At 40.6% G+C, this 71,888-nt stretch overlaps 4 protein-coding genes across 12 annotated transcripts; 3 read left to right on the plus strand and 1 right to left on the minus strand.

Moving 5' to 3' along the window:
- The first annotated feature begins 8,826 nt into the window (after window positions 1-8,826).
- On the plus strand, window positions 8,827-12,837 carry ncoa7a (nuclear receptor coactivator 7a). Of its 5 annotated transcripts, none has more exons than XM_086217377.1 (7): window positions 8,827-9,001; window positions 9,788-9,986; window positions 10,708-10,851; window positions 10,935-11,087; window positions 11,176-11,271; window positions 11,435-11,560; window positions 11,763-12,837. In XM_086217377.1, exons 1-7 carry the CDS (start codon window positions 8,874-8,876, stop codon window positions 11,913-11,915), a joined length of 999 nt encoding a protein of 332 aa, XP_086073503.1. In that variant the 5' UTR covers window positions 8,827-8,873; the 3' UTR covers window positions 11,916-12,837. The 5 variants fall into 5 exon arrangements, with proteins under 5 accessions (XP_086073503.1, XP_086073504.1, XP_086073505.1 ...); XM_086217378.1 differs by having other exon boundaries at window positions 8,835-9,001; window positions 11,487-11,560; window positions 11,763-12,831; XM_086217379.1 differs by having other exon boundaries at window positions 8,908-9,001; window positions 9,819-9,986.
- A 2,810-nt stretch (window positions 12,838-15,647) lies between these two features.
- hint3 (histidine triad nucleotide binding protein 3) lies at window positions 15,648-19,559 on the plus strand. Its single transcript, XM_086219023.1, has 5 exons — window positions 15,648-15,835; window positions 16,830-16,947; window positions 17,150-17,219; window positions 17,676-17,802; window positions 18,598-19,559. Exons 1-5 carry the CDS (start codon window positions 15,686-15,688, stop codon window positions 18,643-18,645), a joined length of 513 nt encoding a protein of 170 aa, XP_086075149.1. The 5' UTR covers window positions 15,648-15,685; the 3' UTR covers window positions 18,646-19,559.
- LOC147253741 (actin-binding Rho-activating protein) lies at window positions 19,476-22,786 on the minus strand. 5 transcript variants are annotated; one of them, XM_086219022.1, is made up of 3 exons: window positions 22,698-22,776; window positions 21,265-21,545; window positions 19,476-20,992 (listed from the first exon to the last, which is right to left on the minus strand). In XM_086219022.1, exon 3 carries the CDS (start codon window positions 20,982-20,984, stop codon window positions 20,469-20,471), a length of 516 nt encoding a protein of 171 aa, XP_086075148.1. In that variant the 5' UTR covers window positions 20,985-20,992; window positions 21,265-21,545; window positions 22,698-22,776; the 3' UTR covers window positions 19,476-20,468. The 5 variants fall into 5 exon arrangements, with proteins under 5 accessions (XP_086075148.1, XP_086075147.1, XP_086075146.1 ...); XM_086219020.1 differs by having other exon boundaries at window positions 19,477-20,995; window positions 21,307-21,472; window positions 22,698-22,786; XM_086219018.1 differs by having other exon boundaries at window positions 19,477-20,995; window positions 21,307-21,545; window positions 22,698-22,769.
- Window positions 22,029-36,038, plus strand: trmt11 (tRNA methyltransferase 11). The gene is made up of 13 exons (XM_086219017.1): window positions 22,029-22,232; window positions 22,875-22,940; window positions 23,664-23,737; window positions 23,860-23,941; window positions 24,034-24,126; window positions 24,215-24,349; window positions 25,579-25,735; window positions 25,943-26,023; window positions 26,337-26,501; window positions 26,739-26,808; window positions 26,954-27,088; window positions 29,933-30,053; window positions 33,948-36,038. The coding sequence occupies exons 1-13, from the start codon at window positions 22,155-22,157 to the stop codon at window positions 34,083-34,085; spliced, it is 1,395 nt and encodes a 464-aa protein (XP_086075143.1). The 5' UTR covers window positions 22,029-22,154; the 3' UTR covers window positions 34,086-36,038.
- The last annotated feature ends 35,850 nt before the right edge of the window (window positions 36,039-71,888 follow it).

Consider the following 71,888-nt stretch of genomic DNA (forward strand, 5'->3'; position numbering starts at 1 on the left):
GTCTGCAGCCTCCTCCAGCAGCACCCAAGATCTGGGATGAGGGGAGCCCAAAGGCTCCAGAGAAGATGAGTTAGTAATATGTATGAGTATGATTTATGTATGACACATATAGGAGGACAGAGAGGAGGAGAGAGAAGCCATGGGAGATCCCCCAGCAGCCTAAGCCTATAGCAGCATATCTAAGGGCCAGCCTAAGCAGCCCAACTATAAGCCTGATCAAAAAGGAAGGTCTTAAGTCTGCTCTTAAAGGTCGAGAGGGTGCCTGCATCCTGGACCGAAACTGGGAGACGGTTCCACAGGAGCGGAGCCTGATAGCTGAAGGCTCTGGCTCCCATTCTACTTTTAGAAACTCTAGGAACCACCAGTAACCTCGCGAATAAGCAGGTAACTTCAATGAAAATTAATAAAAGTGATTAAATGCATATGCAAAAAGTGGTAAAATTAATTTAAAAAAATTAAGAAATGGCTGTGAAATTTAAATTTTATCAAATGGAGTTGTCATGCCCTAATTCTAAAGGATGCATTATTATGAACATGAATATGAGTACTGTAGTCATCATGTTGTTTCACCACAAGATACTGACGTCAACATTGTGGTGGCGGTGACAGGAAAAAACCCTACATCAGTTGGTTTCAGATAACCTGATTAAATGTCATGGAAATCCATCTGAGAGTTTTTGACATTTGGCCACAGCCATCCATCAAACACGGGACAAAAAATAACACTTAAGGAAGTAGTTGCTGTCAATTTAGTCCACTAAAAACAACAGATATAAATCATCGTCATGACTGATATATGGAATTACATACATAAGTTTCATTTTATGTTCTGGCCATTTCAATGTAAAAAGTGTGAGACAGTGTTTTTTTGTCTGCGGTTATTTTTCCTTTGTGACACCGGATGTACCAAGAGCTGATGCGCATTTCCCATCCTTTTATCTGTTCCCCTCATACCCTTCCTCCGAAGTGACACTCCCACCACTTCCTAGAGAGAGTTTTTTTTCTTGTTTTATCAAAGCAGTGCTGATCTCTTAAGCTTTGTCTTAACCTCAGTAACCCATGAAGCAGATGATTTTGTGGGTCATAGCTAATACTGTCACACAAACATCACTTATTAACCCTGACTGACACAGCACAGTCCAAGTTATGACACCATCATCAAGGCCAAAACTGTGCTTTACTACAGATTTACTTTACTGCTACACGCGTTGCATCAGAGTGTCACTAAATGTCACTTCAAGTTATATATCTTTATGAGCGATTTGCTATACGTATGCAGTTTACTCGCAGCGATGTGATGGGAGGGGTTGGTGGAAAGCTTTAGAGTATGAGACAATGTCAGATGTATAGACTCTGAGTTCATGTGAACATTAGCGTATGCACTTTTTACTGTTACCCTTTTTTCTTTCCAAGCACAGCAAATGACCCACCCACCTACACGCACAGAGTATGAAAGGAATGCCAGTCCAAACCTGTGGAGATTTTGCCTCTCAGCATTAAAAATAAATAAATTCACTTGCGTTAACCTGGCTTTGTCCCCTAATACGTCCAAATATTCAGCCACGGGGACAAAAAAAAAAAAAAAATCAAACGATGACTGTGCACAACCAACAGCAGTGGTCCAGGGCCAGACTTGTGCGTGGACGTAACTGGCCACTATGAGGAGGAGGGGGAGAAAGAAGGAGCAAGAGGTGGAGGACCAATGAGAAATAAAAGAACAGCGGATCCGTCCGGGATCATTAAAACCTTAATCAGGCCGCTCAGCGCCTGAGTAGGAATGAGCATATTTAGCCACAACGTTATCAGAGATCTGAGTCTTGAATTAAAGTGAACACGATGATTTATTTAAAAAAAAGAAACTGAAAAAACTACATATACAACAAGAGTGAAAAAAAAATAACCTGATATAATTTATGACCCATGCATTCTCAGAAGAAAGGAGTGATGAATGAAAGAATAAGGATATATATTGATCCCCGTGGAGGAAGTCCTTCCCCGTCAGTAGTTGCTGAGACTTCAAGTGGTGAGCTTCTGATTACCAGACAGCTAATTTACTTTTTGGCATTAATGTGAACGTGAGTGATTGAGTAAGCTTGCGAATGCTTATTGGAACCAGAAATGGGGGGAATGCTGAGGGATTGTGGGTATTGAAGTTGGGAAATGATACGTTGCATATCCAGCAGAAGAGTCAGAAATGTGTATATTATCATATATAGTTTGAGTACTGGACTGACATCTCAAAGTGAAATACTCTAATTCTGTTTTTTTCACCTTTTTCTGTGCAAAGCCACCAATTTGATGGCTAAAGAGGGTGAAAACTCTCTTTGCTTCCCTCAATTTCAAAACACACTAAAAAAAAAAATCGAAGTAAAGTGAGTAATTATAAACATATACCTGGAATACCCTGGAATATAACAACAATCTGTGAGGAGCAAACCAATGTCAGCAAATATGTTTTTTTTTTCTTTGTTGTTGTGCTTGTAATCTTTGTTAAGGACACGAGGTTATATGATAGAAATTCACTCTTTCCACCTGCGCTGATACACTGTCACCCGTAACCTTTGGATGAACTCATGACTGGAAATTGATTGTAAAATGTTCAGTCCTGTTTAATTATCATTTTGCATGTAGCCATGCATACACTTAGTGAGTTTTAGCAACCGGCCCTGCTGGACTTTTGGATAGTTGAAAATCGATATCCTGCATGGATCGGGTGGATGGACTTTACATGACCTCTGCGCTGCTTCATTTCAACTTCACAGTGGAGAGCAATACTTGTGTCATTATTTATGCTGAAAAGACAAGCTCAATAGCTTGACCTTTACACTTGTTCAATGGGCTGAAAAATGCGCACCAAGAAACGGAAGGTGAATGATTTGTATTTGAATTTGATTTGGGCCGCTTGAATCATTGCATTGCATTGCATTGCATTGTAGTAGCATATTTTGAAAATGAATTTATTATTTGCATTAAATACTGCCTGAACATTCAATTCTCTGTAAACGTACACATTCTGTTCTCACAGTTCAATTTCAGTTCACTGCGAAAGACATCTAATCACAGAAATAGCTGAAATAAAATGGCTGTCCCTAACTTTCGATTGCAATACATTAGCTAGCCCAGCAAAATGACGATATACACAGAATTTCTCCTGTATGTGTAAATGTAATTATATATTTATTATAAACCTTACAGTCCAGTCCCTGGTCTTCCAACATCCTGAAAAAATGTGTTGTGGCCCAAGCTCATCTCAGAAGAACATCTATACACCCCACAGACCATAAAGGAATTGTCAAAGATGTGAACAGGAGATCTGTTAATCTGTGCTCAATTACTCATCCTTACAGACTGGAAGTGTGTCTCATTAAACTGAAATTGAAATGTGAGAACAGAATCTGAGAGTATACACAGAACTGCAAGATCAGGTAGGATAAAATGAAATTTCAAATCATATTAATTCCAGTTTCACAGCATTGAATTCAGTTTCCAGTTCAGTTTAGTTGCGTTCATTTACTTCAGGATCCCATTGGCTGCCTCAGTGTTAACAGTGAATCTTCCATGCACATGATTCTGTTGTGTCAAATATTACACTACATTATGCTAGACTACATACATATCATATCCATGCCTAGCGTGGTGGTCTTTGTTTTACTTGTGTCTATGTTGTCCCATGGCTTCCTTTTTTTAATTTTGAAATTTAACTCCCCTCGTTTCTGTTAAGTTCCCCTGGTGTGTTTCCCATCCATCCATCCATCTATTTTCTTCCACTTATCTGGATTAAAGGTTGCAGGGGGGCTGGAGCCTATCCCAGCAGCCTTCAGGTGACAGGCGGGGTTCACCCTGGACAGGTCACCAGTTCGTCACAGGGCCAACACATAGAGACAGACAACCATTCACACTCACACCTAAAGTCAATTTAGAGTATCAATCAGCCTCGTCCCCTCTGGATGTCTTTGGACTGTGGGAGGAAGCTGGAGTACCAGAGAGAACCCACAAAGGAACAGGGAGAACATGGAGACTCACACAGAAAGATCCCGTGCTCGAGCCGGAGCCCGGAACCTTCTTGATGTGAGGTGACAGTGCTGACCACTGCACCACCGTGCTGCCCCTGTTTGATTATAAAACTGTTAAATCCAGTGGGTGATGCTATTGGGGCTGTTTCTATAATTATATGTACAGTCAAAGTTGAGTTTACTTCAAGGGATGGGGTACATTTGCATATTTAGATTTAACATTTAGAACTTATATTAATATTTCATATTAGATTTGACTTTTAACTTTAAGATTTAGATTTAAAATTAAAAATTTACTTTCTTTCATAAATGAAAAATAAATTCTAACAAGTTCCCTCTTAATATGTGGAAATTGGACTTAATATTTGAAATGAATCAGTTTGAAAACTGTTGGCATGTTTTTCAATTTAGCACCCCACGCCACTTTGCATGACTGATTTGCATTCGAGCAAATTGCCAAGAATGTGGGCTGAAAAGCTCACAGTGATAATATCTTAACACTGACCTTGTAAAAACCAATAAAAAGTTTAAAAGCAATAGAGAGGATCATATGTTAAGGAATATGATCTTGCAGAAGCATAAAGAGCCACATGAGGTTTTAATCACAGCTGATCTTGATATGCTATCAAACTAAACAATGGTATCAGTCTTTGGATTTATCTTTCACTGATATTCACCCTGTTTATAGATTTTTGAATGCTTATTCACAACTCTTCACATCTACAAGGCAACAGCATTTTTCTTACAGAGTCCAAAGACTAAACCGTAGGTAAATAAAACCTAAAATGGTTGGATTAAGTTTGTGTGTGTGTGTGTGTGTGTGTGTGTGTGTGTGTGTGTGTGTGTGTGCGCGTGCACAACATGCCTGATCCTGTGAATAAGTGTACTGAAGCAGTACCAGTAGGTTTTTCCCATGTCTGGTTTTGTCCATGCAAGGCACAGGAATTTGAAGACAGTTGGAGAAACAACAGCCCTCAAGTAAAGTTCTCCCAAACTACTGCCAAGAACTGCAGTATTTGTATGAGGCTGTGTATTTCCCAATAATGAACAGCCTCTAAAACAAGCTAGATCTGATGGGTTGTACGCAGCGATGGGAAGCAACCAAGGACAAATCTTTTGGTACAGTACTTATATTTATATATTCAGGTATCTTTTTACCTTTACACCTTTTAACACAATAGCTGTTCTTACCAACACTTGATGTAATTATAGATACACTTGATACTTTAGGTTTGATGCATGTTGGACAAAAATTATGCAATAAGAGGAACAGATGAAAGTTTTGTTTCAGGGGCAGATCTTTTTTTTCTTTTTTTAAACTGCAACATAGGTGGAGGCATTGCATGTAAATGTTGGTTGTCACTTTCCCAAAGGAATGAATGAAGAAGGAGAACATGTCCACCAAATGTTAGGAAGCTGGAAGACAACACCCACTATGTTGTTGTTTTTTTTTTTTAAAGAAGAACAGTGACGAGTTAGGAGCACTTGACAGGAGAAATGTTGTCTTCTGTTGTGAAGGATATGATGTTGGTGCTGCGTTGGGAGGAGTGAACAGAAAAAACTCCCCGTACATTTTACTTAAGTAAATTGTAGGAATCAGTGGTTCCCTTTTACACATTCTTTTTTTTTTTGGTCATATTTTGCCACATCTGTGCACATTCAACTTCAGATTGCTTTGCTGCCGTTTGCCTACATTTTGTTCAAATTATTTTTTTCTAAGTCTTTTTATGTTTTAGAAAAAGAAATGTGCTGGGAGCCCTTTTAAATGTGACGTGCTTCATTTGTCACGACGGCTCATTTTTATGCTCACTTTTGGTAGTCTCAGATTAAGAGGGAATTATACATCAAGAATTTTTACACGAGTCTGTTATTGTATAAAATCCATTCAAGAGTAACAATCGCATCAATCAGTTTCTGCATAGATATTTACATATACGTCATCCATACTTATACATATACACTTAAAGTTTATTTAGCTAAAATATGTCCTTGATATTTTTGGATTCAGTTGAAGTTACTATGATCGCCATCATGTGTCCATTCTTGTGTTATCACAGGAACGGCAAGGAATTGCTTCATTTTTATCACAACTCTCCCTTAGGTTCAATTATAGAATATTATATATTGGTGATCAGAGGTCAAAGGTAAGGCTCCGTGTGCTGGTCATAACACACACACTAATAATGACAACCTTTCACTCACATAAAAGTATCAAATGATGGTTGTGATGACATTGTATCCCAAAGGTCAAAGGTCAACTGTCATGTGACACGATCATCACTGTTCTGGCCTTTATTCAATGCCATCTCAAGAACTAATGAGTTGAGTTTTACCACACACAAAAAAAAACCCCTTTGGTACAAGTAAGTAATTACAAGTAAGTTTTAATCTTTTAGTTCAGTTGAACTCATCTGCACTCAGATAGCGTGGTCTTTGTCAACACCTTTAATGAAAGCATATACTAGTGGAACAGAGGATGCAGCAACATTCCCAGGGCCAAATGAAACGTCTGCTATCATAAAATGCTGGTGGTTGCACATTTTTTCTTCATTTCAAACAAATTCTGAATTATATAAAAACAGTGGTGGGGACAGTTTTGTTTGCACGCGTATTGTACTGACAAGTCTGCATGCATCGGGGATATATGTGCTTGTGCGTGTCTGGCGGTGCGTGCACACATACATGTGCGCATCTGTGGAAGTATGTGTATCTGTGTGTTTATTTATTGATCATGTCTGTAAATCAAATTGATTTCCTCCATCCTTTTCTCTTGTGTAAGAACGCCATGGCTGACTGTTGACCCCAGATTGTTTGTATGATAATCTCCTCCACTGATATCTGGACATGAACAAGCCTGTGTCAAAGCGCTGGAATCCTAAGCCATTTGTAGCGGTGACATCTTATTTGTTGCTGTCAAGCTGGTGTACTCATTCATATATCAAAAGGGAATCCAAGTTTCTGCACTCGTAAATAAAAAGCCTAAATAGTGTACAAATTATTCAGTGTCGAAAAGATCTAGACAATATAGAAATAAAGCTTTATGAAAATAGCAATGAGCAGCTTTTGTTATTTGTATTTATTCAGGAATCCTAACGTCCACAGACAGAAGAAATGGAAAACTCTGCAGTGATGTTTGAGCACTAGTGTGGCGGTAATTGATGAATGGTCAACATTGACATCGAAGTCTGTTGATTTGATTGAATCTTGACATATAAGGCTGAAGCCTGAGGCTAATCCTGATAGAGCACACTGTTAAGATAAAGGAAACAGATTACATCTGAGCTGATGTAACTGTCTGTGCTACCTTGTGTACTCACACAGTCTGAAAAAAAAAAAAAAACTAAAAAAGCCCCAAGACAGACGGATCCCAAAAGAGTAAATATATAAATACACCCCCCCCACACACACACACACACAGCATTAATAGTAGTTCTCCATCACCGAATAAACCGTTTATCCTTCAAATTCCTGGATGTACTCATATAATTTTGGATTGTTAACTGATTATTGGTTCACCACAGCGTCGCATCCTCCACATTTTTTCCCTCGTAGCATCTGATGAGCTGCTAGTTTAGAGCAGCCAAAAAAACCATGACTCACTTCCTCTTGCTGAGGGGAACAGGTTTAAACGGCCTTAAACAATGAGACAAAGTCGATTATGTTACTTGTATTCAGGTTCAACAAAATTTAAATGAACAACTGCACAATGTTAAACTGATGAATAGAGATTTAATGTTGTGCAGTTGTAATGTAACATTTCAGAACATTTACTGAGTCATTTGCAAAGCAGTTGGATGACTTCAGCGGGGTTAAAAAGAGTGTTTAAAACGTACCTTCTTGCACCTCACATTTGCCCAGGCACCTCATGAAGCAGGAGTGAATGAGATTGTTTTTTTTTATTTTTTATTTTTTTGCTTGTTTAAACTGGACTAAACAGAGCTAGGGTAATGCTGCCCTGATGTGGGATTTTAGAAAGCATACTGGTGTCCAAGAATCAGAGGAGTGACGTGTTGCTGCTGCTCGAGCATAAACAGATTAGGCTGGACTGGCAGGGCTTCCTAAAACTGTTGCAAATTACTGCTGGAAAATGTTTTTAAGGATGTGCCAACTCTATGACTAAGACCTGGTTGGGTTTAGGGGAAGATCTGGGTTTGGGTTCAAATGAGCACCACGTTACACCCCAGTCGCACTGTGCTATGTGGTCTGTGTAACTACCTCCTCTGCTGCTTCACAGCGGATCAATAATGTCCATAAATTCCATGTTTAAAATAGAACTGAGGCAGCGTAATGCTGTAACATACCTGCCTTGACCACTACTTGAAAATGGGTCAGGGAATCTGGAAAACAATTCAGTTGAAGTATGGTGGCAGATTCAAGGGGCAGTAGACATTAGTTCCATGACAACAACCCGGTGGAAAAGCAAAAAGCACAGTTTCTGAAGAATTTGTTTTTTAATCTCTGCTTTGAGTCGGTCAACTTGTTGGAGAATGTGAAAGACAAACTCAGAAGTGTTATCCAACTGATAGACAGACCAGACGTCGGAGGAGTGTCAAAGACAGAAAGATGGACACGAATGTAAATCATAATGACAGAGAGGCCATTAACTTTCTATAAAGCCACCTCATTCAGTTGCAGAGCCAACACCTTGACACAGTAACTGGCTGAACTGCAGCCAAACCTAAGGACAGGGGACCCAAATCAGGTCAAGTTAATCACCAACTTTGGTCCTTTCAGGTTCCATTGTGAAATTCTTGTGTGAACGTGCAGGCGAGCCATGTAGCGCTGAGAGGGGAGAAAGGGAGGGTTTATGGACAAAGGGGCTTATCTCAGCAATTGATCCGGCGGTATAAAGTGCCAGCGATGGAAGACACTCATGAGTGGACAAGCTGCTTCAGCACTGAGCCTCCAAATCAAGTCTCTCCTTCATCCAGTTTACCTTCTACATTTTGTCTTCAGATCACCATGGGAGTAGCCTACAGTGTTGGAGAGTAAGTGAAGAGAATCACTGAAATTAACTACTGTTTCCTGCATGGGAGCTTGTTTGATTTACCTGTCGCAACTCATTTCATTAATTTAATTTACTTGAATTCCAATCAGATGCAAATGAAGATAAAAATAAGTGTTCAGATCAATTGTCTGGGAGATTGAGGTATTTCTTAGCGTGTATATGCAGAGGAAGCAATGCAAATAATTGGAAAGGTTACAACAGCGCAGAGTGTTTTCTGTAGGCTGACGATACATGTGTGAAAGGAAGAGCGGGGGCAGGGAAGGAGGCTGGATTGAGGTTATAAAACATCAAATCAAAAGAAGATTTGAAGAAATGACTTTACTGCTGCTTAACTGATAGATGGACTTCTAAGAGATCAAAAATTTGGAGGATGTCGTAACATCCCACATAAATACCTTGGTAATTGAATCACCAAATTTTCTTTTGTGTAGCAGTGATTAATGGCTAAATCATTCATGCCCCCATATCCTATGGGATGTGTCCACACACACCTTACAAATATTACACTATGTGATCTGTGTTTTGCTTAAAAATATTTTTTGCTTGTTTGTCAGGTATACGGATTGGTCCAACTGCATTAGCGCATTCAATTGAACTGACAATCCAGAGTATTTTTACTGCAAATGTATTGTAATTACTTTATGACAAAATTGTGTATTTGTGGAAGCCCTACATTCCCTCAGTTATATTAAAACAGCTATTAAGGAATGTGTGTATCTATGATTTTTTAAAAAAAATCACCTTTTCTGTTCTTTTGTTCTCTCAGGGTTGACCACCTCTACACCTTCTTTGTGCAGTGGTCACCGAATATGTACAGTAAAGCTAACAAGAAGCACCGCCAACCTCGCTACCTCATCAGGGAGAAACATCAGAACCGATTTCTGGTAGTGAAGAAGAGCAAGGTGGCTGTCATCAGTAAACTCCTTCTCAGCAAACCTGGCAACCCTTCAGCTAAGAATTGGGAGGTAAGAACCGCAAAACACAGAAAACAAAAGCTTGTTAGAGGTCTTCAGCTGCAGGGGTAGCATTAGGTGAATGCAGTAACCACTCCAGCCCCTCTAACTTACAGGAACTGAGGCACCAAAGGGCTGGGCACCTATCCAAGCCATGATGGGAATTTCCCATTTCTTTATATGGGCTTCCTTTTCCTGCCTCGCCGCATATCAGAATGGAGCAATGCATTCCTGTTCCTGTTACTTAGAAAAGAAACCGTTTACTACAGCTGAGCCAGCCAATAAGAAGCCCCTCCATCCCTGTCTCCAACCAATGACATTTTAACCATAAGTGAAAGTTACCTAGAGGGTACAAAAGCAGTGGATGGAGGCTGGTTGCACTTCCCTGATATTGTGGGTTTGTGAAATGCAGATAATAAAAGTGAAATCAGGAACTATGAGGATGTTACCGGAAAATATGAAGGTGCTCTTTTTTGCCACTGATGGTGTGGAACCATATGTTGAGGTAGGATGATCATGCTGCGCGTACTCATGTTTAAGAGGTGAACTGCATCTATTGGTTAAATGAAAGCCGCCTGTTTTGTCAGCATCAGTCTCTTCTGTCTTCAGTTTGTTACCATTTATTGGTGCTGTGTTTGCTTGTTACTGCATTTTACCGGTTCAATTAAGTGTTGATTCTTTAGATTTGGTGGGTTTGCTGTTTATGTGATATAGGCTCCGTTCTCTATTTCAGATTATTAAAGTAAAGGACTCCCATCGTCGTGCGAGTCTCTGTAGCTCAGTTGAGTCAGAGGACCCTGAGTACCAGGAGGAACATGAAGATATCCCTGTCCTGAGTGAATTCAGTGAGCTGCTGGAGGACCACCACCTGGAGAATGTAAGTTTTGTACATGGATTGTAATAATTAGTGGTAGATCAATCAGCATGGACTCTTTAGATTAACAACTCTTTTCTCCATAGCTCGCCTCTCACATGCCAGCAAGGACGCAAGGCTATCCATGGCAACTGGTCTACAGTATTGCCATCCATGGGAGCAGCCTGAAGACGCTGTACAGAAATATGGCTGGTCTGGACAGTCCTGTGCTGCTGGTTATCAGAGACATGCATAAAAAGGTTTGCTTGCACACAAGTCAAGACACGCAAATACCGAAAAACTGTCTATTCTTCTTCATCTCATGCACTTGTGTTTTCTTCTTTTCAGGTGTTTGGAGCTTTTTCATCCGAACCATTCAGAATTAGTAAACACTGCTACGGCACAGGAGAAACCTTCCTTTTCAGTTTCAACCCAGACTTCCAGGTGTGTGCAATCAATGGGTTTTAATTATTTTCCAATGTAGTTTTGGATCACCACCGAGAAACAGAAAAATGACAGATTTAGAAGTTGGATTCAAGTAATAACTTTTCAGAAACACATTTATCTGACCACATTATGCATCATGAACATGGGTTCACATTTATAGAGGCTGGGACGAGAGCACGTGTCTTATGTCTCGCATTGTGGCATTCATCCAGGCATACAGGTGGAGTGGAGAAAACTCCTACTTTGTGAGCGGCAGCCTGGACTCTCTGCACATTGGAGGTGGAGGGTAAGTTATTATCTCTTATGAGTTCTACTATGAAATATATGACAATCATTGATGAAATCTTGGAAACTAATAATACAATAAAATGTAAGACCATAAAAATAATTCCTTTGACTTGTGAGACATGTTATACATGTCAGAATAACATGACAGCACATATAGGTTAAGTCTTTGATAACAGAACCGCTGTGTTCTTGATTTGTAGGGGAGAATTTGGCCTGTGGCTGGATGCAGATCTCTACCACGGTTCCAGCCTATCCTGCCCCACCTTCCACAATGCACCTCTTTCCACCCACACGGACTTTGTTGTAAAAGACCTCGAGGTCTGGACAGTGCAGAAATGATTGAGAAGATTTAAAATGAAGAGTAAATTCATAGAACCCAGACTGGAGTTAGAAGACTTCAAGGGGTGTCAGTGGTCTCACCACCACTGCAATACGTAACCAGTCAGAGCAGCGGCTGTCATCAGTGTAGATTTTAGCCCACTCATGAAACCTGCTCTGCTGGTTTCAGGCAGGTCTTTCCATGCTGGTTTGATCTGTGCCTGTTACTACTTGAAGATGAGTGGTTAGAATAAATGGTATGAGACAGGGTCTTGCTGCTTTAACTACAAGCTATATTTATCAGCAGCCCAGTGTAAGCCCAGTGCCCACTGCTAAGCTTTAAGCCCTCCATTGTTGAGAGCATTATGATACAAAGGTCACTCGAAACCTGTCGGGTAATTTTGTGAAAACTGTCAGCATTTTGAGGATGAAAAGAAAATGTTTCATCTTCAACAACAAATTGTGTGTTGTTTTTTTTTTTTTAAATATATGCACATAAAAACACAGATGTGTTTTAGGGCCCTCAAAGGCTTTTATTGTTATTTTGAATCTCTTATAAAAGATTTCAATTTTAAAAAACTACTGTTTGTGAAGACCTACAAACGTAGGTTCATGTCTGATCAAAGAATAACTTCACTGCACTTCTGAAGTTGAAAACATTTATGCCACATTTCAAACCATTGTCCTCTGTTCACGTTGCATACAGTATATTTATGTGTTATTTTTAGACAATTTCAACAAGAAAGCAAACATTCATTCATATGTTGCCGTTTGTTTTACATTTCTTTATGTTGTACGAGTCAACCGGGTGGTGCTGGCACTGTCAATGTGTTTGTGTGAAATTACATTAAAGCTTTGCATTCCCACGTCCTGTTCAATTATAAATGAATCATTCATACAACCTTTGGAATAAAATATTCCGATGAGAATGCTGTCACACCGCTACAGCTGGCTGTGAGAGGGGTTTTCAGGCAGCGGTTGCCAAGGCTCCGATCAGCAGTTGTAATAAAAAGATATATCATAATAGACAACTTGACTTGCCGCATTGTGGCTTCTCTCTCCCTATTTTTAGTCTGCGCACACTCATGGCTGTCCCACAAAGGCTAATAATGATCAACATAATGCCCCCTAAAAAAAAAAAAAGATTTCAAAGCATTACAAATTCAAAGACCTTTACAGGCAGATAACCCAAAAGGGATCAAGACATGGGTCAGAAATGCAGGTTTTGATGCAAAGTTTTACAAGAGCATGTACCCATCGATAAGACCCATAAGGTTGTTTTTTTTTTTTTTTGCAAACGTTCATCAAAAACATTGTGTTGCAACTACGCCATTGAGAATCTTAGTTGAGCATGGATGTACAGTAAGTAGATTCACACTGACGGATCAGTCAGGTTTAGATTTCAGTGTCATTTTCCAGCTTTTTGTTGTTGTAGAGTAGCAAGCACAGTAATAGGCGCTCAGTGTCATGCCGGAGTTAAGCTTAGTGATCGGACCTGGTAATAACTCAGTGTCATAAAAGCTACAATCATCCCATAATAAGCTGGCTTCATACTAGAAAATAATTGCACCATTTTTGTTCCAATTTGCACCTCCCCACAATTGGAAGCAGCCATGACTGTCCACAGACCAGATGGTGACAACAATCCTCAGTGTCATTTTTCTGAAATCATGATTGAGATCCTTTGTGCTAGGAATCAGGGACATTTAAACTAAATGTAATCTTGCCATCAAGTGACTCGCATTATCAGCAAGTGAAAGTGTATTTGTTGGCTAAGATTTCTGCATAATGAAGGCTATTTACTACATGATGGTATGATGTCATAGTGAAAAAACACTGCATGGCTATCTTCCATCTGCTAATACAGGACCTGTCGGTACACGGGTGATCATAAGGGATAAGACGCTCAAAACCTGATATGCCTAAATACAATTGTACATGTCCAGATATGCGTGCAGACTCTCTGGCGTCACCGAGAGGACAGGTTCTGTTTGTGCAACTCGTGAGGCATCATGGCACCAGCAGCCCAGCAGAGTACCTCATGGCCAGCCTGGACCTTCACTATGGCCTCTTGTGTGAGGAAATTAATTTCTCTCTAAAAGTTAATGATCCCCCCCCCCCCCCCCCCCCCACGGAGTCTTAATCCTACAAGCTAGCTGTGCTCGTGGCAAATATTTCTGCGCTTACTCCGCAGGAGGCTCCACAGACAAGTCAGTTGACAATTTTACGGCTATGTCCATGAGGTTTTCGCAGGGAATCATTTCTTTTATCACCTGCACAAACATACATGCAACAGGAACTAGAATACTCTACAAAGGAAACCCCCTTTTGAGTATTGACATCAAGGTCAAGACGAACTAGCACCAACAGGCAACACAGACTACATATACACATGAGGTGATGGGAAACACGTGGACACAATCAGATTGGTGGGAAACACACCAAGGTGCAGTGGTGCAGTGGTCAGCACTGTTGCCTCACAGTAAGAAGGTTCCAGGTTTGAGTCCCGGCTTGGGCACAGGATCTTTCTGTGTGGAGTCTGCATGTTCTCCCTGTTCCTGCGTGGGTTCTCTCTGGTACTCCAGCTTCCTCCCACAGTCCAAAGACATCAAGAGGGGACGAGGCTGATTGATACTCTAAATTGACCGTAGGCGTGACTGTGAGTGTGAATGGTTGTCTGTCTTTATGTGTTGGGCCTGTGATGGACTGGTGACCTGTCCAGGGTGAACCCCAAATCTAGGCTCCAGCCCCCTGTGACCTTTAATCCAGATAAGTGGAAGAAAATAGATGGCTGGATGGGAAACACACCAGAGGAAGTTACCAGAAACGAGAGGAGTTAAATTTCAAAATAAGAAAGGAAGTCATGAGACAACATAGACACAAGTCAAAGACCACCATTATATAAAATATATGCATGGATATGACAGATAGATAGATAAAGAGATACTCATTCGTCACAACATTCTGCAAGTATGCCAGTGATCTCTGCCTTATACCTTGAATAGTGTAGACTACCATGCTGAATGACAATTGAAATAGACACAGCATGGATTGATTAATAAGGGGTCCAAAGAGTAATTAAAAACAAGAGCACTAGTCAGAAGTGACTCTTGCTGGAACACCACAGAAAAAACTGATATGTCCTAAAAACATGTTTTATCAGGATCCTTTAATAGTAAGTATCCTATATCTAAATCTATCTATTTTTACAATATTTGGTGATAAACTACAATAAAAACAACAACAAAGCTAGGTTTCCATGATATGAGGAGAGTGTCAATTCTAGTTTTAGAGGCAGGCTTGGACAGGATTTTGACAGCATGTTGTCATTTAAGTGATAATTTCTGAAGCAACCCTGAGAATCAAGACCTCCACAGACAAAATACTCCTGGCAAATGTTTAAAACAAAGTCACCACAAACCACAAATGGTGTGCAGGAAGATTTGCATCGGTATTTCATTGCTGCAGCTTGTTTTACCCTCTGATCTGTTCAATGGCGGTAACAGAAACAAGGGGGGAGGGTCTGCTTCCTTGATAAATGCTCAGATACCTCAGGTTCACACAAATGTAGGTCAGACTATTTTCACATTGCAATAGGAATCATGAAGTATCAATTTAAATCAAAATCGGTTACAATGACTTTATGGGATAAAGTAAATTAACAAAATAAATCTATATGTGAGCTAGAACGTCTATGTTATTGACAGACATCGCCCTCTAGTGGTAGTGTCCTTCTCCTAATCAATCGACCGCTTTCTCTTTTTGAGCTCGATTACCCCTGTGATCGATTGTGTTGGTCTTCTGAATGAAATCTACAATGGCTACTGCAGAGTCAATACAACCTGTCCAGGATGTTGTTCCCATAACTAGAGGCTTTCCAACCGAAGGATATGATAAGAAATGTATTTTCTGCAGGATTGTTAACAAGGAAATGGATACGGAACTTCTCCAATGTGTAAGAGCATAATTAATCAACAATACTGTGTGCTGATTAGCGGTAGCCGCTAGCTTGAGAAGCAACGTCCAGCTAGCTCTGTCACAAACACTGTCATGGTGGAACTACTGTTTAATTTCGCTGAGACATGAAAGTTAAATACAGAAATGCGGTTATAACGCCTGGAAAATATCATATAAGCAAATTATATTCTCTTTAATAAAAAAAATGAAGACGGCAAAAAAAACCCTACTTCCTGGAAATATTTAAAAGTGTTCGTTTATTGAGAGGAACGGGATTGTAATTTGCGACTATGAAATATGTTTGTATTTCAAGCTTTAGAGTGGATTGGTGGAAGTCTCAATCTGGTGCTAAAAAATAGATTGTTTATTAATTTCCTTTTTTATGTTGAGAATGTTTTTTCTATGTAGACATGAATGTGATAGTATTTATAAAAAAATTATTAGCCAACATTGAAATTAAATTAAATAAGTGAATTTATATCTTGAAAATATATATACTCAGTAACAGAGAATTTCTTAACACGCTATGGAAATTGATCAGTGGATATGTTTGTAAATGAAAAACTGATTTATTGCTGTTTGCATTAGTTTGTATGTGCTTATTCATGATAAGCTAACGATTTAAAATAAGTAAGTTAGTGAATAAATATTAATTCAGGAATAAGGGAGAAGGGGATGGATTAAATAAATCCATACTTCCTCCTTTTCTTTTAAAGATATATAAATTTAGAATTTGATAAATGACCATGCATGATGTTATGTCATTTTGTTCAGTTATTTTTCAGTATGGGGGAGTGGGGTGTTCATTTTTTTTTTGCCCTTTCCACGAGTTCTCAATCGTAAAGGGTTGCTGGGATCATTACCGTACAGAAGGGCTGTTTAATAGGGTCCAACAAAGTATATATCATGCAGATAAAAAGAACATTTTAAGCCGTTAAAACCTTATAATCTTCAGCCGAATTGTTGATTATCTTGCTGATTTTCCTGTCCAGGATGAGGAGATCTCATGTTTCAGAGACATCAAACCTGGAGCTCCCCACCATTACCTTGTCGTCCCAACCAAACATGTCGGCAACTGTAAATCACTGAGCAAAGAACACGTGCCTTTGGGTAAAGTAAAAACTTCTTGTCTTATTACTGATCACTGGATTGGTTTTCATTCTGCTGCATGTTACTGTTGAAGTGTAATGAACTGGTATGGTCGCTGCTAAGTCATAAGAATAATGAGGTGATACCTTTTGCTAAGAAGAAGTCGTATTCACATGATGTTTTGCATCATATGTAAGCGGTATTACGTTTTTATCCTACCCAGTGGAACGTATGGTCGAAACGGGGAAGGAGATCCTGCAGAAAAATAATGTGACAGATCTCCATGATGTCAGGTGGGCAACATACCGAGCTGAATTTCGATTTAAACTTCAAGTGCTAGGATTTAGGGACCACAGGGGTATTAGTTTACATGAGACAGATTTTTTTTTTTTTTTTTTTTACTTGATGACATTAATCTCTGGTCACAGATCAGTTTAGTTTTCTTTTTACAAACTCACTATTCCTATGTGAATTGTTATTTGCCCTTAAATAAATGGTCAGTTGTCAAGTCAGGATAACAGGCACTGTGATGCCATGTAGTGATAAGCGTTTTGTGTTGGTGCACATCATCAGTGTCTAACAACTCTACACGAAAACTATGAACTGGGTGCACAGACAGCAGCATACACATTTGTACTCTTAATCTATTCCAGTGTCAGTTCTAACCTCTTGTCTAATCTTTATCCAACTAATTATTTAGCTTTGCTGACATTTCTGCTTGAGAACAAAGGCTTTTCCATTGTCTGCAGGTTTGGTTTCCATTGGCCCCCATTCTGTTCTGTCTCACACCTTCACCTCCATGTCCTGGCACCTGCTAGTCAGATGGGCTTCATGTCCCGCTTGTTCTACAGACTCAACTCCTATTGGTTTGTCACAGTAAGCTGCCCCTCTATAATTTGCACTGTGTTCTGAAATGATCTTACATGTGAGAGATGAGTAGGGGTCGTTTTAGGGGGAGAACAAAATGCATCTTTTCTTTAGCCTTCATAGCTGATATCCATCCATTTTCCTCTGCTTATGCTGTTGAGGGTCACGGGGGGGGGGTGGAGCCTATCCCAGCTGCCTTCAGGCAAGAGGCGGGGTTCACCCTGGACAGGTCACCAGTCCATCTCAGGGCCAACACATAGAGACAGACAACCATTCACACTCACAGTCACACCTATAGTCAGTTTAGAGTATCAATCAGCCTCGTCCCCTCTTGATGTCTTTGGACTGTGGGAGGAAGCTGGAGTACCAGAGAGAACCCACACAGGAACAGGGAGAACATGCAGACTCCACACAGAAAGATCCTGTGACCCAGCCAGGGCTCGAACCCGGAACCTTCTTGCTGTGCCATAGCTGATATCATAGCTGATATCATAGTTACAGACATTTGTGTAGTATGTGATGAGTGAATAACATCTTAGTCTGATTCATAGTTAAGTTGGTATTTGCACGTCTCCCAACCAGAAGTGTGTTCAGTTTCTCTTAACTTTAAATCATTCTGTCACATATTTAAGACGCATCACTGTCCGCCTCCCAAGATATCAGGGGAAAATCGTTTTGAGGCTGATACTGAGCTGAAAAACTAATCCGTACTTGTACATAGTTGTGCACTGAACCTACTCCGCCATCACGTTTAAGTGTGTCCATCAACAGTCCTGTCTTCTGATTTCCATTCCTGTTTTACAGGCAGATCAGCTGATTGAGCTGCTCAACTCTAAAGGAGAGACCAACTAAGTACGTGCCTTGGATCCATGTATGATGTTTCCTTACAGGGGTGCGACTGAAACATCAGCGGTATCAGTGGCTCTTTACTGATAGCATGTTTGATGGAAGCTGCAGCTAATCATAGTACTTTAAACTGGTGATACATTGTAATGGCACCTCTTTTTAAACATTTTTTTGATTAAAAATTTGTCTAAATTCATTGCCAAGTGAAACCATAAATGAAGCCAAGCTGTGTTTCTAAATTCTTAACTGGGTTTGGGCTCCAGTGTCATTATTAGTTTCTCACCAACACAGATGTCACGCCACATTGTTTAAGTAGCCAATAGCGAAAGACTGTTCCTGCACGGACGGGAGCGCGTGTGCTCTCCTTTTTACACACACAGACACATGATCACTAAAATAGAGCCATTTATGTTTTACACAGGTAATGAATTTAATCTCTGCCCCCTTAATCACCAAAGAAAACGACTGGTTGTCAGCACTTTCTCGTGTTATTCAATAGTAATGTGAGCGGCGTAGAACGTCTGAGTGAACTTGTAGTATTTATTTCATCAATGCAGCACCTATACATTTTTTAACTTTGGTGCTTTGCAGATGTGATCTTATGCATGGAAGGACCTTTAATTAAAGAATGTACGTTTGATATGAAAAGACGCCTGTGTGGATGTCTCAGCTACAGTTTGTTGGTAAGGGCCTCTGCAAGGCTGCCTCCTAGTGGGAACAACTGACAATGACCTCAACTACAACTAGGTATTTAATGTATACTTGTGTGATTTTTTTAATTATTATTTAATAATTAATAATAATTTAATAATTATTGCTTGTATTATATATCAATGGAATGTAAATCATACTCTATGTACTGTATAAATGTATCAACTGTCATGTTTATTTAGAATAAATGACATAATGCCACTTGTTAGTATAATTGACTCATTTATGATGACTTGCAAATGATGAGTGCAGAGTCGCTGTGATCTTGGTTTAATAAATAATAAAATAACACATGTTTATTTATTATCCAACCAGAAATGTACATAATAGTGTTCATGCTTCACTAATCACTTGATAGCGCTACTGTTTAAATGGGGCACAAGTTTGCATGGCGGTAATGACTCAGGTATCAATAGATACGGTCATGTCAGGGATAGTAACAGCCTTTTTTACTGCATTTCTTCATTATCAACTGAATTTTAAACTGTATTACTTTAAGAACAAAGCACACTTGTAACAAATACATGTCCAGAAGAAGAACCTGAGCTGGGCCGGATCAAGTTCATCCTATAGCACCATAATGTCAGTCACAGACAGCCTCATGTTCTCCCTGGCACTCGCTTCAAAGTCTTCTCAACTTTCACCACATTAAAATGGTATTGTGAACATGGAGAAAACCATGTTCTAATCCCTATTAGATTAGCAGCATGGCTGATGAGATCATTAGATTAAAAACTGATCATCCTTCAAATAACCCAATCACCCCAGTAAACACTGCTACAAATGGTATTATATGTTAGAATATTGTCAGTTCTATTCCCTATGAGAATGATTTTTTTTTTCATTCAGTTTGATATCTGAAGGTTCTGTGTGGTACCAGATGATCTTGCCTATTTGGGGATGTATGTTTTTTAAGAACAGCCATATCAGCATGATAATCTCTATATTGCAGTCAAAGGGTCTCGTAACAACTTCTACCAGTGTTTCATCATATCAAGCTCCAGCATGTATCTGCGCTATATCCTTCATTAAGTACCCTGGGTAAACTGCACTTGTCCACTTCAGTTTCCCCAAGTGTCAGTTTGACCATGCTCCATACATACATACTCCAGGTTTGGTCACTGCAGTAGAGTGATCACAACACCATCATCCTTCCCCTGCCACAGCATCTCCCCCTCAAAGTCCACCAGCTTCTGCTTGCGGGCTCGCAGAAGAATCCCCACCAGTTTGTTGGAGATTGTCACATAATGATCAAACAGTTTCCCAAATTCTACAGTGGTCGATCTCCCTTCCTTGTCTCCTTTCCCAATGTCCCTTATGACATCACATAGCTCTTGCACCTCCCTGCTAATGTGTGAGTGAGCATCCTTCCCCCTCTGCTCTGTCATAGAACCTTGAAGGGGCCTTCCGTAGTTGTCCTGCCCCCTTTGAGGGACTGCTGCACTGGGCCTTGTGTCGTGACTGAAAGGGTTGTGCTTCTGGTATTCCTGGTGCTCATCCGACCACTTCTGCCAGTTATCCTTCAAGCCTTTTACGGAGACAATGCACACTGCTGTGTCATCATTAATCTCAGCAGCAGCAGGGGGGTTATTGTTACTGGCAATGAAGCTGCTGCTCTGGCTGTTGGTTCCCATCACTGGCTCTGCTGAGGAAAAAATAACAAAGCTATATGTGCCTTCTGTGGCAGAATTTACTGCTTTAGCTGCTAGAAATTAGTTTCTACACACACACACACACACACACACACACACACACACACACACACACAGAAACCATGACCTTTAGTTCAACAACAAATCCAATTGAAACAATATCCAGATTTGTCATTTTAGAATTATTAAGACATAGGGTAAAGGGAATTATTATTGTGCAAACTTAAACTAAAGGGATGTTCATTTTTAAAGTAAACCTAACCTTTCAAAGATCAGTTCCGTTATCACACATGATCGAACTTACATCCGAACCTCTGATGGTCACTTGCAATAAAGTTTCATTCCATCCAAGGCGCCAAAGTATATTCTGCTGCGAAAGACAACACGCAGCATCGCTGACAGAAGCAAGAGTACAGATGCCTTTCCTTGCCGGGAAACCTCTTTGATGGACAGCTGTCCCCGCCAGTAGCCTGTCGGATACGACCAACACAGCCAATTATGGGCCAGAGAGGGCGGGGCCATGTCAGGGGCCTGTGAGCTAAGCTGATTAAAACCAGAGCAGAAAGAGTTTAACGAAGATTTTAGACAGCGAGTGGGCCGCAGGACTTTAATGACTGTGTAACTGTACTTCGTTACACATGGTACCACTTGTCTAATTCACCAATGGAGGCTGCCATGCAAAGATGTTTCAAAGGGGTTCAGTGTCTTGGTCAAGGACACATCGACAAAGTCCCCATGGGAAGTGAATTGGCGACCCTTCGGTTAGTGTTCATGCTGTCCTACCCATAGACGTCTGTATGCCCAAGCAATTTTATACATTCTATTATCCAAACAGCAACACTCATAGAAGTGTATATACACTGGGTAATGATAATACCTATCCGCACGTGTGAAGTAAAATAAGGACAGCAAACTGCTCAAAATAGCTGATGTTAAAGAATGAACTTCATGTTAAAACGACAGATCGCTTTGCAAAACTGGAAAAAGCACCTTATTAAACTGTCTGAAGGGCGCATGCTAGTCCTCCTCCTCCTCCTCCTACTACTACCACTAATACTAATACTGCTACCAATAATAACAACAGCGTTCCTCAAGCGGTACCTAGGACTGAGAGCTGTTCCCACCCGGACGCGTTTAGAGTCAGTAACAAACATGGCTATCATCGCTGGACGACCATGCCTTCAGTATTTACTACACCTTGCCCATGGCAGTCTGGACTTCAGGTTGCCGGTAACCTTTAATAAACTGGTCTCAATTCTAATTCCGTCCTTCTGAGAATGTTAGTGTAAATCTGTTAACAAACACACAGAACTGCAGGCTAACATCTAGAGTAGAAGCTAACTCTGCATGCTAATTCACGTACACTCCTGGAATGAATTGTAGGTTTTAGTAACTCGTCAGATTATCTACATGTTTTACTATGATAATAACACATGACTACATTTATATATCGAAAAAGCTTTTTTAAATGATGTAATAGCGATTCTTAATATGAGAACATTATGAACTAACCTGTATAGGTAGACCGTCATAGCTGCACATCCCACTTGCTAACACGCTTATTACTTACGAAAAATGACGGTTTCTTATTTATTTTGCTTAATTATTACTTCTAATCTAGATCATTTATATCAGAGTTGGCCATACTTTTTCCCTTGATGGAGCAAAACTCGAACTGTTGCTTTGCTAAAATACCTTTTGACTGTGAACCACTGTCTCTTCTGCCTCTTCATTTCTTTTTATGTCACTTGCACCAAACTGACGTCCTTCAGAGACTGGAGCTTGAAGACAGCGACTTTTCTTTTTTGAATGTTAACTGTATGTAGTGCATGTGACCCCTTATGTGTGTGCGCTCTGTGTTCAATATTCTAGGAGATCAAGGCTCTGCTGGCTATCAGAGGAAAACCCTTCAATCCTGGAGATAACTTCAAAGAAAAGGTTTCGAAGCATAAAGTTAAGCTCAACTGATGTATCAGCTGATAATGGCCGACTGAACGCAATATTCTAGTATTGGTGTATATGTTTGCCATCGTCAAACGTTTTGGATGATTTGGTTAATGTGCAATTATTATTCATTTAATTTGATCTATGAAATATCTTACCTTCACGACATGTCTTCGTCATACATTTTATGTTAAATACAATTGAATGATCAATGCAAAAATAATTTGGGTTGATATATAAATTTGAACATTTCAGAAAAAAAATCTTAACATTAACACTGTCATCAGCTCCAAAAATCAGGTATTGATCAGGCGCTAGTTTTTACATTATCTGAAGTTACACTGCTTTCCATCACTTTGGATGATTACAGTTTCCGGTAATTGTGAAATTATTTAGCCCCCATTACATATCATTGTCTCAAGTGTTTGACAGCCACATTTGAGTGATCATAACGGCCAAAAAAAAGATTATGGTTTGTTCAGAATGTCCTTGTTCCCTCAGCTAAGCTATAGCTGTAATAGATTTTTTGGTGCTTTACAACACTATTTTATATATATATATATATATATATATATATATATATATATATATATATATATATATTTTTTTTTTTTTAAGACTTAAAATACGGTGCATTGAGTAGCCTTTCCTAACTGTGACAGTCCTGTCGATGCCATTTGTCTCACAGTCTCGTCCCTTCTTCCCTGCCCTCTGTAGTCTCCTTTCTGGTGTCTGAATGACGTGTCTGAGGAGGACATCTGCCGCATCATGGAGAGATCTGTATGTGCTAAGTAAGTGCTTTATCTTCATAGAAAAGAGCGATGGCGTTGTTTCAGATGGTGCTTTCACAATGTAATAAATGTCAACATACTTAAAGTCCAGAAATCAACCATGTACTTTATTATTGTTCCAGGTCAGCCTTTGAACTTTGGGGCTATGGAAAAACACACAGTGAGCTCAAAACATCCCTATTACGCTACCCATCAGAGAACATGGTTAGTGACCGAATGCTTCTGAGAGGCTTTTATGCCAAATAAAATCTCCCTTTTAACACAAACATACAGATGTCTCCGTGTCTCCCCTGCAGGCTCCATTCATGCACAAAGACTCAACATACAAAATCAATGTATACACCTTCAACAAAACCCTGAAAATTGCAGAGAGAATCAAAAGAATTGATGTGAGTATATCAAAGAATGAAAAAGTGCATCTCGCATAGTTTTTGCCCGTGTGTTTGTTCACACTGTCATGCTTTTTCCTTTCACTAGGCTCTGGAGTATCTCCCATTTGAGGGTGTGGTGAACCTTAATAGCCCCCAGCACGTCTTCAGTTTAATAGAAGATTATGGCACCAATCCCAACAACATCCCGGAGCATCCAGACAACATCTATTTTGGTCGATGGGTGAGAAACTTTTGACTGCAAATGACAGCATACAGTTTGTCCAAGTGGAACTGTAATAAAACTACCCACAAGTCAGTTTAAGTTGGGATAAAACTGAAAGCAAAGTGTTGATTGATTCTGCATTTTTCATGTTTCCTGTAGAAGTGAGTAGCAAGGGAGGGACTTGACACTATAGACAATAGCAACAGCACTGAGTGATTGAATGCTAAAGAACTCACCATACTAGAACAGAGCGGGAGGCCTGAAAGAAGCCAGTTGACAGTAAGGAACTTTGTGGTTTGCTTGCCAGGTGTGGCACCTCTGGGTTGAGTCAGCTAAAATGACAGCTAACATTAGCCGCACTATTAACTAACCAGCTAACTTTCTAACAGCAGCTGCAAGAAAAAAAAACAACAACAACAAGAAACAAAGATGATCAAGAAACTCTGTCAACCATCTAAGTAGTGAACTCCCTGTCTTCAAGTTGACCTCTGACAGGCTGTTTTCTTTAGTCCAGGCTCAGCAATGTATACTGGGACGCTGCCGAGCCAGAACAGCCAGCAGCAGTTAGCCAACTCAGTGGCAACAAGAGGGTCTAAAGCTGGCAGGCAGGTATCTCTGTAAATTAAGGCAAATTTTCCAGAGACCATTCGGGGGAAAATATTTCCCCCAAAACATATGATCCACTTGAATGTAATAGTAGTCATGTTTTGGCACAATAGTCAGTGAGGCCTCAACCCCAAAAAATATTCCAGTCCGAGAGCACTTTGACCTGAAATCTTGTCTCAGTGCTGTTAACACTTCAGGATGATTGACAGATGGGTAGTGTGATATGATTGATTGATATTGGTTGGTACATATTGACATTGGCACCCTTCATATTTTTGTTGTACAAGGAGAAAATACTATTAGTGGGCTGCATGGTGGTGCAGTGGTTAGCACTGTCGCCTCACAGCAAGAAGGTTCTGGGTTCGAGTCCCGGCTCCAGCACGGGGTCTTTCTATGTGGAGTCTGCATGTTCTCCCTGTTCCTGCATGGGTTCTCTCTGGGCACTCCGGCTTCTTCCCATCATCCAAAGACATGCAATTGGGACAAAGGATTTGAAATGAGAGTTAAAAGTGCATTTTCTATTTCAGTTTGAGTTTCAGGAATATTTCCCCGGCAACAGTCAACCTTTATAGGTATGAGTTATACGGCATGCACAGAACAGTCCAGTACTTCATCCACATCTCTGTTGCCTGTCAGCACAGATAGCAGACGGACAGCGTGAACTGATCCGCTCCCACAGTGTGAAGAACAGACACTTCATAGGAAACACCAGTATGGAGGCAGGCCTCTCATTCATTATGGCCAACCATGCCAAGGTTGAAGAGCACGACCTGGTCTTTGACCCGTTTGTTGGCACAGGTGAGTCTGTTTATTTCTTGAACATACACAGAGACAGACATGCACCTTGGGAAATGTCTTAAAATGACAACGGATGATCTCACTGATTTTGGCTTCTGACGATCAGATAGATAATAGTATAATATAATAATATTAATAATAGTAATAATATAACAGATTAAAAAATTGTGAGCATATTGTATGCTATTGTCTGTTTGTGTGTTTCAGGGAGCCTGTTGGTTGCATGTTCTCATTTTGGAGCTTATGTCTGTGGATCAGATATTGATTACAACACTATTCATGGAAAAGGTAAGTTGTATTATCAATTGTGGCTTCATTAGTTACCTTTTAATTCAGGATTGGGTTAATCTCTGCCATGCCACTCTATGTGTAACGTCATATAAATGTGTGGGCATGTTACAAAACCTTAATTTTTCTGTTGCTTCACTGTGAAAAGAAATGTAAAAACTGAGCTGGAATCCTCAGCATTAGCAAGTTTATAACACAACACCTCTATGGTGGAAAGAGTACTGCCAAACTTGCGTATAGACATACATTGTTTCTACCATTCCATCAAACCCTTCTGTGCTTTAATCTAACAATGATGAGGTCTGACTGACAGGAAGGTCAAGCCGGAAAAACCAGAAGTGGCGAGGACCGGATGAGAATATTCGAGCCAACCTGCGACAGTATGGAACAGAGTCCCTGTACGTGGATGTGATGGTGTCTGATGCGTCTAAGCCCGTGTGGAGGGAGGCTGCTCTGTTTGATGCAATTATTACTGATCGTAAGTTCAGTCTTAGTTAGATCACCGTTTCCACTCCATGCACATGTGCTATAAACCTAGGATTGCTTCCTATTGTTCACTAAACCTTGATGCAGATTTCATGCGTTCTACAGGGTTAACACTGCAATGCTGGAACGACTTGGCTGCAGGATGATTCCAGCTTCATCGGTGCTCCGCTCATAAACCTTGTACTTTTTTGTTTGTGCTTCCTCTATGTTTTGCCGTTGCTGCTGACAGCTCCGTATGGTATCCGTGAATCCACGAGGAGAACTGGTTCCCACAAAGACGGCAAACCCCCTGATGGCATGTAAGTTCACCTAATACTCTGATGACACTTGTACTTTAGGCGTCTCATAAACAAGGATATTGCACTACAAAAATCTCTTTGAAGAAACTTTTCCAAATGCAATGCAAAATGTTCAAAAGTAAATCACCATGTTGTCTCTGTCCAGTTATGCAGAGTCTCACGTCCCCGTCTCCCAGTCCTACCACCTGAGCGACATCTTCAACGATCTGTTGAACTTCTCTGCTCACCACTTGGTCCTGGGTGGGAGGCTGGTCTACTGGCTACCTGTTTACAGGCCAGAGTGAGTAACCAGACTTTTGCTCTAAACTATTTTAAACTGCTTAGTTCCAGGGAAGTTGAAGGCTCTCACAGTAATGTTCCAGATTAGCAAGATAAAAAAGACTGCAAGAATTTGATTCTGATGTGAGTACAGGCAAAGCTATTCAGACATATTAAAGAGCCCTGGGCCTGAGATTATCTATGACCAGGTACTGAAAACTGGACTGACCACCTCTGAAGCCTCTAAGGAGGGCGAATGTAACCCCATGTCAGGCCAAATATTACTAGTACTCATATGAGTACATTCCACTTCAGAGACAGTTCCTTTCATTAGTGATTCACAGAAGTAAACAGGTTGCATAAGAACTTGGCAACTCTGCAAGATTTATCGCATCACATTACATTTCCTGGGCAGCTTAGTCACATCCTTAGGTTGCCGCTGCCGAACAGTAAAGTTAGAATATGAAGGGACAACAGCCTGAGTTTCCTCACCTTTTTAAGCCACCATTGTTGTGCTGTGTCTTACGTTTAACAGCGTAGCCTCAATCTGGATATTCTTGTCGTCACATTTAAAACTAATTCAAATTTGATTGCATGGTAATGTGGTACCTCCTAAATAAAACATGGCAATTATATCACATTTAATATCATGTAGGTCAATTTTCTTGTTCAGAATTTTAAAATGTGGCTGACCGTTTTCCTGGACTTCATTCAATGATTTAGAAATCAAGACTCAGTGAAACAGGGCGTAGTTGACAGTGATAAACAGAAAAGCAACACATACGGGTTAAGTAATGATGCTGAAATCAAGTCATAGATTTGGAGATGCGTGACTGGCCTGTTGTTCACGGAGGATGTTTGAGCGCTCAGGTCCCTGTTTCAGGACACTGGTTTACAGCACTATTGATATGCTCCATGGCAGTGTGTTCCTGTATGTCCGATTTGCATTCCTGCATATTTGTTTTGGAACACTTTCATTTCCCCAAAATTGGTTGAGTGATATAGCAGTAATTCACGTCACTAGGAACCCAGAGGGACAGAGAATGTAACCCATCAACAGGGGGCACTCTTGTGCCAAAAAACAGAGCAAATCAAGAATGTCTAATCCAATCACTGCCTGAATGCCTACAATGTCTTTTGACTTTGTAGAATAAAGACGACAGTGACTGCGACTTGCTACATGCCTCATGCAGCTCTTTCAGTTTGCATACAGCACAAAGAACTTTGCACTGGTCTTTCCCCTCATGACTTCCTTTCCTGTGTCTGTAAAGCATTGCCCTACACGTGAATGACTGTTACACACCTGTATGTTGGAGTCATTCACACAGAATGACTGCAACATACAGGTGTGTTGAAGCTGGGCCACAATCAGCCTACACCTGACAAAGGTAAACTCCCTTGATATGCTGGCTCTAGAGGACCGAGCTTCTGAAACTAAGTTTGACAGTGTTGAACTCTGTGTGAATAGCAGAAGCACAGGTGTTACAAGCCAAAACAGTCCGAGGCAGCAACCCAGAGCAAGGCAGAAACTCCTGCTGGTCACTGATCACAAGACCGCTAAGGAGATGAGATAATTTCGCATTCTTTGCGTGTGTGAGAGAGTCGCACGTGTACAAAGAGATATTGCAGACCTTTGGACATTGTTTATGTTCCTGTTTGTGTGAGCGCTCATCGGCACACGTGTGAATGTGTGTGGCCAGTATGACCACATACATACACGTGTGTCATCATGTTCACACATTTGTCTTTGCTACTCATCCACCAGCGCTCGACTCTGTAGTTGTCAGAGCGCCATGCCAAAATAAACGTCTGAGGGCATGCAAGTCAGATATGTGAACTATCTGTCTCCGCGGTTTGCAGACTGACCCGTGTGTGTTTTTGTATGTGTCTGTGTGTGTAAGGCCAAATGTAGCCTGTCTCCTGGGCCTAATCTGAAGCTGGATGGGGGGAGATATCGGGTTCCTGTCACCCCCATATGTGTGTATCAGTGGCCACAGCTGTGATAGAAACACAAGGGATTGTATGCATCTGCCTGCCTCATGAGAATTGTGTGTGTGTGTCATCACAGTCATAAAGTGACCTGATTACAACCTAAACAAGTGAAACCCCCCAAAAAGAGGTTGTATTTTCAGATGAAAGATGATACTTGGGTCATTGATAGAATGTTAGTGAGAAATTTTCAATTTTTTGAATTGAACCGTCTGACACACCATCATTCATCATTTTACGTGCACTGAGTGTAGATCTATCATTTTCTTCCGCTTATTCTATTAAGGGTTGGGGTTGGGGGGTGGGGGGGCTGGAGTCTATCCCAGCACCTTTCGGGCGGGAGGCAGGATTCACCCTGGACAGCTTTCCAGCCCATCGCAGGGCCAACACATAGAGACAGACAACCATTCACTGAGTGGAGATATAACACAGAAAGTTAATGAACAATTTTAATATAATCTGAAATCCCAGTGTAGCACAGTTGATTGCGCCACACAATGGGATTTCTAATACAATATTTGTAAATTTGAAGGGGCTCTCATGGTGAAAAATGGAAAAATGACTATTATACTAATAATTGTGACTAAAAAAAAAACCTGGAAACAGCTGCATTTTTCATGAAACTCCTCAATGCGATGACCAAAACTTCCTCCTGTGGGGTCAAATCTGGCTACGAGTTGGGAGTGTTGCTACTGTGATGATGAGGCTTGTCTTGTTCTGGTGGAACCTGGTCCTGCTGCTAATAACAGAGCCTTGAGTTGAACTGTGGGGTCACAGTCAGTCCCTGCTCTGGTGACACCACACTGATGCAATGTGATGGTGAAAACACGATGAGAATGTGTGAACACAGATATTTATGGTAGTGTGTCCCTCCCAGGTACTGCGAGGAGATGATTCCGCTTCATCCATGTCTGCAGCTCATCAGCAACTGTGAGCAGACTTTGTCCAGCCACACGTCACGACGCCTGATCACTATGGAGAAAATCAAGGAGCCAGAGGTGTGTTATTCATTCTTATTCAGCTTCGTAATTTTCTGTTTTCTTTTGCTCTGTTGATTTTCAAGTCCAGTTTTATTTAGTTTATTATCATTATTTTTATTTAGTCCAAAATGAGGGGGCTTTACAATCTGCACAGGGCAAATTACTCTCTGTCTGTAAACCCTCCGTTACTTCGTAAAAAAATACTTGGTGGAAGAAAACTTGTCAACAAGGGGAAGAATTGTCTGAAAGCTCAAGGAGAAGCTCTGTGGACCGATCCCTCTCTTAGGACAGATGCGTAATGGATCAACAAAATCACAATCTATGCAACATGGGATGACCACAATTTCTGAAGATCATCAAATTGATAATATGTGGTGGAGCCTGATGTGGCCCCTGAGCCCTACGACCTCCTCGCCACTCAGGAGACGTGTGTCGTGCAATCCGTGAAAGTAATGGACCTTTTCACCATTCTGACATTTTATAGAGAACGTTGACAAAATACTAAAATAATCACCAGATGAATCGGTGATTACAAACTTGAATTAGATTGCTGGTATGCATGACTGATGTTGTGTGCTTCATTAACCAACATGAGGCATCTCTGCATGCAATGCTCGTTGAAAACATTGACTAAGTAAGTTGTTGCGTATGATTCAAGCGGAGAAAAACAAGTTATTCTTTGGGATTTCAAACTAATTGTTTCCTTCTGTGCCTGTAAAGTTTACCATGTAATCAAATTTTATTTGTGTTGATTTAGAATCAGGCCTCTCTAAATATAATCTTGAATGTGATGTATTGTGGTTTCATAGTTATAAGTGACACAAACAAACCTACACAGTATGTGTGTGTGTTTGCCTCTGTGTTTGTGTGTGGTAGAATGTTTTCGTACATGCCAGCATGAACAGCAGCAGATACGTGACTTAGTTTATGTAAAACGAGAGCATGTGTGCCTGCCTGTTATTCTCAGTTTTTTTTTTTTATGTGCAGTTCGTAGACGTGTTTTGTGTATGTAACCACATAAGCATGTGCCATGTTCATGTATGTAGTGTGTGTCACGCCAATGGAAGCGGCGCTGTCTCTGGGTAAATCCTCACCATCTGGCTGTGATCTTCTATACCAGACCCCTTTAAATGGTTTCATCACACATCATACGGAAAACAATCCATCTCTGGATCAGACATCTACTCTCCTTCAAAACCCCAAATTGCTGCCATAAATGGCCCTTTATGAAATACACACACACACACACACACACACACACACACACACACACAAATGTTTGATCTTATCTGACTTGTACCCATCTCAGGTCGCAGAGTTTCTCCTCTCGAAGCAGCGCCTCAATCCGCCAGTGTCATCATTGGTTAACACCTTTGAAAAATGTGCGCTCGTCCACATTGTCTCAGTGTTTGGATGATTCATGGGTCAGCCAAATTACTGTAAATGTTTCCTGTTAAATTGATGCAGAACCTTTAATTTATGGGTTGTTACGTAATGTGATCAATGGCTTAAATTGATTATATGTCTAATCAGTAATAATATACCGTAATATTATAATGATTATTTGCCTGCTTTAACAGTAAGAGTAAATATCCTTCCATTTGGCAGAGGTTGAGTGGCTGTCCTTACTGTTTTCAATCCTTTTACAGCTTCATCTCTTTATTCTCACAAATTGTCAGGTCATGGTGAAGTCGTCAGTCTTAGCCAGAGTAGTCATGGAAATCATTTCCTGGTTGCTTGGGAGCCTCAGTGAGGACACTAAAGGTGTTGCTGACATACATCAGGCCCAGTACTGGAATTATCCCTAAAGTCATCTCACTGCATTATTCCCTTTCCCCATCTCTCCTCCTACCTCCTACCATGCCTTGGTTGATGAGTAACTGTGGTTGCAATTTTATCTATCTATCTATCTATCTATCTATCTATCTATCTATCTATCTATCTATCTATCTATCTATCTATCTATCTATCTATCTATCTATCTATCTATCTATCTATCTATCTATCTATCTATCTATCTATCTATCTATCTATCTATCTATCTATCTATCTATCACCAGTCAAAATGGATGCACCCTCTCATTTAATGGATTTTCTTTATTTTTGTAACTATTTACATTGTAGATTCCCACTGAAGGCATCAAAACTATGAATGAACACATATAGAATGATGTAGTTCTAAATAAGTGTGAAATAACTCAAACTCAAAGCATGTTTTATATTTTAGATTCTTCAAAATCGCCACCCTTTGCTTTGATTACTGCTTCGCTCACTCTTGGCGTTCTCTCAATGAGCTTCATGAGGTCATCACCTGAAATGGTTTTCCAACAGTTTTGAAGGAGTTCCTGAGATGCTGAGCACTTGTTGGCCCTTTTGCCTTCACTCTGTGGTCCATCTCATCCCAAACCATCTGGATGGGTTTAGGTCAGGTGACTGTGGAGGCCAGGTCATGTGACGCAGCCCTCCATCACTCTCCTTCTTGGTCCAATAGCCCTGACACAGCCTGGAGGTGTGTTTGAGGTCGTTGTCCAGTTGAAAAATAAATGATGGTCCAACTAAACATTAACTGGATGGGATGGCGTGTTGCTGCAGGAGGCTGTGGTAGCCATGCTGGTTCAGTGGGCCTTCAGTTTTGAATAAACCCCCAACAGTGTCACCAGCAAAGCACCCCCACACCATCACACCTCCTCCTCCATGCTTCACGGTGGGAACCATGCATGTAGAGACCATCCGTGAACCTTTTCTGCATTGCACAAAGACACGGATGGTGGAACCAAAGATCTCAAATTTGGACTCATCAAACCAAAGTACAGATTTCCACTGGTCGAATGTCCATTTCTTGTGTTTCTTGGCCCAAACTGATCTCTTCAGCTTGTTGCTTCTACTTAGTAGTGGTTTCTTAGCAGCTATTCGACCATGAAGGCCTGATTGGCTCAGTCTCCTCCGAACAGTTGATGTAGAGATGTGTCTGTTACCAGAACTCTGTGTGACTTTTATCTGGGCTCTAATCTGAGGCGCTGTTAACTTGCGATTTCTGAGGCTGGTGACTTGGATGAACTTATTCTCAGCAGCAGAGGGGACTCTTGGTCTTCCTTTCCTGGGACGGTCCTCATGTGAGCCAGTTTTGATGGTTTTTGTGACTGCACTTGGACACACATTCAAAGTTTTTTACAAATTTCTGTCACTTCCGCACAACACAACTGATGGTCCCAACCTTATTAAGGAGGCAAGAAATTTCACAAATGAACCCTGACAAGGCAAACCTGAGAAGTGAAAACCATTTCAGGTGACTACATCATGAAGGACATTCAGAGAAGGCCAAGGGTTTGCAGCGCTGTCAACAAAGCAAAGGGTGGCTACTTGGAGGAATCTAAAATATACTTAGTTATTTAACAATATTTTCGCTACGTAATTCCATTTATCTTATATGGAAAAAAAAAGATATCTACAATGTATAGAGTAGTAAAAATTAAAAAAAACGGAATGAGGTGTGTCTTAACTTTTGACTGGTAGTGTGTGCGCATATCTATATCTATACACACACACACACACACACATATATATATATATATATATATATATATATATATATATATATATATATAAAAATGTAATTGAATTAATCCCAATAAAATAATCTTGATAAATCACTTGATTTAGGGAGAAGAAAATACTACGTATTCATTACATATAGGAGGGAGATAAAACAAAGAAGTTGTATTGGAATAAAGACATGCGTGAGAATCGGTTACAGGGTTCTTCTTTTTTTACGTAACATGTTAGTTTCAATGATTTCTTAATGAGATAAATGTTAGGTCACAGCTGTCCAGCTGTTACGCAGCCAAGCAGAAATCGTTTGCGTCTTCTGTAAACATATCTGGTACAATACCCTTGAAACTTGTGTCTCCTCAGGAGTTGGACAGTCTGGTTCATCTATCAGACCCTCGCTTCAGCCCCTACCAGGGACACAACGCCTTCAGAGAGAAGTATTTCAGTGGAGTCAACAAGAGGTCTGGCAAGGAGGACAACAAAGCTGTCAACGGAGAGTGAAGAAACCCAGTGAAATAATAATGAGAAAACATGTGGCTGAACATAAGAAATCAGGACGGACTCCAAAACAACTGACTTGCTTGTTTGTTATAGATCTTTTTTTATACATATGAATATATCTTATGAAATCTTTTTTTTTTTTTTTAAACCTGACACAATTTTAAGTGTTGATTTTTTTTTTTTTTTTTTATTGTTGCTGCTGTTGTTCGGCAAATAAATGTATTGGATTAAGTGTCCTTTCCAGAGTGCTGAATATGAAATCTCTCGGTAGTCCAGTAATTGACTGTCTGTGTGTTCAATGTAACGCTTATTTATATTTATAGAAGAGCTTTTTTTTATGTGCACATGCCTGATAAGATACTCACAGCTTGGAATAATTACATTCGTGTGATATGTGTTTTTTGGTTGATTATTATTAATTACGTCTACTCTTTGTAAAATCCAGAATCCGTGAATATGTCCATATGTTTGATTTCAAAATTTCAAACACTGGACAACAGATGTGTCATACTTAACTTTGTTGTCATTATGTGTGTGTGTGTTCTTGTATTTGCATCATATTGGGGACCAGAGTGAGTTTTTTACTAACCAAGTGAAGACAATTTAAAAAAAAAGAGGACATTTTGGCCAGTACTCACATCTTTAAAGGGCTTCTATAAGGTCAAGACTTGGTTTAAGGGGCTAGAGAATGCATTATGTTACTGAACGTTCAAAGACGTGTGTGTGTGTGTTTGTGCACGTCTGCACATGTACGCGTGCGTGCGACGTGGTATCAGCTCTCCCTCTCTGAAATGTATACGATTTGTTATAATCCAGGTGGAGATGCTCCAACCAATCTTTTGTTGAAAGAAAGTTAAAAGGGACTTGCCATTTTTTTGGGAGGTGCCCTTATTGTCTGTCCTCCTCACACCTTGACATGAAGTTAGCTGCCCTTCTCTCCTCTGCTGCACCACAGAGCTGAGATCCACAGAGACCTGCAGACTGCCAGTTAGCCAACAGAGTTAATGGTATTGATAGAAAGTGCTAGCATACCTCAATAAAGTCAAAAGTAATGGAATACACATATAAAATTGACTTTGCCTGCATTATTTCCACTCGGCTTGTGTGTAACATTGGTTGAGGAATAATGATGTACACTTAGTGACTTAAGAATCTTGAAACGTAGCTGGAACTTTCCCGACTGGGTGCAGTGATTTGACACAGGGTCTCAAAATTTAGAACGTAGTGCAGGTTGACAACTAGAGGAGGGACCGCTGCTACTAATCACGGCCAGCTTCATCAGAAAATGCAGAAATCATATGCCTAGTATCTTTTTTTCAAAGGATGGACGTTTTTAATGTAATGGTTTAATTAAACGGTCTATTTAAGAAGAGATAGGAGAACTGAGTCAACGACTGGATGATCTGGATCTTCTCCATTTCTTCATCTCCCTCGACTCGTCTATAATGTTTAGTAGACAGATTACACTGGTTGGATGATCAGATGTTCTTTCGTTTTTAAAGGGTGTTGTGTCGATGATGGAGGAGATAGGTTTATCAGCAGCAGAATCATGAGATTTAGGAAACAATTGCCGACGGTGCGTTGGTCTAAAGAATTGAATGAATCAACTTTCCCATCAAGATATTTGAATTGAGTATTCGGTACAACTACATAACTTTATACTCTCATGAGACAGGTGGACTTTCTTCTGTTTCTGTTTTTCTAAAAACATTCCACCATTTTACATTGTGTCTTACTGCACCCGTTAGAGATTTGCCAAAGCGGGCATCCAAGGTGGGTGTATAACCACCCTTGGCTTGCGTTTGACTGCAGCTGATGATTTTTATATTTCCTATAGTTTGTCGTTCACCTACTGTAACTTGTTGACATGTCTAATTATGTAATTGAATGTCCTTTTGATATTAAACTCTGGTGATATACAGCATGTTGTTTCAGGATTATCTTTAATAAACCATCTTGTCAGAGCTTGGCTGTGCAGCTTTTAGTTTTACGTTTTTCGCCATTTTTGTCAACCAATGCCTCACCACAACGGGTGTGTGTTTGACCAACTTTGACACATTCGTCACAAACAAAACAACAGAATCTCACTTCTCCAACTTCTCTTATGTTCTACGAATAATTTTCATGGTGTCGTTCTGTTTTTAATCACATGATCTACGTAACTCTCACGTGGGTGTGTAGTTTATTTTTTGGTGAATACATTTCTCTCTGGAATTCATTTTGCCTCCATGGAAATAGATTTCAAAGTAAGCAGAAACTTCTCAGTATGTTGAGACTACTTTGTTTTTATTCTAATTCAGTTCCCATTTTGAAATATAATGGTGTTTTTTTTAACCTCATTAGTCATTGCAAAAGCTAGTAAATCTGCAGTGAAGCAATGAACAAAGCATGTTTAGCTTGACATGTTGCATAATACAGTATAATCAAAATACTGGAAGCACCAAATAAACACTTACTTCAAAAGGCCCCAACAGAAGTTAGCAATGCTAAAATGAGAATTACATTCATTTTTTTCTATTTTAATTTAACCATTCAAAACAATTCCATTAATCTTCTTCAAACTTGCATTTGTAAATTTCACTGTTTGGGCCAGAAACCTTCCATTGAATTTAATCCCTATTTTGCAATTGTTACAGCTCACATCAGTGTACTGGTGAACAGTAACAAAGGACCTTTTCAATCACAAATTTTGAGTTTATGGTCTAAATGTTTCATAGCTATTTTTTGCTGCAAGTGTACAAAGTTAATTGATAAGTAGAAGGTTGTGTGTATGTACAATTCTGGTATATCGGACCTCTTGATGACCTTCTATGATACGGTGGTGACATCAGCCATCTTTTATGGGGTGGCGTGTTGGGGCAGCAGCATAGCAGCTGCAGACAAGAGGAGACTGGACAAACTGATTAAGAAGGCTAGCTCTGTTCTGGGATGCACCCTGGACCCGGTGGACGTGGTGGGAGAGAGGAGAATGATGGCCAAGCTGTCATCTCTGTTGAGCACTGACTCCCACCCCATTCACAACACCCTGACAGCACTGGAGAGCTCCTTCAGTGACAGGCTCCTTCACCCACAGTGTGTGAAGGAGAGGTTCTGCAGGTCCTTCCTACCTGCAGCTGTCAGACTATACAACCAGCACTGCTCCCAGTAACCACCCCTACCAGACCCTGGACAATCTTTTGTGTGCAATATTTAAAACTTTGCTGTGCAAAAATTAACACTGTACTGTGCAATAGCCTAAACTTGTGCTGCTAGTATTTATTGTAGTAGATTGTAGTTTATTATGGTGTATTATAGTTTTTTCTTACTGTAGTTTATTGAAGTTTCTTCTATTTATTTCGTCATATGCAGGCATTATATATATATATATATATATATATATATATATATATATATATATATATATATATATATATATATATATATATATGGGCTGCACGGTGGTGCAGTGGTTAGCACTGTGGCCTCACAGCAAGAAGGTGCCGGGGTTTGAGTCCCGGCACAGGATCTTTCTGTGTGGAGTCTCCATGTTCTCCTGTTCCTGTGTGGGTTCTCTCTGGTACTCCAGCTTCCTCCCACCGTCCAAAGACATGCAATTTGAGGACTAGGCTGATTGGAATCTCTAAATTGACCGTAGGTGTGAGTGTGAGTGTGAATGGTTGTTCGTCTCTGTATGTTGGCCCTGTGATGGACTGGCGACCTCTCCAGGGTGAACCCCGCCTCTCGCCCGTTGATGCTGGGATAGGCCCCAGCCCCTCCACGACCCTTACTAGTAAGGAATAAGCGGAAGACGACGATGGATGGATGGATATGGATATGGATATGGATATGGATATATATATATATATATATATATATATATATATATATATATATATATATATATATATATATATATATATATATATATATATATACCTTATAGTGTATTCTCTGCAGTGGTCATAATTTAGAACCCTAATCGTTACATAGTCCCGTTTGTTAATGTGGGCGGCACGGTTTCTGTGTGGGTTCTCTCTGGTACTCCAGCTTCCTCCCACAGTCCAAAGACATCAAGAGGGGACGAGGCTGATTGATACTCTAAATTGACCGTAGGTATGAATGTGAGTGTGAATGGTTGTCTCTCTGTATGTGTGGCAACCTGTCCAGGGTGAATGCAACATACACAGAAGTTACAAGATATTTTTATGTAATCACAGGCTAGCAATAATTTATTTTACTCTTTGTCTTTTTATGTATTTTTTGTTGAACATTGGTGTTTATTGTGCACACAGTGGGCAGACAGTATAAATGCATGCATTTTTTTTGTCAGGTGGAAGTGTGTTTGGTTGTTCACTTTCTTTGGTCACCAAGTTTGTTTTTTTATTGGTCATTCAAGGCTATAATCGCTCTGTTTTCAAGACCTGCATCTGATAGTTTGTGAACTGTGGTACTGCGGAGGCAGTGGTTTGTGTATCTTTGTTCCCGCTTGCCTCCATATTCCTTGCAGTATTGATGAGAAGCGATTAACGTCCATTGGCTCTCAGTGTATCTCTAATGATGTGGGTTTGAGGCAACAGATTGCTCTCATTTCCCCTGCGCCGTAGTGTAGTTGAAAATCAAACCATACTTTGTTTATGAGCCCCTCTGAAGTGCTGGGATCCAGTACTGTTAAAAGGATCCTTTGACATTAACATATGATGAAGTTTTATGTCTGGTTCAAGCTTTCTCAGCATTTTCAAAACGCCATTGAAAACATTATTTGAACTTTTTACTCCCCATGTCTTTGAGGAGGCACCAGGAAAGACCTGGTCATGTATCGATTGAGGCCAACACCAAGACCAATGTGCCTGCTCAGCCCCTTTAGTTATTTGCCTTTATCGTTTCTGACAGTGGCAAAGAGTTAGAAATCTCTCAAAATTTAATTGAAATGCTGTTTTGAGGTGGCTGGAAAGTCTATTACCACACCGTTATTCTTACACGACTCTTAGAAGCATTTCATTGCCTTGTTGGTTTGCTTCACTTAGTTCTGTCCATGTCAGGTTTTTTTTTTTTTTAATTCAACCTCCTTAGTAAGGTTTACTTGCCTTTCACTGGTTCCTTTTCCTCCAGGGACAGTTGCTCAAGCCACGCTTCTGTTATAAGGCATCCTCGGAAATCAAAGTTGATACTTGCTTGGCGTTTCTATCATGATGTTGTTGAATGCTGTTAGTCAACAAGCCAGTCTGGCAAGCTAACGTTTCTTTTCAGTCATGGAATGACATGGATGCAAAGGAATTGTAAATTGTAGCCATAGTGTACACCTGTATACAACAACTATGAACCAATTAGATCAATTGATTGGAGAAACCCTTTTAAAAATTGTTCATTTTATGCCAGTGTGCCCAAACACAGACACAGAACACAAATAAATCCAGTTTATTACAATCTTCTAGTGACTGAATCAGCATGGAGGTATAAGGTTGGGTTTTTTGTCGTGTTTCAGTTGGCTTTGCACATTGTGTTACCAACTTTTTTCAACTGTGTTTTACAACTGTTTTGAAGGCATCCTGGACTCCCATATGTGGGCATGCTTCCTGCGTCCACACAGCCCTAAACTATACCTGCGCCCTTTCTCCATTCGGCTTTCGAAGTTTTACTACTGTGAACTGTTTGCTTCATAGCGTAACACTGCGTGGAACACAGTGGAGGTAAGCACCAGGAAAACATAGTTACTTTTTCCAGGGGAGCAAAAGAAAGCTACCTACACGTTTGACACACGAGCGACACTTCACACCCTAAAGTTTTTACAACTTGGGTCAGTGCAAAGCTGCCACTGTGTCAGTGATCAACAACAGGGGTTGTAAGTCTGTGTTTGCTCTGAACTGAACGCCTTCAGGTTCAACGAAAATCTTCTTCTCATCTGCTAAACTGAAATGCTTTCACACATACATTTTTTTTTTTACTAGTAGAGGATTTAATCTGCATTCATGAACATTTTATAGTTAGTGTGTAAGAGAATTTTCACACGTAGGGAGAGGATTTCTAAGAGATTTCTAAGTAAGAGGTAATTCTGAATAACGGCCCTTCATAATGCTTCACACAGTTAGATGCCATTCACAGAAGGGCTTTGTGTTAACATGTTATCTTATGTACAAAACCTAATATAGTATTGTATAGTACAGTATAGTATGGTGAGGTATACTATACTGAACTATAGTGGAACAGGCCCAACTTCACCAAATAATGTCATTAATAGGTATATAGTCATTTCAAATCATTTTTATGCCTGTTTTATTTAGAATAATGATTTGCTTAATTATTCTGACCAACACGTCTTTTTTAATATTACATTTTTTTTCTTTCTGTTTCAGATTTACAATTTTTGCTGGAAATTTTCCCATATTGTCATAGTGCAGGCCTCCTTAGTTGACAGAAACAACAAGATGCTGAAAGAAAGGAAGAACAGAGCAGCAGCAAAGATGACCAATACGTTTGAACACCACTGTGTACGCTACTTTGTCGTATGCGAAGAAAGAATCTGGCAATATGATGTGAGTCATGACAGAAGGATTACAAAACAATATCTTGCAACACAGAAAGCAAGGATGGTTTGATCATAATGGTGGTACTTGGACTGTTATGACTGAAATATTTGAGGACCCCTGGTCTATACAATATGAACTGATTATACTGTGACAAGTAAATTAGAGTCATAAAACATGATGATAACCACTAGAGGCATGCTAATCAGTTTCAAAGTCGTTGAAGTATCTGTTGAAAGGTCACTTGAGATTTGAGTCATATCAGTAAAAGGAACAAGGAAGACAGATTGTTGCTGAAATGCTTCAGAGTCTACAGCTTCTTTTAAGCCATGGTTCTGCTTTTTTTTCTTTTTTTAATCAAAGGGGGCATGTTTATATCGACGAGAGAGGCCTGAGCAGGCAACAACCAAAATGACAGGGTGTCCCCACCTTGCCACACACCACAGCAGCTCTTCAGCAGCTTTTGTTGTTGTCCAGCCACAGTTTAAATGTTAGCATGGCTCCATTATTCATCTCCTCAGTGTACAGTAATGTAGCAGGCCTTTATGTACATCACCCTGCTGATGTGTTTATCAGTCGGGCCCCTACCTCTTCACCACACTTCCTCGTTTGCCCTGCTTCACAGGAAGATTCACCATCACGTGATACACAGCTCCCCATCATTTGAGGTCTATGTTGTTTACACTTCCCCCAGCGCTACTTTGTTACCCATTATCATCAGGGAAGATCAAATGATTCCACAAGACATTCAGAGACCTTGTGTTTCTTTATTTATCACTTGTGCAGTTTTAGTCTTTGCTGGTCTCTACAGAAGCCCCCTCTATGTTGGCAGTTTAATACAGCTGCTGTCTATTTCTGTTTGAGGCATGCTGTGCATGTGCTCGTCTGCTGCCACAATATGATGAACATGTTGTACAAACCCTCACTCTTGTATAGTGCAGACTATAATTAGAAAGGGGGGACCGTAGAAGTGGTTTCTCTACACCCCTGTAATGCTGTCCAGACGTGTGTGTGTGTGTGTGTGTGTTTACTCGTGTCTACTAGTGAAGTTTGGTTCTTACTCAAGCTGGATGGTGCCAGCAGGAGAGCATTTTTCTGGTGTAATCCAGTGCCAGTAGAATTATTTCATACCCACTTTACACTTGCATCCATAAGTCAGCTGGCTGTTTCATAATCACGCAATTAAATGCTTCAGCAGTCTCCATCCTACTCCAGCTCTCTCTGCCTCTTCTTCACCTCTGTCCTCACCTCCTCTCTCCTCAGTCGTTTGCAGCTCTCTCCTTTCCTCAAAGGGGAACTCCCTTTAGGTTGACAGCGCCACTGTTGTGGAACAAAGACCCCTGATTAAACTCCCCTCAGTGGGAGAGTGACCTTCACGCTGCTGAATCAGCTGTTAGGGTTCGGACATGATATATAACATCAGCTTCAAGTGAAATCAACTTCTCGTCTTGTAGTAGAAGATCATCTGCCTAGACTGTGAAGCAGAGATAAACATAGTTATATTAGTACCAAGTTTTACCATCGCACGACAGTTTAATCTTGTATTGTTCAGCATTTTAATCCCCGCAATGCGGTAACACCCCACAATAGTGAGCTATCACTTTTCAGACCCTACTGATATAGACAAGACAACAAGGAGCCAAAACTTTGTCTTGACTCTCACTCAGAGTGCTTTCCAATTGTATATTAAGTCTTCATCAACATGCAAAGTTTGCTCCTTGTGATTATACAGTGCAGGGCTATTTTCTGGCTAGGTACAGTTACTTCCTGTTGTCCTATAAGCCGCACTTCTCTAATTATGACAAATCAGGAAGAATGCTTTTTGGACAATTTGTTAAAGGGATTTTGTTACACACCAGGGTACAATGTAGTTAATACTAGGGACATCACAAAAAACTAATACTTTGATACCAAGTCAATACCAAAAATCTGAAAATATGACCGTTCTTGTTTCTATTACACCAACACCATAGCTGCTTGTGATCCAGGATATCAGCGAAACACAGAATCATAGCGACAGGTCTACCAGTGGATTTGGGGAGACAAAACTGCACAACAGAACAACAAAACTGTGGATAGGGCAGGTTTTTCACTGGCGTACTTAAGCAGTGTTAGCCAGTATGGTCAAAAGAGAGAGATGACGTATTTTATATAAATAACTGCCAGATATTTGAGGGACTGGTAGTTTTTGCATTTCTGTTGATTTACTTTGGAAAAAAATGATAAGATTAAAAAGTAAAAGTAAAAAAAGCACTGCAGCCGCTTTCTGTTTGCTGGTCTAAGTCGCCTAAACTTGTTCATTAAATAAGTTGATAAATATTTACACGAATCACTGAATAAACACATGAATCACAACGGCCTACGCTGTTGTAACGATAAGCTTCAAAACTTCTCAAAACACTCAACATTTACATCGCAGGCAATCTGCCTGTTGCCAGTTCTCTGCTCATGTTTTTCTATTTGCACTATACCTGTTACACAATGCAACATGTGGATTGCAGTCGCTTTTCTGCTCGGGAAAGAAAAACTCAAGATACAATGTTCATTCATTCAGTGAAAAAGGACAAGAAAAAAAGCACTGCAATGACTTTTTGTTTGCTGGTTGAAAAAGAAAAAAAAATGTTGAAGTAACATTTTCCATGAGAGGATTTTCTTAAGAATTTTGACAGGACCAGGCTCAGACACAGGACACAGATGCAGGGTTCACGGCAAGGGATTTTATTGTACGATGCTCTGAGCAGAGAAATCAAAGGGCTTTGAAAATTAAACTAATCTACTCAGAGCTATGAAACAGATACCAAATGAAAATCGCTCCAATCAAGGAGGAAAACACAAAAGCTGTCAATAAATGAAAATCACTCCAACTTGGGAGGAAAAAAAGACAGAATGAAGGACACACAAAAGCACTCCTGAGAACTGGAGGCCTAGGACTACGAAAGTTAACCAACGAAAAATCACTCCAAGCGGAGGAAAGAAAAAGGGCTGTAAACGAAACTACTAACCCTGGTCTAAGGTATAAAACTTACAACCAAAAACTCTCTCAGAGGGATGCAAATAGAAAACAACAGGCACGGCTGCGTAACTTGATCAAGGCTGTGGCAAGGGCTTTGAATCTCTGGCTTGGGTGAACGCACGAGGACGAAACACACTGGCAGTGGACAAGGGGAGACAAAGACTATTTAAACACAAGGTAAGGGGACACAGGTGGAAACAATCAGGGCGGGGCAGACAATCAGACTGGCACAGGAGGAAGAGCAAGTGACCTGAAACAAGAGGAGAGTCAATATTTCACAATAAGACAGGAAGTGACAAATAACCACCACCTCACCGCAGTGTGACAAATTTGACTTAAGTGGACCCTCAACTGACCACAACAAATATTAACGTTTCATCAGTTTTGTAACTTGTGGTTTGTAATGCCTGGTATTCACTGAGATTTCTGATATCTTTAAAGCTTATGGTGAGTCGGACTGCAACACAAGCCTACTCATCAACGTGATGCACGTGTTGTTTTCCTGAAAGAATGACAGAAACAGCTATGATTCGGCTGATCAGTGGATTTAGTCTCCCTTCTTCTGCCTGATCTCTTCTGATGATCAGTCAGTCTGTTATAAAAATCGATACAATACAATGATCAAAATGTTTCATTTGAGATGGTCAAATACAGAACAATTCCTTCTCTTGCAAATCAAAACAAGTTTATTAACTCACATAGACATAGGGAAGTACAGTTATAAAAGTATCTGGTTTTTATTGTAAATATGTAAAAGGTATGAATATACAGGAATAGCCTGTATTATTATTGCATTTGTTCACAGATACATTTACAATGAACTTACTTATAAATATGTTTCCAAAGGAGCGTGGTTCTAGACCTGCTCGACTTGTGAAGTGTCACGTGATAACTTTTGTTGTGATTTGGCGCTATATAAATAAAATTGACTTAACTTGACTTAACTAATCCCAACACATTCGGTCCCAAATCTTTCCACCAGTTGATCAGGGGCTTTACTCTCTCATCCTGTGCTGGCCCACAGCTTTAAACCTTAAAGCTGTCCTGTGCCCTTGTGCTCCAAAATGCATTAAATTCAATTCAAATGAAATCAAAATGAATTTCAGTGTATACAAATCAATGGGAGTGTCCAAAATAATGCAAAGTCTAAACTAACATACATTCATATAAAACAACACACTTTCAATATAATGGCAGTTTCTTTCAAACACACGTATTTATTGAATAGAAGTGTTTGATGGCCATAGACCATAGACCATTTCAGTGAATATAATACTGCATATTTGCACCACTTCACTCTTGGATTTGGTTGAAATTGCACTATTCATTAATATGCATACTTATTTACTTCTTTATATGATGTATCGAGGTTGGCTTGTATATATTGGTAGGTAGCTATATTGCTCTAGTAATATGATATCTTTATTTTATTTGTATCTTATTCTATCATCTTTATTTTCTATAAACCTTTACATAACGTTTTTTTTTTTCAAAGACAGCTTAGTAAACCGGAGTCAAATTCCTTGTTTGTGTCACAAACTTGGCCAATAAAGTTGATTCTGATTGTTTGTGACTTATCAGTGTGTAATTTGATTTCTGTTCACTGGTTAGTTGAAGTAGATCACAATAGTGATGATACTGTTAAAAGACCCACTTGTGTTTTAGAAACCACACACACACACACACACACACACACACACACACACACACACACACACACACCGACATATATGTATAAATACCTGTGGTTTGTATATGTTTGTGTTCTAATGAGCTGCTTGTGTGCAGTGTTGTGGTGGACATTGCACAGCAGCACAGAGTTTGGGGATAAAACTCAACAAGAGACAATGAGGAAAAGTTGTTGAAAAATGTTCAGAGCGATGTGGTGAAATGGATGTCAGATTTAATGTCTTTCACCAGTAGCAGCAGGTACGAGTTAAAGTTAGGCTAACATGAACATTAGCCTACCATCTTGAGAACTCAATGAAAAATGTCCTGAGACATATTTTGAATTAAAAATAAATCTATGGTAATAAACTAGCTAAACTGGTTCCACCACTGAGTATATATGAGACCAGCTAATGACAACAAACAGGACATGGAGAAACCCAACAAGAGGAAGGCTGCATCCTTTTTCTAGGGAGATGAACTCACTTCCAGTCGTTCCATTGGTTACATTGTTAATCGCTGGAATATTCAAAGAGTCTTATTAGTATAAATGGGACAGACAAATTGTATTAATCTAAAAATGTACAAAAGATTTAGGACATTTGACGGTCCACTGAGAAAATGAATAAGACTGGACAAACTGGTCCAAATGATGATCTCAAAAGGCTGCTTTGCATTTATACACCTCCATGAAATTTGCCTGTCATTGTGACCCTTAAACTCTACAACGTTGATCCTTGAATCATAGCAGGTATCTGTCCCAAATTATGAACAAAATTTCTTCAAGACTTTCCTGAGTTTGCTAAAATTATTAGTGGCAGCATTGGTCCAGGAGAGAGATGACACTGACATCAATAATGTGGATGGCACTTACTGTAACACTTGCATAAAAATATTTGCAACCCTTTGAGGGATAAACCACAGCTCATCATGCACCCAGGAGAGGTCCAGATAAACCAGCGTTTGTAGGTGCAACACACGACTTGAGCTGGCAAGCAACGCCCCCAGAGTTTGACGTGAAGCAAATTTTTACAGATGCTCATCACTTATTTATCTCTTTACCTTTGTACATTAAAATTTCAAAGAAGTCAGCATACATTGATTTAGCAGTGCAGACAGCCAACGTTTCTATTATATTCTTACCTAAATAAAAGCAACATACCTTCTGAAATAACCAGAGAAGCAAAAGATGAACCAGTGGCTTCAATAGCACAACACCCACCTCACCAGCTATGCATTTCTTCATCTGAAACAAAAAGCTAAGAATCACCAGCCAATTTCCTCTTGAGAGGTTCTTCTCCCCTACAGTGTTACGTGTGCTTTTCCGCTGTCACAGCCTTGTGTTGCCTTGTTGTTTTGGATCAACTTCACCTTCTTTCAGCATGACAAATGTAGGACAAACCTAATTATGCAGGTTGACAAAAGCCATTTCAAAACTGTAACTGTGCAACACTGTTAATAGAAATGATTGTAGGAACCAATTTCCATGTTTCTAATTTTTTTAGACATAAATTAATTATTTCCTTACTTGTTTCACAATTTGCAACTTGTAGCTCATTTGCCGTATTTGCTTACCAGTTTGCTTTATAATTTTTGTGAAAAAAAAACAAACCTGTATACATGCATTTTGACCATCATGTTAACATGTCATGTTATAAAACATGGAACAATATATCAATATTTCAAATCAACAATCAACTCTTCTGGACATTCTCTTTTTCAAGCGTCTACTATAAACTACCAAGCCAGACCCAGAATGATACAGACAATAGGAAATGTTGTTGTCACTACAAGTATTTTAGAACCATTGTTTGTCTTTGTATTCATTTGCATACTGAAATGGATCAATGGTGTTAACTCAAGCTGCATACTACCAGTATAGTTGTATGAAATGTATAATACTGAGATAAAGCTATACATTATTCACTTACACATATCCCAATTTGTATATAAATAGGTATGCCCTTAAGTGGGCAATGGTAGCCTGCAGCCCTGCTCAGCGCTGCCCTGGAAAAATCAAATGTAGCATGAAATATTGCCTCAGCTCAGTAAGGACAATTCTTGGCAGAAGGTGTACAGGTCCCTGGGTCGCCCCCCTTGGAAAACTTTTATGTAGAAAATGTGTCTTGGGCTTTTTAATGGCCTCATTTAATTTATGTGCTCGAGACCCATGGCTCTGGTTTTGTGTATACTAAGTTACTGATTTATTGAAGTCATTATTTACCTCTACTCTTTTCTTGCTAGGACTCGTCATAGTGATTGTTGTGATCTAGCTAATGTTATAATACCTCTCTCCAAATGTATTCAGTACAATAGAATATTCAATTTATTGTAACAACCCAATACATTTGAAATGTCATCAATAATAATAATAAAAAAGTACATAACTGCATGCAGATATTTTGCTGGAATTTCAATACCAGATTACTTAAAGGGAGAGTTCTGCTGTTTATTTTGGTATACTGTACGTTCTTAAGGGAATTATTGCCACATGAAAAAATAACCCCAAATGGCAAAGAACTATTTTAACAAAAAATGGAAGTACAGCTCACACCTGTCTCAAACATTTAATGGTAAGTCAGATGGAGGGGCGTATCCATCATGAACTACTTATCGGTCCTGGTTGGACTAGTGAATAAGTGCTCCACACATCTGTTAGATACCAAGTTATAAGACGCCTCTTGGCGGAAGCACCTTGATCTTTTTTTGTAGAGGTGTGGGGGACCACTGATGGACATTATAGGGAAGTGTGTGTGTGTCTTAGTGAGGTTATGCTTGCTTTCAGGAGTGTCCATGCTTTACACACACACACACACACACACACACACACACACACACACACACACACACACACACACACACACACACACACAGGAGCAACAGAACATATGTGGCACAGGTGCAGTGCACCTGTCCATAGCCATGGAAGTTTGGACACCTGCAAGTCATCCACCCTTTCTCGCCTTGCCTCCCCCGCCCTCAGGTCACCCCAGTGCCCTCATCAACCCCAGGAAGCCCTGGGCGGGCTCTCAGTTGTTGATCGAACGTAAGGTGAGACCTGTTATCTCAGTGTCTGGGAGGTGAAGCACCGCAGAAGAAGAGCCATTATAATGCAACAAATCACTGCTTCACAGCTGTGTGAAACCCAAACCATACTCAGAATGAAGAGAAGGATAAAAGGGCAGTTGGAGCACCTTGGATTTATTCTGGTTTCCAGTTATATTTATAAGCAATCATCGTGAAAGCTCAGTGCATCTTTTTGCACTGTAGACTTCAGTGCCACTAGATGACAGACTTGAGCAGAGAAAACTCTCAAAGCTTTCTTAGCTGCATGTACTCTATCCCAGCCGACAAACTGTTTGCCATACAATCAATGCTCTGCAGCCTATAAACAAATAGTTGAGGGGCTAAGCTTTTGAAGTGATAGAGCTGCGGTTGAGAAAGTGCAGAACCGCTCTGAACGTACAACATCCTCTTGAAGATACTCGCCTGGAAGTGGTGAGGGTTGTTGGCCCAGGAAGTAAAGGGGGTGACTGAACGGCTTGTCACACAACATCCTCCTTCTTGCACCTATTCACAGCCCAATCTCAAAAGCAGTCTGCGACTATAATATCACCACGCAGCAGCATGAGGAAACCACGGTACAACAGGCCTTACTTTAATAAACCGCCAGATTTCCCACTCTGTGGTTCGTGGGTATCCTGTTATTTTTCTAGCGTGCAATCTTTAAGTCCTTCAGCGCATTTTTCAAATTTGTTCTTTTGGCAACATTACATGTTTTACTGTGTTGCATAAATTTCTATATCTTGGTCACCACACTTAATGCTGCCGGAAAAGGGGGGGGGGGGGTTGTTTGTAGAAAAGAGCAACAGCAAGTAAAGAGCCAAAGACAAACAGTTGTGTGTGGAAGTTGCATATGCACCTAACTTTGTGTTTACAGACTTCATGTGTGTATGTGGGTTCTTGTGGTTGTCAGTGCTGTTCTTCATTAATGACAAGAAACCGCTGGATGGCTCCTTCACGCCCTGTTTTAATGACTCTCAACTGCCAAGTGGGTACACAGACATGCCCTCCAATATACACACACACACACACACACACACACACACACACACACACACACACACACACAAACACACACACACGCACACACACACACAAACACACAAACACACACATGCACAGACAGCCAAGATGGCAAACATGGTGGCTGTGACACATTTCCTCCTCTCCTTTTGCAAGGATCATAAAGCAATAATGCCTCTAACGGGGCCTAATATAAGACACAAGTGCGGATATGGACAGCATGAGAAAATTTTATAATCACTCATAACAACCTGGACGGGTCACCGGCCTGCACACCCTCACACTGACATTCACACTGGCGTGAAAATTTAAGTATCCACTCTCAGTAGACTTGCATGTATTTGCAAAGTGGGAGGAAGTCAGAGCTGCCAAAAGAAATACCGTGCACACTGCTAGAACACCACAGAGGGGAAATATTGCTGCTTTTTGTGCTTTATGTGAAAAGTTCGCAGCTGTTATAAAAATTACTTTCATGAACTTCCCATAACAAGTGCCTCCTTTTAGAAGAACCTTCCTCAAGACTATAAGATACCAGCAGATCCCTATTAGTTTTAACTCCCGAAGCCCTAGATTGTAGTTGATCTCTTCATTTTCCACCTGGCTCTGCATGGTCTCTCTCCCAGAGAAATTACATCTTTCAGGTTGAGCTGCTCGGCCTCTCAGCAGTGAAGAGTGCTGGTCTGTAGGGTTTGGATTTCAGTGATGCACCTCAGTGCTTCTCGGGAGGGTCTGATGAAGTATGGGGGCATCGTGTGTGGGGGTGTTACATGTAGGTGTGTGTGTCTCTGAGCATCTCTGCCGATGTACTTATGTACTTAGATGAGTTTTCTGGCCATCCCACTGACTGCTTTCACGGCTGTTTAGCTGAGCAGAATGTGTTATCCATGGGGGTGTGTCTCAGTCAGGGTCAGGATACACGCATGACAGATGTTTTCTCCTGCGGATCACCCGTATTACTGCAGAGTGTATCTGCTACCAACACACACCTGTCCTTTTTGCACAGGTGAGCCTGCAGCTCACCTGCATGACTGTTTGGGTCTGGCTGTATGTCAGTGTATCTCTACTTCTAACCCTCTCACTTTCTTGTCCTTTGTTCTCTGTGTAAATCCTCAAAATACTTCATCTGGCCTGAAGTGTGCTGTAATATTTTTGCTAATAAACAAAATTCTTGCTGCAGAAAGTAATTGCATCTCTGCAGCAAACAAATATCCAAATCATCATTACTTTTCATAATGATCTATAAAACCTGTTCAAAGCACACAGGATGAACTAACAACTTGTGGTGACTATTTTGACAATGTATTCCTATTTCTCTCTGTGTAGCGTTTTTAATTTGATGAATCAGGGCATATAAAACTGCTGGATGAAGTCTTTTTCAAACTTCATTTTCCACTCCGCTGTGCTGCATGGCCAAAAACAGACTGGCCAGTATCTGACAGTGTGGAAATCAGACCAAAGAAACCTCACAGACTTGAGTTAGTGCGTGTTCATGTTGTTACAGCTTTTTGGCTTGGCACAGACCAGGACCAATACTGACTTCCATCCATGTAGCCCTCCGAGCTGTCCAGAGCTGTAACAAGTTCATTTTACATTGCGAGCAGAGATTGTGGATTGAAAAAACTACAAATCTCATAAAACACAGCCCCTCTAAAAAAGATAATGTTTGATAAAGGCCTACACATTTTCGCAAGAAATTAGTTTTTTTTTCAGTGGATGATTTCAAATTAAGTGCTACGGACAGATTAACACAGAAACACATTATCAAACTCACCACTAGAAATGTAATATCTTTGCCACATTATTGTTGTTTTAAACAATGTTGCTATGCGACCTCATCCTGGTGTAACAGCATAAACAATGTGGAGACCGCAAAAGAGTGCTGGTGGCTCAGGGCTTGCTTGTCGGGTTGCCAGGTTGCAGGAATAACCAGTAAATATTTTCTTGTCCTCCATTCTGCACAGGGTGTCAAAGAGGGTAACAGAAAGAATGGAGACATGTATATACTAATCTTCAGTCAACCTTCCTCCCTTTTATATGCACGAAAATTCCATGTTAGAATCTATAGAGTGTAATACGAGGCTGGTGGGAAGCTGCTTTCATTTGTTTACTTTGCATGATTGGACAATGCATGATGAAAAGTGTATTTTTTAAATTTCATTCTGTTGTTAAACCTTTTGGGGTTTTATAAATCTAAATAAATGAAAAGCATGTTTGTGTGCGCTTCTGCTTGTGCATGCACAAAATGTAATGTCTGCAGTAAAACCACGTGTGTGTGTGTGTGTGTGTGTGTGTGTGTGTGTGTGTGAGCATGATTGATTTAAACTGTTGGTATAGTTTGTATCATTGGGGCTTTCCAGAACATCTCTTTCTCATTGCTTGCACTTCTCCCTGCCAACTGCTTCCATAGAAACTCTCCCTCGGATGCTTTTTACCTCCCACCTGCCAGACGCATGCAATGATTCAGCTTCTGCCATGAAACAGCAACCAGACCTCATCCTGTAAAACTGCCACTGCATCAATGTGCAACATGGCCATTCTTTATGCCTTGGACATTTTCCAATTACAAAGCAAGATATTCAAAAATGGTAAAATAAATAATGGAACATGCATTCATGATTTTTTTTTTTGTTGCTCAGGTTTGTTTTTTTCCCCCCTTGATAGTATCAACAGCACAAATTACACAGAATCTGAGCTTTTCCAGTTAGATTTGGGTCATCTTCATGTGGACCTAAATATGATACAGATTTTTTGCACTCCAACCTTAGTCTAGTGTAAGCATCATGCCGCTGAACACACTGAGAGTCTGGTGCAGCCTTTGACATCCTGAAATTTTGGCCGATACACGTCCATACACTGGCAGTCACTGCTCCACAGAAGCCATAATTACAAATCCAGGGGCGTGTGTTGGGTTGTGTTCAACATCGTTTTAGTATTTAGAGGCCGTGTAATCAGAATGCAAACCTCGGTTTAGGGTGCAAAGAGACAGTCATCAGACACCTAACTATTCGTATGTGTGTTTCGGGAGTGACGTTGCTCTGACGTCAGAGTGCCTTGACACCATGACCACAGCATTCTGCTACAGAGACTAGACCAGGGGTGTCAAACTGGTCCAGTAAAGGGCCGCTGTGGCTGCAGGTATTCATTCCAACCCAGCAAAAGCAACACCTGATTCTACTTAAATCAATTAAGCTGTGTCCACACAGCTCATTTGTAGGATCAGGTGTTGCTTTTGCTGGGTTGGAATGAAAACCTGCAGCCACAGTGGCCCTTTACTGGACCAGTTTGACACCCCTGGACTAGACCATGAAATTGGGATTAAAGGACCTGCCCTGAAATGGTTTAAGTCATACTTATCTGACAGGTTTCTGTTTGTTAATGTTAATAATCACCATTCAGAGTATAGCAGACTTACATATGGTGTTCCACAGGGTTCAGTTTTAGGACCGATTCTCTTCATTCTTTACATGCTCCCATTAGGTGACATAATCTGGAAGCACTCAGTCAACTTTCACTGTTATGCGGATGACACACAACTCTACTGGTCGATGGAGCCAGACGACACAAGCCAGTTTACTGATCTGCAAGACTGCCTGAAAGACATTAAGTCCTGGATGTCTTCTAACTTCTTACTACTGAATTCAGATAAAACTGAGGTCATCGTGTTTGGACCTCAACACCTCAGGGACACGCTCTCTAATTGGATCACTACTCTAGATGGCATCACCCTGACCCCGAGTACAACTGCAAGGAACCTTGGAGTCATTTTTGACCAGGACCTTTCCTTCAGCTCCCACATAAAGCATCGCCTTCTTTCATCCGCGCAGTATTGCTAAGATCAGGACTATCCTTTCCTAGAGTGATGCTGAGAAACTGGTGCATTAATTTATCACTTCTAGGCTAGACTACTGCAACTCTCTCCTGTCAGGATGTCCTAAAAACTCTCTAAAAAGTCTCCAGCTGGTCCAGAACGCTGCAGCGAGGGTTTTGACAGGAGTTAAGAAGAGAGAACACATCTCTCCCACTTTAGCTTCTCTCCACTGGCTTCCTGTAGGATTGAGAATCGACTTCAAAATCCTTCTGCTGACTTATAAGGCTCTTAATGACAAAGCCCCATCCTATTTGAAAGAACTCATTAGTCCCTACTGTCCCACCAGAGCACTCCGCTCCCAGAATGCAGGTCTTTTAGTGATTCCCAGTATTTCTAAAAACAGATTGGGAGGTAGAGCCTTCAGTTACCAGGCTCCTCTACTGTGGAACCAGCTCTCTCCATGGGTCAGAGAGGCAGACCCACTAACTACATTTAAGTCTAGGCTTAAGACTTTCCTTTATGACAGAGCTTTCAGTTAGGACTGGTTCAGGTAGCTCTGAACCATTTATAGCTATGCTGCTATAGGCTTAGACTGCTGGGGGACACATCAGGTTACATGGAGTTCTCTCCTCTCCTCTTCCCTCCTCTCCTCTACTCTCCCCTCCTCTCCTCTCCCCTCCTCTCCTCTCCTCTCCTGTCATTACCATTACTTGCTGCACTTTGTAGTTTGGCCTTGGTGTCTCGCAGTCTCTCTGTGTTTCTACAGATCCACCTGAGCTCCATCTCTCTGCTCCAACTGCCGCCTGCATCGCCCCCCTACCCCCCCCCCCCCGTTTTTTTTCCCCTGCTGTTACACTGGTCTGCGCTCCCCTCCCATGAACTAACTCTGCCATCCAGTCCCCCATCAAGCTGGCTTGCTCTCCCTGCCTCCCTTGCCTACCAGAAGCTTCCTTCTTCAGCTGTTGTTAACATTTCCATGTTTCCCACATTTTGTGTTATAAACTGTTTTCTTGTCTGTAACAACATCTACTGCACGTCTGTCCGTCCTGGGTGAGGGATCCCTCCTCTGTTGTTCACCCTGAGGTTTCTCAGATTTTTCCCTGTTAAAAGGGTTTTCTATGGAGTTTTTCCTCAGTCCATGTGAGGGTCTAAGGGCAGAGGATGTTGTTATGATGCCATGTGAAGCCCTTTGAGACAAACTGTTTGTGAAAATGGGCTCTACAAATAAAATTGCATTGCCTTGCCTGGCATCATTCACTTTAAAGCCTAGGTTGCACAAGGACTTGGCGTGCTGCTATTTTAATGTTGCACACTTTTCAATTAATGAGATGTGTATTTCTCACCTGAAGAAATGTACCTCCTTATGCCCCAGTTGAAGGTTATAAGCATGTCTTATGTTTATGTAAGGGAGGCGTAGGAATTCAGTGAAACCGACGGAGGTGAAGCAGGCCTGGGAGGAGGTGGCATCCAATCTTTCCACGTTGTCAGGCACCAATAGAATCAACAGGGGCAGAGCCAGACATTTTTCATTGGGGTGGCCAGGGTGAGTCCATCACTCACATATACCCTTTTCACACTGAAAAACACGGGTAACTGTGGGTTTTGGACCCGCGTTTTGCTCGGCATTAGGGCACATTCAAGCTTCCAGAAGACCCGGGTCTACACTCCCGCTGTGAGGGCTGCATGGCTGTGTTTTTCTCTCTCGTACGTCATCGCGCTGACAATGTCATCATTTCACACAAACCGGAACACTGAGAGGTAAACAAGCGACCACAAGGACGTTGCCAAGTCAAACGTTAGCGTTGTCGTTACGTGCATTGCAATGTTGTCTCTTTTGCAAAGCATACAAACTCGGCACAGATTGGAAAATGTCGGAGCGCTAATGCAGCGAAGGAGGATGGAGTTTTTGGCTCGTCTAGAAGGGAGCCCAAGAAGCTACAGGCGAAGTCTGACAGGCAGCACAGTAACAAAATCAGGATGTGACAGGAAGGTCGCGTGAAACCTGAGACGACGCGGGTTGCCTTTTTCACACTGCAGGCGAGCCAGGCCGAGCTGAGCCGCTAAACACCAAGCGACCCGGCCAAGCCGCTCGGTGAGTCGGTCGACGCGGGTCGACCCATTGCCACCCCATAGCTCCGCCCCTGACTTCCAAGGTGCATGAAGAATGAAAGAAAACTCAAAGAGGTCAAAAAGCTCAAGCAACAACCAACCATCCATCCATTTCCTAAACCACTTATCCATTAAGGGTCGGGGGGGTGGGGCACGCTTGAGCCTACCCCAGCGACATTGGGCAAGAAAAGCGGGGTACACTCTAACTAATGAACTAAATAGACTGATGTGTTTTGGCAAGTGGCCTACAAAGAAAATCTTTATTTGTATTTTCCATTCATGATTTTATGAAGAAACTTCCATCCATCCATCCATTTTCTTCTGCTTATCCTGTTAAGGGTCATGGGGGGCTGGAGCCTATCCCAGCATCTTTCGGGTCACCAGTCCATTGCAGGGCCAACACATAGAGACAGACAACCATTCACACTCACAGCCACACCTACGGTCAATTTAGAGTATCAATCAGCCTCGTCCCCTCTTGATGTCTTTGGACTGTGGGAGGAAGCTGGAGTACCAGAGAGAACCCACGGAGGAACAGGGAGAACATGGAGACTCCACACAGAAGGATCCCTTGCCCAAGCTGGGGCTTGAACCTGGAACCTTCTTGCTGTGAGGCAACAGTACTCACCACTGCACCACCGTGCCTCCCTATGAAGAAACTTGTTTTTTTAATGTAATTTTTAAAAAATATTGTGTCTTTAAAGTTTGTTTTTTCGTGGGTTTTTACAATGAGTTGTTTTAAGGTAATTCCTTATCTTTTCATCCTCTGTAGATTTTTTATGATGACCCTTACTGTTATTATTCCAGTTTGGTCATCATAACCATTTTCTGTTTCCTACCTCTTTTCATCATTAAATCTGGAACAACACCTCTCTTCTGGGGGATGGCATGGCTCAGAGACAGCCCAAAAGTAGCAATGTGCCATGGTTGCTTCGGACCCCACCTAACAAACACAACTTAGCTCCTATCAGGTGCAGGTGAAGCTCAAGTTCATTTGTTGGGTAAAGGGCGAGGGCACTTGGCATGAAAATGTCATCTGCAAAAGCTTAAAACTAACAATGATGCTTGTGCTTGACTGAGCTCCAGCTTGCTCCATGCTCAAAGTAGCGCCCCAGCTCTCATTATCCTTCTCATTATCATGTTGTAACAAATTCCACTGCTTCATCTTGACTTCCACTTGACTTCCACTGCACAGCCATATTAGTTATGTTGATTCTGTAGTTATGTGTTCATGTGCCAAAGAGGGAAAAGCCTGAAATAATAGTTTAATATACATGTGCCTCTGTTAAATATTGAATCTGATCTCCAACTAACATCAGCACCAAGCGGGGCAGAGTTGATTTTGTTAATTTTATTATGTGGTTTGTATTCTTTAAGAAAGCAAAGAACAAATTTTGACATGGTCTTTGGCAAGCCTGCAGCAGCCAACAACATTTTCTGAAAAATCCTCTTCAGTGACAGGTTTAGATGAGCCTTTAATTGCTTCCAACACGAAAATGTGAAATTTGGGCCGGTCTATTGACCATCTGTGCTCCTATAGGACTGGGAACATTCCTTGGCAAATGATGAAGAGATTGCTTGAGTGGGGATGGAGTCACGTCCTTATTTAAGTAGTTTTATCTCACCTTTTATGACATACTTAGCACCTCATCAGAACTTTCCAGACAGAGTAAAAATGAATGGAGGCTTGCCAACCTGCAGCCATGGCGAGTATGAACGGCAGGTGTTGGTAGGTGTTTCCACCAATTGGGGAACAAAAGCAACCATACAATATTCTGACTAGTAGGCTTTCTGAAAGGTTGCAACTTTAATGAGGCGTAACAGGCTTTAATGATGATGGCAGCCACATTGGGTTGTGATCAGATATTCTCAGTTTTCTTAAAAGCTTTTGTATGGATTCATGGGGAAAATGATGACTACCAGCATATGCACAGCACACATCAATAGGAGGTAGTGAGGTGACACATTCCACTCTGACTTAATAGGCATTAAAGCCATTTTTTTCTTTAAATCTGCTCTCATTCCAGCATATAAACTGATAAATTTACCTTTCGATTACTAATTGATATCATCTTCAGGGTATTTTATTCTGAGAATGAGGACTTTATCCCTCTCCCATCTCTCAAACATCATCCCTCTCATCACTCCATTACTCATCAAAGTTACATGTGCCTGTAGTGTAACACTATGTGTACCTCCAACAGTCATTTATCATCATAAACTTATTTTAAAAAAGAGCCCTTTGTGTAATGAAAGCTCAGAGGGGGAAAAAAAAAACTTCGAACCTGTAATAAAAAACAGACATGCCAGGCAGGAGGCAAAGAGCTGATGTCTCATTTGCTGCCAAAGTGGTGCTGGTGTGGAAACGTTACATTATGAGGAATGAATTGAGGCTTGGATGCAAAGAGGTAGCTTAGATGGTCTTCACTTTTATGTGGCTGAAAGCAGAACCAAAAGCACCATTGTTGTTGGGTTGGCTCTCAATAGCTGAATGCTCTGGCACAATGGCCATCACCACCAAGTGCAACCTTCCCAGAACTGAGGTCCACTTTTCCGCTGTTAAGATGTCATCAAAAAAATGTTGAGAATGTATGCCCAGCAGAAAGCAGATGTCCCTGGAAAGAACATTTAGAGGACGCAAGAAGGGTTGGTTGAACATGAGAAAAGATGCCATGGGCCAGATGCATGACCCTGGACGACTGAATTTTGGTTTGGATGTAGAAATGTAGAAATTGTGTTTGGATGTGCTTGCAATGGCCTGTATAATATGGAGACAGGATACAACAATTGAGTGTGTAATGATTTCAGCACTGAGCCTTCACCTCCCACCCCCACATGAGAGGCATAGGTGTTTGTGATGGCCGCACTGCAGCCACACAGCTCTGAAGGTTGTATCTGAGCCTGCACTCACACTTTGGTTTCTTTGCATTAGCAGTTTATTTATTTTCCCTTATTTAGTTAATCTCAATCACATTTTACATTTCAAACAATAAATGACCACATACTGGGTTTTGTTTCAAATAGCATACTTTTATTTTAGTTGACAGTACATTAGTTTCTATTTTGTAGCGCATTTTTGTACAGTCACTTGCTTACAATGCTCTGTGTATAAGTTACCAGTGTGAGGTGCTCATCCTGGAGGACATCGTGCCAGGCTCGGACAAAGGACGTGCATCAGGGAAATGGAGCTGTTTTAAGCTGGAAGTGGACAATTGGGACATACCAATCCCAGCAACCTCATTGGGAGGAACTGTTTGTTTTCAGTTTAGTTATATTGTTTGTTTCTTTGCTGAATACTTGGTTTTGATATTCTTGGTTTGGTTAATATTGGTTGAGTTAAACTTTGTTAAAGGGGGTTATTAGGTTTGTTCATTATTGCTTAGTTTGTAGTGTTTGTCCTGTCATTCCCTTTTGTCTCTGTGTGGCCTGATCAGCCAGAGTATATAAAGTATGTTCCCCATTGTGTTCATTTTGTTAGGTCTGCTGGTAGGGTTAAGTTTCTTTTTGTTATGTTTCTTTGACCTCTTTTAAGGGCCCAGAACCTCTGTTATATATTTTGTATTTGTATTTCCTTTTTCCTTTTTTTTGGGGGGGGGGATAAAATAAAACCCTCTTTTTCCTCAAAACCACCTAAATGTCCTTGTCTACCAGCTCAGTCCATTACGGTGCTGCACTCCTTTAAAAGTCACTATGTGAGCAGCAGCAGACCAAACGGTGCTCATCCAGGTTCTTACATATATGTACAGTGGAACAAGGGAGTAACAACTGAGTCATCTGAAAGAACAAATGATATTGTAAGTGTTTTTTGTACTGAAGTATTAGTTACCTACAGTGTACAATACCAGGGGTTCTCATTTGTTAAGGGTATCATTGACAAAATAAAATATAAACAAGTTATTTTTTATAGAATTAGATTATCTAGAAAAAGCAACTTTAGTTTTAATAACACTTAATTTTGTTTTTTATGTTTAAGTACATATGTGGTGGTGGTCTCCAGAGGGATACTGCACTGAATTATTTTATTCATACAGGAGGGTTACCCTTAAAATGGAACACACCGGCTGTATCATAAAATATTACCGCAAAACTATGTGTCTCCACCACTTTGTTTGGAATATGCAATTAATTGTCAACTGATACTCTCAATTGTTTTCACACAGAATTCTTCACAGATGAATGCACAAACAGGACAAGTTTGCCATCCCGTGCTCATGTTACTGCTGAACTCAGTTTTAACCACATGTGGTCTTTTTGGACAAACCATGCCGTGTTTTTTAGGGAGCACATTCTGCTGAAATTAAGCCTAAATTTGGCGCTAACATGTTTGTACATCTGCCCCTCGGTTTGGTTTGCAGATTTAGACTATTAATGATTTTTACATTTTTTCCATTCCAGTTTATTTTGACACCAGCTCATTAAAAGGTTTGTGGCAGAGGCCAATCACCGCAGGAATGTAGCTCAGCGCGGGACAAAGTTCATTGCTATTTTTCAGAGTGGCAAAGCAACTTTGGAGAGGAATACCAGTAGTGTGGAAAGGAGCTGATAACCTTTTGTATTCAGCATTATAATTCTTTTTTTTGCATTTTGTTTTATCATTGTGTCTTCAGAGAGAAGGAACATTTAATAGTTATTTTAAATTAGAACGCGTGAGTATTTTGCTTGCAAGAAAGTCAATCAGCATCGGCAAAGAAATTCCAAAATTATTTGGAATTATAGACACAGGGACGGGACATATATAATTGCTGTGTATGCTTGCATCTAGCATAGTGTTAGCATGAAGTGTTAAATTAGGAGTTTTAACTGCTGGTCAGGGATGAGTAGTAAAGACGTCTGGGGAGGAGGAGTGGGTCACTCTCATAAAAGTGACTTACAATCAGTTAGGTCAGTGCAAACAGATGTGCGGAAGTGTCATTGTCTTACACAGACTTTTAACTCTATTACCTTGGATAATCTTGAACAGGTGAGCAGTCGTTCCTCTTCAAATTTGACAAAATGTTGAGCAACACTGTAATCAGGTTATGATTCTTTTTATGGGTCGGACCCTTATTATAGATGGTTAAAACAAAATATGAGAAGATGAAAAGGTTTAATAAACCCATGAAAAACAGGTAAATACAAAGTGCCTTTGTATTTCAACGGTCGTGTCACATTCAAATACCACGTAAGTCCAGGATGAGCTATGGCAACAAGGCCACAGCGTTCATGCTTTCATCATGGACAACTGTGCTGCATTTCTTGCTGACAGCCAGCAGCTAATCGCATCCAGCAGCTCTGTGATTTACAGTTATCAAGCATAACTAACTGACAGTTTACCAATTCAGCTACACCTTGTTTTCGCGTCTCTGTAGAGGACGTTGACCCATGAATGTGCATGAGGAGAGGTAATGCTTATTAGAGTGTTTTATACACACATGTGTGCTTAATGTAAACACCATATATGGTATGCTAGTGTAGTGCATGTAGGGTTACCAGCCGTCCCTTGAAAAACAGAGTTGTTCTGTATTTAGAAACAAAAGTATGCGTCCCATATTGAGCTGAAAGGGGATGCACTTTGTCCTGTATTACTGTGAGAATCAAAAATAGTCTGTAAAATGTCAACGGAATTAACGCTTTATATGAAAACTTATGGTAAACTTATTCCCAGGCCCCCTCCCCTCCTCTTTGACCAATGAGCTGACAGCACACTCACTCACGAGTACGACAACACAGATTCCTGCTTATCTCATTGGTTGAGGTGCGGTTGCTTGCGAAGAAGAGACCAAAAGACAACAGATGACCGTAACAGAGCAGCATGGGTGACGGAGACACAGATGCCAACGCTGCTTTACAGCCTGAGGAAGGGTTGCCAACTGTTGCTTAAAACACAGAATCGTCCCTTATTTGGGAACTAAAAGACATGTCCCTTAATGAGGGACCCACTTTGTCCCTTATTTCTGAAATCTATGTCAGCGCAAATTTTATTATAATGAAAGTAATCAGGTTCACTGCTACTGGCTGTTCCATTCTCTCTCTGCCTGTTTGGAATCATGTGCTTCTTGCTAACCAATGGGAGGCACTTATACCGGAGGCACTTATATCTGTGTGCAAAAAAAAAGAAACTCTTGCATAAATACAGAAGTGGGAAAAAGAAACTGAATGACTGAAAGAAGTGCATAGCAATACATAAGGCTTGATTTTGCACTGATTTTTATATTCCAAAGAATATTTGTTGTTGTTGTTTCGCACTACTGAAAAACATGTTACATGTTCCTAAATGTTTACTTCTATTAATGTTTTATTCAATTTTTTTCGGATTTTTAAAATTAATTTGTATTCTAAATTTATTTTACATGCTGGAAGTACTTTCCACTTTGTTCATACAGATTAAAAAAAAGGATGAAAGTCAGTGTATCCATCATAATGCGGGGGTCATGAAAGTGCACCCCTCCCCCACACCCGGCTCTGCCCCTGTCCCTTACTTCCATGTTATGGAGTTGGCGACCCTAAGTGCATGCAAGGACTTTGTGACCGTGTTTCTGGTGAGGGAAATGCTGCAAGTGTGTCTCACTAGTATTTCTCTTCTTGAGCCCCTGCTAGCTGATCCAACAAACATCTCAGTTACAGTGGTTTGTGGAGCCTGTCATCAAACATAAGCATGTGCATCATAAATATTTGTAGGTTCTACTTTGCTTACTTTGCTCCATAACTACTAAACCACCATGGTTTAATTTTAGGTTCCAACTTGCAGACGACAATGACTCTACTCTCCACGTACCATCTCTTTGTCTCCTCAGCCTCTGTCTCATATTATCTTGCATTTTCATCTTGTCTCCACTCCCCCCTTGTCTACTTTCACCACTAGTTTGGCTACTGTTGTCACTGAGAAATAACCAGGAGGTTCAGAGAAAGTTATGGGTCGGATGAGGGTGCTACTGTGAACCAGACAGGGCTGTTTATAGTTTCCTTCAAACAGCAAGTGCTGGATCACTTCAGCAATTGTCCCTGTAAAGGTTGAGTGCTAAACGACCCAGATGGGGGAACACCTCGGCCTAACAGTATCCAAAGCGATAGCAGTGCCAAGGCAGCACAATTTGTATTAGACTTGCTTGTGAAACAAGTGCTGGCCTCCAACTAACCTCCCTGAACAACCACTGTTGTAGTACATTAAAGATATTATAGTTCTGGATGGAACTTAAAAACTGGTTTGAGAAAGAATGTTACAGTAACACTGTTAACAGTGTGGTACATTACAAAGAAAACCAAAAGAATGATAATTTGCCTTTTATAGTGATACTAAAGACAAAAACATTATTTTGCCTTTCCAGTATTCACAAAGTACTTCATGATGTCTTTTATGATCTGGAATGCAGAAGGAGCCGGCTATGTAGCTTCCAACTAATGGCGCCCCACGGCCACCAACTCAGTGCTTGTTCACGGTACAAGAAGATTTTAAATAGCTCAAATCCCTATGAGCACCCTCAATTCAGTACATTAGTATGTTATGTTTACCTTCATGATCTAATCTGACACCTAATTCACATGACACAGATTACACCTGCATACCTTCCCCAGGGAGAACTTAAACTAAGTGCTTGACATTCTTTTTGTTTTCTGTGGAAAATTAAATGTTTTATGATGGTGACAGTGTTAAACCTTTCATAGCGTTGCTAACAAGCTCGTCTCACCAGCCACATCTCAACCTACAGTACCTGCTTATGTAGCTTTTCTCTCTGATGTCAAGAGTCGAGTGTATCTTCTAGATGGTGTGTTTGTTTCAGACGTGGAGAGTGAAAAAGCGTTGCCGTTAAATGAGCTGCAAGCACCAGGATTTGAGATTGTGACATGACGGTATCAAGTCGTGCATGCATCAAATGATGCATGTAACCATGACTTTATTCGGGAACAATTATCAGATATGACATCACTTCTGGGGTTCAGGAGGGCTTTTTATTAAGATGTAATTTATTCATCTTGTTATATTTGTGCCGACACAACAGCATCATGACAAAAATCATTAATGATGTAATTATTTACAGTTGACAGTCTGAATCTCAGTACACGTGTTTTTCAGATGGATGAGTTATGTGACATCATGGAAGTTAACACTGGTTCAACACCATATGGCATTGGTTTGTATAAATATGACACTTTAAGTAGCTACAAGAGAAGGGAAGCTACACGTGGCATCTTCAGAATGAGATTTATAGACATGCAATAAATGTAGGCTTAAATTTGTAATGTATGGCAGATCCCATTTTTGGTTCTTGTATTGCTATCACTTGCATCTTCAGGTCAGTGATTTCACATAATATTGAAGCAGCCGTCATATTAACATGATATATATCAGGATTTGATCTTAAAGCAGATATTCCTCGATGTGGTTCATATCATTCTGAGTACATATTTGAGGGCTGACGATGCCGCAGGCAGTGTCTTGCGAGCTAAAGCAGACGCTGGATGATTTGAGGATCTGACTTTATAGTGAGCCAAACTCTCATGACGACTCCACTCCACTGGAAAATATTACCTCAGCTACCAAAGTGTTTTACAACATGACAAATAGCAATATGTATTAAAAAAAGATAAACCGGCTTTGCAGGTGCTCACATGAGGGAGAAACACTGACAAAAGTAAAAAATTTATGACTGAGAACATACTCTCTCCAAGGATACAGTCTCAGCCCATCTGTGTTTGCCTTATATTTATTCAAATATATGTACTTCTCAGATTAGATATCATGACTTAAATGGCCAGGTACATCGAGCAAGAGGAGGGAATATATAAATTTTTATGGCATTCAAGTTATTTATCGGTTGTTTAGGTAAAGTGACCCCTAAAATGATCTTGATGAGGAAAAACATTTAGTATCCCAAAAGACAATAATACAACATAATTAATACACAGTTGTACTTAGTTGCAGATATGCTGGTTCATGTGGAAAAATAGATGTTGAAATTAAGATAAGTTATACATCGACTCAGTAAAATAAATAGTGTTTAACTCTTTTCGTCATATTTATTAAGTGGGACTAACAAGTCATTTGATAGTCATCGTCTATCATAGTAAGATGATACACTATCCTCCAAATCATTAGACAGACACTTCACCCATGATTCACTTTAGTAGTAGATTTATAAGGGAGGTTGGAGAAAAATTTGGAAAGAAGCAATTTTAAAAAATTAAGGTTCATTGGGTTCAACTTTATGATGCAATGTGAGAAAATGGAAAAAAAAGTTAGTTTTCAAGAAAGCGGGCCGAGCATGGCTTGTTTTCATTTGTACACTTTAAAGAGACCAGTATCACTCCATCTCTCCATCTTTTAAAGTTCAGTGGGCATTTTTTTAGGATCATCTATTTTTATCTGTAATCACATTGAGAAAATGTTATCTACTTGCTGCCTGTTCGTACTGAAATCAGCTCATTCTCTACTGAATTCTTGTGCATACAGTATTTGTGGTTCAAGAGCAGTATTTACGAAGAGGTAGTTTGTTGTGAGTGTTTACGAAGTATAACATTTTTCTCATGTTCCGTGCCTACAAATGGTGTGTCAAGCACACTCTGGCTTCTGCTATGATGCACCTGGCATACCCCCACGGCCTCGCTAACAGGGCCTGACAGGTCTGCGTGATGCAGGTCCTGAAGAGGAAAACACTGTAAGATGGGTCAAAAGAGTTGGCAGGTTATCACTTGTATCTCCACAGGATTGCTACATAAGAGCTGAGCAATGAGCAAAAGCAGAACATGAGCAGACATTCTTGTATTATAAACCACTCATGTTTTGTGCAGTGAGGACAAGTCATATTTGTCTGCGTGGGGGATTGCGAGACACTGATGTCTGGTAGATGAGTGACATATATATCTGACAGGATGAGAATTCAGTGACAAAAAGACCAATTTGTTCAAAGTAATTTTGGGGAATAGGTTGCATAATTTATGCTTAGGTCTTACACACACACATACACACATACACACACACGTTTTATTTCTTGTATGCATGGATTCATCTGCAGGCAAAAGTACATGATGGTATTTGTTCTGACTCTGTGTGTGTGTATGTATGTAATATACAGTCTGTGTGTGCACATACTGTAGAGTGTGTGTGTTGTGGTGCATGTGTAGGTTGCAAGCCCCCCTCTTTGATGTGTCCTCCCGGAGTTGAAAGGGTAACTTGAGAACTCAGGACCCACAATGCTGCTCTCACCTGTGTCCTTTGATGATACGACAGAGGCTAAGTAGTCCAAACCATGTCTCTGTCATGACACACACGCACACGCACACGCACACGCACACACACACACACACACACACACACACACACACACACACACACACACAGAGATATTCTGTGTGACCCTTTATTGTGGTGAGTGCACAAGTCAAACCAGTCAAGCTGCCTTTGTTAGCAGTTGCTCTCATGCGCTGCTCCTGTTACGATGGTGGATGGATAGATGGGTGTCACACAGAGGTGAAGGATGTGCTTTCCTATCTTCATCATTCAGTCCACACCATCCCCACTGCCACTCAAGACCAGACACTACTATTTCCATACCACAGTTTGCTCTCTTCACGCCTCATCCTTTCTTACTCATCTATTCACAAAGTTGTGAAGCAAATGCATTTTTTTCAGTACCTCAATTTTCATTTCACACTATTTTATGGTGTACGATCGTTGTTTTTTGTTTTTAATTCTTGCAGACACCATTAGAGGCTAGGCTCTGCTGTAAATAATACTTGTGTGTCCCACAATTGTTCCAAACAAGGGTTTTCAGTTGCTGACAGTCCTGGTTTTATACAGAGCAGAGCAATCTGAAGTTTGGACCGAGAGAGACGAGTTGACAGTAGAATGAGGAAATCCCCTTTGGACAGATAAACCAGATACTGGTTAAGGTCAGTTCAAGGTCAGAGCACAGAGTGAGAGATCTCTGTGTATGTGTACAGGACAGAAATTCTGCGAGGCAACACACTTACACAACCACACACCTCACCTGCCATTTAGCCAGGCAGAAGCAACCCATTGTCAAGCCATTGAGGCGCTGAAGGGTCCTGTCCTCTGGTCTCTTCGTGCCTATACCCCTTAGCGGGGGTGACAGTGACCTCCATCTGAAACTGAATAGGTGCTGCACCTGTGGGTAGAGGAGGTCCCGTGCTTGCTAGTTTGATTCACTTTTCTTCTTTTACCCTCATTATTGTGTCAAACAGCACTGGGTCTCAGTTGCAAACCCACGAATAGCTCACAGATCGTCCTGTGTTTCCTTTTTGAATAAGAAGTCCAGGTTTGTGTTCTCTTCTGAAGATTTTTGGTCAAATACTGATTGTGAAGACTGGAATGTTGCCAAAGTTGAACAGGCTGAAGTTTTAACTGACTGGTGGGTTTCTAATCATTGAAAATATATAGGTAATAAAAGAGCATCTTTTTGACAAAGGCAATTTAGAAACTAATGAGTGAATAATGCATGCAAACTTCAACACAACATACTCAACATCCTCTCTGAGTGACTGTTTCCGTTCTGTATGAATGTCTCACAATGAAGTTTGTGTAGAGGAGGACTTTACCAAACTGTGTTTATTCATTGTGGTATATTTGAAAACCTCTGTGCAAAGCACTATGAATTCATGGCACATGTCATTAAAAAAACAGACATTGTAAAAACTAAAACAAACTTGGTTACCAGCAAGGGGATGCACTCCTATACTTATGGACCTCACACGTTCATTTTGGGCTTGACAGCTCGGGAATAAGATTAGCCTCAAACCACAAGATGACTTATAAACCTGCATGTTCATTTGTGGACTGTGTATGCTCGTATGATTGCTTGTCTTTTATAAACTTTAACTTGGTCTCTGCAGTCATAATATTGAATTGCCCTTTATTTTGTGTTGCATACAAACCCCGACCCCAGATTACATTGGTTTTAAAATAAAGTTGTTCTCTGAACTAAGAGTCATGTTGGAGTTTGCACATTAAAGTGATCCCTCTTAAATGTAGAGCAGAGAAGAGGTCACCAAGGCCCGGCTCACCTTAAGCATTGATTTAGCTACAACTTGCCAAAATTAGGCCATTTTGTTGCAGTTTCTTTAAATTGATACATCTAAATGGATTGAAACCTTCAGACAACCGCAAGAACCAGAATGTTGATGTTTAAAGATGGAAGGAGGTAGGCTGGTCTGGGAGGAAGTGGCAGACTGGAGTGAAGCTCAGTGTAGGGGTTCTGTCATTCCTTCTCTAATTATGATAACAAACATTAATTCTAATCTGAATACATTGATTCTATACCTATTTGTGTATAAGAGCACCGCATGAGCTCAATATATAACAGTTTCAGAAATTCATGTATAATGTAATGAATGTATGAATAAAAATTCGTCTGGATATCCGTGTCCAAAAGAATCATCACATCATGCATCATCCAGTGTAACCCTGCCTCATACTTGCTCAAAGTCCGATTCAGTCAGTCCTCCCTCACTTTATATTCTATGTATTGGTGAATTTCTTTTATGTTTTCTGAAATGCGGGGATTCTTTGAATAGTATAACAGTAGTGATGGTGAAGTTGTCCGTAATTGTCTGCGCACCATTAAATTTAACTAGTATTGCAATGTTTACTTTTCATGTAAAGACAGATGGAAGAAAAAGGGATGTTTGCTCCAGTTGTGTTGATATTCATCAACTTTCCTTTCCCTGCAGGTCATCCTCTATTTACTGTTTGGATTGCCCCCCATCCTCCATTCTTCAAACCTCTCCTTTCTTTTCTCACCTTCATACTTCTTAGTTTGAACCATCTCACTCCAGCAGCCCTCCCCCACCCAGTGTCCCTCTCATTGCTGTCCCTGTGTCATTCTCCTGTGACCCTGCCAAACCAACAGAACTCTAATCCCAGGACCACCTCTCAGTGTTGGGTGACAGAAAATTGGATCAACCTTTGTCCTACGTACCGCTTCAATTCTCATGGCTGGAGTGGAGATCGTAGCTTTACGCAGACAGAATGGTTTCTATGTGGTACTGGTTGTGGCTGCTATTGATTGTCGCTGAGAGAGAGAGAGAGAGAGAGAGAGAGAGAGAGAGAGAGAGAGTGTGTGTGTGTGTGTGTGTGTGTGTGTGTTCGTGCATGTGTGTGCATGTGTGTGTGTGTGTGTGTGTGTGTGTGTGTGTGTGTGTGTGTGTGTGTGTGTACGTGCGTGTGACATTGTAAGTATGGTTCATCGGGGTACATAGTGAACAAAGTTAACAAGAATCAGGATTTGCCAACAGCTGTTGTGAATCAGGAAACTGTTGGAGCTGTCATGGAGCACAAAGGAGGGCGGCGGGCAGCCCGGCAGGCTCTCTGAAGACTGAGGGCTTGACTTTGTAGCACTGTAGTCTGACAAGATAACACAGCATATCTGTGTAGTCTCAGCATTTACTCTTTCTGTAAAAAAAATTCAGTCAAGGGCTTATGCGGTTTGCCAACTTCTTTTGCTTGCCAATCCTGGAAAGTTGTTTCCTGGATTGAGAGTTTAGTTGAGGAAGATGCCAGTTTTATGACACTAACACCAAAGCTACTGAGTCTTCTGAAAAGATAGTGTCACTGACTATAAAATATATTTCTTTCCACAGAGGAATCACTTTGTTTCTACAGATTATTAGTTCTTTTGTTTTCCTCATATTGATGTCTAGCTGGCTACTATGACACCATGTTTATGGAGCACACACACGGAGGAGGTGGAAGCAGCACCTGAAAAGTAAATTCTTATGTGAGCAGTGGCCTACTGTGGCTGTTCACGCCACATGCACACTTCTCATTGCAACAAGTGATTCTGTTCTCTTCTAATTCCAGACAGAGCTGCTCTCTCTCTGTCTCTATGAGTCTGACTTTGTCTGCTCGTCTTTGTCACTTTATGTCTATGACATAATCACACGCACAGCACTTTCTAGTAAATATTGTGGATAGGCAGGTCTTGGCATTTCATGGTGTGATTCAGCTGGATTCACAGTGACAAAGTGAAAGGTGCCTTAACAAGTAATCAACATAAGACAAGTCTCAGAATGAATAGTGACACAAAGCTGAAATTTCATACTAACAAACAGTGATTAGCACAGGGTATCACTGGCATACCTGAAATGTCAGATTTGCAAGCCTGACACACAAAAAGGCCTACTTTACTGCCTGAGTGAACCCCTAAATCTGAGGTGCTGTTGGCTTGATCCCAATGAAACTCAGAAGTTAAATCTACCTCCCGCGGGCATCTGCTGAATGTCAAAGCTCAGACATTTTATCATCCGATTATGTATTTCCATTACACAAAATCCTGCAGTAAATGAGGTATCAGGTAGTATTGAAAATCCAATTCAGGCTGAACCTCTTAGTCCTGAGGGGTTCCTTCGGTAGCTCTGTGTCATGACAAGATAAAACACAACACATCTGCTTAGTGTCAGCAATCCAGCGTGGCAGAGGGTTGGAGGGATGAACTGGTCGGGGAGCTGACGGCTCTGCTTTTCCTCCTTTTGAAAGGGGGCCAACGAAAGACATGCAAGCTAAATGCACACTATAATGTACTATTAGACCTTTCTGCAGGCATGGTATTTGACTCACTCACACACACGTATCCTTTACGTATTAGTCAGAGGTTGACGAAGCAAAACTATGACATAGAGGAGCTGCATCGCTAACAACTGGATTTATCGCCACACCATTAGCCAGTCTCATCACTGACATTTCCATCAGAGAATCTGTTGAGCCAAACCTCTCTGGAATTCAGGGTTGTTGCTTTTAACTGACCGGATATGTTAAGATGTGATGATTTTTCTTTTGACAGGAGAGAAAAATCCAACTCACCTGATGTTAGTGGCTGCAAACTATAAACTCTACCTTAACCTGAACCCCTGACAAAATCCCTAAACCTTCTCACTACGTTTTTAAACCATGTCGCTTTTTGTAAAGTTTGGATGTAGTGACATCTCATAAGCAAATTAAATATATCATATTTTGGGAACACATTTAAGCTGAACTTTTTCTCACTGCGCCCAGAAAAAAAATGACCATGACCTCGTGGTACCCCATTCCTGGGTCATGGAGACATGTAATGTGTTTTTGAAACTGCACAGAAACAATATCAATCTCATGTGGATGCATTGACTCGTCACTGATTTTCCAGTAACTTATTGAGGTTATGAGGGTTGATGGGAGTTGTCCATGGTGCTGAAAGGGTGTCGTGATGTTATAGACTTCCTGTAGTCGGTATTCATCAAATAAAGTGTGCAACTGAATTAAATATGACATTACTTTTGATGTTAAATCAATTATAGGATATTCTTTGCATAGTGCTTTTCAATACAAACTAGTTTGTTGCTGATAAGGCTTCCCATCCCAAAGAAGACATGTTAGATTTTTCAAATGTTTTGATTATTTCTATGCTGATCTGCACATTATGCTGAAAGAATAATGTATCCCACACTGCCACAAACTGAAGTGTTAGGTTTGTCTTTTCTGAGCTACTGTGAATGCCACATGGTGGTCGCTGCTGAAGAGGACCTGTTCTTCATATAAAATGTAAAGTAGTTAATAGTTATTAAGGGTTAATTTCATGAAGAAAAAACATGGATTATTTGTTTGGGTAATAATACATATGTTGATGGCGACGTATTTAGCAATATTACAGTATATTCCACTGCTTCTCTTGTTCGTCTCTTAAACCTTCGCACTGGACCTTTAACATGAAAGCGCACTATTTTCTCTCCTTCACACCTCATTTCATAGAATTTCCTTCTGTCACTCAACACTTTGTCTTATCTGTCATGATTTGGAAAATGTGTGCTGGAGGCAGGTGAGATTTATAGAAAAGTACAACAGAAGTGACGCAACCTCCATCCATCAGCAGTTAGATCAACATGGGCTCATGTGTTTAAGTCATGGTCTTTGAAACATCCACGATGATTATCACTTCAAGAGTTTCCTATTCTTTGCTGTAAAAGGTGTCTTTGTTTTACTTGGGGTTGTGTCTGTGTCTCTGTGTGCAAAGGCAACCAGGGCAAATTTCCCATTTATCAGTGTGTTCATTTTCTGTATACATGCATCTGTGTGTGTTTATATGTGCCTGAGAATGTGTGTCTATGAATGTGTTACCTGGGGTCGTAACTCTGCTTAGGACAGTTTTATAAAGTGCGGTGCAGCCAGTGAAGTAGCAGTAAATCAGTTTTATTTGCTGTGTGTTGGGGGTCAGCTCTCTTGACACCCCCAGACCCTGACACCACAGGAATGGACTGGCTGGTGTTTGCTATTGCAGCTGTGTTGTTGTAGGCTTGTAATTGGGGGGATTTATTCTGGTGCAGACATGGTTCACCTAAGGAAAAAGAGCAGTTACTTTATGCGTTGCTGCGTTTAGTTTGGGTGGTGCACAAAAATGTTTTCTGCCTATAATTTAATTGATACTTCTTTTATTGAACATCCAGATTAAATTTCTCATTTGCCTAATTGATTTCCATGAAATGTGGGCAGTTTATTCACTTTCTTGCTTGGGGGACCATTGTAACATGTCCATTCAATGTATAGACTGAGCCAGGTGTGTAGCACAACACAGTGCATGCAGACTAAAGCTTGGAATAGCTTGCTTGGCTCTGCCTGTGAGTAACAAAATACCACGACCTCTGCCAAAATTAGGGATTTT

The sequence above is a fragment of the Aulostomus chinensis genome, chromosome 11 (assembly GCF_037954235.1).
Source record: "Aulostomus chinensis isolate RoL2024-O1b breed Wild chromosome 11, RoL_Achi_v1.0, whole genome shotgun sequence".
In the NCBI taxonomy this organism is placed as follows: domain Eukaryota; kingdom Metazoa; phylum Chordata; class Actinopteri; order Syngnathiformes; family Aulostomidae; genus Aulostomus; species Aulostomus chinensis.

What these genes read in the sequence shown, in the direction of transcription:
- ncoa7a (XM_086217377.1), top strand. Translation starts at nt 8,874, where the DNA reads ATGGAAGACACTCATGAGTGGACAAGCTGCTTCAGCACTGAGCCTCCA. An exon ending in GTTTCAACCCAGACTTCCAG is followed by an intron (nt 11,272 to 11,434) that starts GTGTGTGCAATC and finishes TCACATTTATAG; the next exon opens with AGGCTGGGACGAGAGCACGT. An exon ending in CTGCACATTGGAGGTGGAGG is followed by an intron (nt 11,561 to 11,762) that starts GTAAGTTATTAT and finishes CTTGATTTGTAG; the next exon opens with GGGAGAATTTGGCCTGTGGC.
- hint3 (XM_086219023.1), top strand. Translation starts at nt 15,686, where the DNA reads ATGAAATCTACAATGGCTACTGCAGAGTCAATACAACCTGTCCAGGAT. An exon ending in ATACGGAACTTCTCCAATGT is followed by an intron (nt 15,836 to 16,829) that starts GTAAGAGCATAA and finishes TTTCCTGTCCAG; the next exon opens with GATGAGGAGATCTCATGTTT. An exon ending in ACAGATCTCCATGATGTCAG is followed by an intron (nt 17,220 to 17,675) that starts GTGGGCAACATA and finishes CATTGTCTGCAG; the next exon opens with GTTTGGTTTCCATTGGCCCC.
- LOC147253741 (XM_086219022.1), bottom strand. Translation starts at nt 20,984, where the DNA reads ATGGGAACCAACAGCCAGAGCAGCAGCTTCATTGCCAGTAACAATAAC.
- trmt11 (XM_086219017.1), top strand. Translation starts at nt 22,155, where the DNA reads ATGGCTATCATCGCTGGACGACCATGCCTTCAGTATTTACTACACCTT. An exon ending in CAACACTATTCATGGAAAAG is followed by an intron (nt 26,024 to 26,336) that starts GTAAGTTGTATT and finishes TCTGACTGACAG; the next exon opens with GAAGGTCAAGCCGGAAAAAC. An exon ending in TGATGCAATTATTACTGATC is followed by an intron (nt 26,502 to 26,738) that starts GTAAGTTCAGTC and finishes TGCTGCTGACAG; the next exon opens with CTCCGTATGGTATCCGTGAA.